Source organism: Bombus vancouverensis, unplaced genomic scaffold, assembly GCF_051014615.1.
Source record: "Bombus vancouverensis nearcticus unplaced genomic scaffold, iyBomVanc1_principal scaffold0029, whole genome shotgun sequence".
Taxonomy (NCBI): Eukaryota; Metazoa; Arthropoda; class Insecta; order Hymenoptera; family Apidae; genus Bombus; species Bombus vancouverensis.
In genome coordinates this window covers 739,190-811,278 of record NW_027468920.1, presented here as the reverse complement: position 1 = coordinate 811,278, position 72,089 = coordinate 739,190, and positions in this window count along the sequence as shown.

Here is a 72,089-nt window from a genome sequence, read left to right as displayed (position 1 = left end):
GCAATATTTGGAATACTCGCAATATTTAAACTAATCAAGACAATAATATATATAGCCGCACACGGATACCAGTTACGTGAAACTTACGAATGCGGAATCGCCCTATTAGGAGCAATATGCGGCTCAGTCACCCACCCGCTACTATACCTCAAAAGAAGACGAAATATCGATGATCAAACTGCACAACCTCAAGGGATATCGATAACACCGGTAGTCACTCAACTACCAACGACATCTACGTCCGCCTTGAGCGAACTCAGAGATACCATCAGTCAAATTTCCTTTGGAAATTTGAACTCCAAGGGCGGGGGTGTCACGTCCCGCGCTCCGCACGCGCCGTAACAAGAACAAGAAAACCATTCTATACAAAACACGCGAATAAGGATTTGAATGCACAAACGAACACACGGCACTACGAAACAAAAGGAAGGATTAACAAAACGAGGGCGATTGACGGATCCAACCAATAAACAAAATACATATACACACAATTCTAAATAAACCAGGAAATAAGAATAACTACAAAAGGGGAAAATAATTGAAACGCCAGGAATATATATATATATAAATATATTTCAATCAATCAATTTGGAGAGTTACATATAAGTATAAACATATATGCCGAACATGTAATAACCTAGTAAATATTAGAGACAGTGCTTCCAATACTATGCAATAAATACAATATTATCAATTTATGAAATATAAGTATACATGAAGTCAAAAACTAATAGTTTAACGAATACATAAAACATACAATATTGTATTATTAAAGAAATGAAGGTTACATTGTCAGAAATATATATATGTGTGCGAATTCTATCAAACTGATAATCTTAGATACATACTTAAAACTAGCCTACATTCCGGTAAAGAATTATAAAATAAGAACTATATTACGGAACATGCATGTCTATATATAAATATATAAATTATATTCTAAACTAAACTACTATTAATGTATGCGCATTCTACATTATTGATTCAAATCGATAATCTAAGATACATACTTAAAACTGGCCTACATTCCGGTAAAGGATAAATAAATAATTGACATTTCATTTCGTATGAATACTACACTGCCAGGAGAAATATGCATATGAATACGTGTATATATATATATATATATGTATGTGTGCGCGTATGTTTTATATTATCGAATACTCTATAAAATAAACTACTCAAAACAATAAATAACGCAATCGAAGAATTACAAAACATTAGCCATATTAAAATGACACACAACATAAATATATATATATATATATGTCGGAGATGAAATGAAAACCGGAGCCTTCCCTATGCAATTTTGAGGAAGCCTTTTAATGCTTTAGCCCAGATTTTATCATAACTGTAATTAAGTAATTGTCATCTGTAATTGTTTGACATTTGTGAAAAGCGAAAGTGGGTTCGAGGTGACAACTGGTCGCTGAACGTAGCCACGGTCACGGGATAAACGTTTTGCCTGACGAAGGTGTGGATCGGTTGTATTGTTCTCCCTAGAAATCACATAGAATTGTACTTTAGAGATGTCGATATAATGGGACACACGTTGTATGAGGAATCAATCTCCAGACAGAAACTGCCTAGCAACGGCGTTTGGATCTTTCTCGATGTTTCCAAGGAGTATATAACAAACTTCTGACAGATATTGCCTAGCAACAACGATTGGAGCCTTCTCGATGTTTCCAGCGAGAATATAAAAAACAAATGCAGTCGGATTACGAAAAAGATTTTAATCAGAGAGCATTCGTGTGATCGCCTTGGAAAGTGATACATCGAGTAATTTTCCGAGTGATTCAGCAAACGTATTTTTTGTGTTATAAAAATTGTTTAAAGTTTTCCCGTTGACCGTGGATTCGTTTGAACCCCGGATCATTGTTTATAGCGTAAATTAAATTCAATATTTGTAAATTTATTAATCGTTAATTTTCATTATTCGTTAAATTAGTAAATCGTAAGATATATTATTCGTTTCTTTTATTGTTCGATAAAACTTATTATTCTTTAATCTAATTAATAATCTAATTTATCATTTGTTAATCAATCATATCATTTATAAGAATTCATTATTCATAATATTTGTAAAACCTTGTTTATTCGTGTAAATATATTCTCTGTTTTGTAAAACAATGGCTAATTCAAACGAAGAATCGTTACGCGCCTTAAATCCTAATGTTAACCCGACATGTATATATATATATATATATATATATATATATATATATATATATACGTATATTCACACGAACAATACTTTTGTCACTTTAAAACAATATTAATAAATAAATGTTGTAATTGCGGTAGAATAAGGAAAAACGAGCGGCAGACGGAAAATTACTTCGATATCAAGCAAAACTAAAGACCCGTCACTATAACTTTACTGATGACATTTATGAGCAGCCATGTTAGATTTACACGCGTATTGCGACAGGAATATTAGGGATTAATGGAAGTCAGTCGCGAGAAATAAATCATGAAAACACATTCTTAACACTTTTCTTTAATAAAATCAGTGCGCAACTACAAATGTAAAAAATATATATATGTCGGAGATGAAAGAACACCGGAGTCTGTAATTGAACAATTGTAGTTATTCAATCCGATTGTAATTGTTCGAGAGTTGTGATAATGAGCTTGGGCTCGAGGCGACAGCCAGTCGCCGAACGTAGCCGCGGTTACGGGATGAACGCTTTGTTTAACAAAGGTATGGAGTAATTCTATAGCTCTCCTTAAAAGAAATATTCGTGGCGACACGCGACAGTAAACATTCCAACGGTTTCTGTCCCGTGGCTCGCCACACGCAGACCCTATTCTTCGAGTAAGATGATTCACGCCCCTAACCCTAATTCTAATGTAAACCCGACATGTATATATATATATATATATATATATAATTAAAAAGGGGGAAATATAAAATTAAAAATACATATATTTAACAAACATAAAATAGATATCACATTTAAAAAAAAATATATATATATATCATACATAAAAGCAAAAGACATATAAAAGGAAAAAAATAATAATAATAAGGAACCTCTGATGGAAATGCCTCCGCAAACATTGTTCGAACGTCGATCACCGAAACCTAGGGAAACAACAAGAAAGGGAAAAACATCAAAATCGCAAACACAATCATAAGCGTACCCCCAGCGGACCACCACCCCGTGGGGGATGGCATAAATAAGCAAAGCAACGTAGAGCAGGGCTCATTATTATTCCGGTGAACATTCTTATTACGTCCATTGCTCATTATTATTCTGGTGAACATTCTTATTACATTCATTGCTCATTATTATTCCGGTGAACATTCTTATTACGTTCATTATTCTTCGTTCATTATTCTTCGCTCATTATTATAGTGATCATTGTTATTACCGTTCATTATTCTTTGTTCATTATTATTGCGATCTTCGTTATTACAGTTCATAATTATTTTGTTCACTCTTTGTGTTCATTGTTATTACGTTCGTTATTGCGCTCATCTTTAGAAATTTTGTATAGTATTTTGCGCTTCGGTGTCTTTAGTTTTTCGGTCAAGAAAAGAGAGCCGCGACTAAGTAAAAAGAAAATTTTATCTTTGAACGCGCATTGTAATTGCGGTATTAATCCAGTTAGGATTAAACGCAGGTTTAAGAATCGAAGACCACATGATGGCGTGTTTCATCTTAGCCATCCTCGTGGCGGACCCAAACTACGCGACATATCTTAGGACGGTGAGACTCGATAAGAATCTAACCTCGAGGGTCGTGAAATCCGATCTCCTACTTGAGGAAAGGAGAATGGAAGCGGCCATGGGTCCCTCCGAGAAGAACAGTGCAATGGCGGCTTGCAAACAATCGAAGACCAAGCCCCAACAAAATCAAGATGGCGCTAAGAAAAAGCACAAAAACCCTTAGGATAAAAAATGCTATAAATGTGGAAAACGAGGCCACATATCGTACAACTGCCATGAGGGAAAAGAAGACAAGGAAGAGAAAGACCCAGAAAACAAAGTGGAGAAAGGATCGGAAGATAAACCGAGATCCAAGGGACTTATCTCCACACTGGCTTTATCATCTATCAACCACGTGGAAAGGGACAGGATCAGCTATCTTGACTCGGGAGCCTCAAACCATATGACCCCGGATAGGTATCGGTTCGTGGACTTCGTGCCTGCGACTGGACAGATCCGGATTGGTAAGGGGTACCTGGAAGTCAAGGGAAAAGGCACGATCGTCGTGAAGATGACCAAAGCCTGTGGCGGGTGGAGTCTATCCTTGTCGAACGCCCTGTGGGTGCCTGAATTAGATGTAAATCTAATCTCGATCACTCAATTGGCATGGGGATGTGGTATTTAACTCAAAGGTAGGAGACAACGTGTACTACCTAGAGACAATACCACCTGAGAGGCATGTAGCAAACGTTTCCATGGAGAACGATCAAGAAGAACCTGGAAATGATGACGACCACGCCGAGGTTATTGAAGCTAAGGCGTACAAAGGTATCGTGTCATGGCATGAGAGGTTAGGTCATCTACATGGGGACGCGATGAGAAAGATCCCTGTGAGGAACGTGAAGGAGGGCTCTAGGATACATGAGGAACCATGCGGGGTCTGCGTGAAAGGGAAAATGACAAAAGTACCATTTCCGAAGACAGCCCACCACATGTGTCAACGTTAGAATCATCAGTAGGAAGAATGAAGTACTCAAGTGCTTCAAGGAGTACCAGGCGGAGGTGGAGGCTTTACACCAATCCAAGATAAGTGCCCTTCAAACAGATAACGGGGGTGAGTACACAGGAGAAAACTTCGAGAACTACCTGAAGGAGAAAGGCATCTTACACAGGAAAACTGTTCCTAGAAACCCTGAACAAAATGGGGTCTCTGAACGAGCGAACAGAACCCTGGTCGAGATGTCCAGATGTTTACTCATCCAATCTGGACTCCCTGACTATCTGTGGGGGGAGGCTGTGAACACGGCATGCCACATAAGAAACCTATGCCCATCCGCTGCCATCGGAGACAAGATCCCACTGGAATTATGGAAGGGTAAGGGATGTGACCTCCAAGGGGAGATAAACAGACTGAGAGTGTTTGGATGCAGAGTCTGGCATCTAAAGAGTCCAAGCGGAGGAAAATTCGAGAGCAGAGCGGATGAGGGGATATTTGTGGGATATGACAGACAGGTCAAAGGTTATAGAATTTACCTACCGAAGATCCAAAAGGTGATAATATCCTGTCATGTCGGGTTCGAGGAGAACACGTTTCCCTACAAGAGCGCTAATGCGGAAACTAACCATGTAAAGGATAAGTCCTCGGAATGGATATGGGATGTAGAAACCTTTGAACATAGGGGAGAAGCCGGTCAAACTGACGTCGAGACACAGAGTGACGGAGAAAACGACGAAGGGGAAACCGACTACTTTATGGACAGTTTAACGTGTGAGGACAATCCAGTGAATACTGTGAGTGTACCGTTTGTGCCGAGGAGGTCGGCAAGACTACACAAACCAAGAATATGTGATTGTTGTGCTCACACTGCGACTGTTTGTAAAACTCAAAACGTGTGTGTACCTGTGAATGTGTATGAAGCCCTGAGGGGGCCAGACGCTCAAAAATGGACTGATGCAATAAGGAAGGAACTAGACAATCTAAAAAGTAAAGATGTGTGGGACATTGTGCAAAGACCCTTAAATAAAAACGTTATAGACTGTAAGTGGGTGCTTGTGATAAAGAGAGACCCTGATAGGTATGAGGCTAGGCTAGTAGCTCGGGGATTCTGGCAGAGGCCTGGAGTAGATTATTCAGAAACCTTTAATCCAATAGCAAAACGCAGAACTCTAAGAATTCTGCTTGCTCTATGTGCGGAAAATGAGTGGGTTTACGAGCACATCGATGTGGAATGTGCGTATCTCAACAACCCTCTGGATGAGGATATACACATGGAGCAACCAGAACTCTTTAGATTTCCAGGTAAAGACAGAACTAAATTTGTGTGTAAGCTCAAAAAGAGCCTGTATGGACTGAAGCAAGCTGGAAGAATGTGGTTTAGACACATCAATAGCATTTTAAGAGGTATGAGTCTGAACCCATGAGTGAGTGGTCCATGTGTGTATGTGGATGCGTCTAAAAAATTTATTGTAGCTGTGTATGTGGACGACATCCTTGTGTTTGGGACGAATGAGTGGATTGAGATATTCAAAACTAGGATTAAGGACAAATTAGATGTTAGAATGCTAGGTGTAGACACTCAATTTCTGTCCATCCAACTGAGTAAGCCAAACAGCACCACTGTAGTATTCGATCAATCTGTACAGATAGGTCAAATGCTGGATCTGTTTGACATTACTCGTGAGGTTGGGGTGGTGGGAGTGTCGACACCGCTAGCTAGAGAATGTGAGGCTGGTTTTGATATTGAACGTGATGAGCCTTTCGACAGTAAATTATATGAACAAGCTGTGGGGCACATAATGTATGTAGCTACTGTAAGTCGTCCTGATGTTGCGTGTGCAATAGGGAAACTAAGCCAAAGATTCGCGAATCCGACTGTATCCGATTGGAAAGCAGTGAAGCGGGTATTCAGATATTTACTAAAGACCAAAGACTTGAAGTTAGTATACCAAAGGACCGGGCAACATCTGAAGGTGTTTTGCGACTCGGATTTTGCGGGTTGTACGGTAGACAGGAAATCCAGGAGCGGGTATGTTTTCATACTCGCTGGTGGTGCGATATCCTGGCTATCCAAAAAACAACCGATTATAGCTCAATCGACGTGCGAAGCGGAATTTGTGGCAATGCAGGAAGCAGCAAGGGAAACAGTGTGGATTTCTTTACTGTTAAAGGAATTGGGTCAACTGTCATATTGCCCTCGCCCCTGCAAGATATTCTGCGATAATATCGGAGCTATTTCATGGTCAAAGGACGAAATAGTTGCTGAGAGTTCTAAGCACGTCCAAGTGCGTTACTTTTACGTTAAGAACTGCGTATCGAGGGGGATACTAGATTATACTTATGTATCTAGTCCTGAGAATGTGGCTGACATTCTCACCAAAGGCCTAAATAGGATTAAGACTCAGCAATTTACCAAAGCTATGGGGCTTGTAGAAACTAGCGATCAAAGGGGAGTGTTGAGAAATGTTAAGTTGGTACGATCGCTGCTTACTACAAGCTGAGTTGGTACGACTTCTAACGACGCTCTTTTGTCTTAGAAGTCGACCACGTTGTTCTATTGACTTGGAGATTCCTGTGTGGTAAGACGTGTTATAAGACTGAAATATATTGGAGAAAACGAATCTAAGTGAATCGTTATTTTATAAACCCAAAACCTTATTAAATAACAATCAAAGCCATGTGTCCTGGGTTTTGGTTATGGTGTATGCAAATTCGTCGGGCGGTAAGTTTGCCAAGCTTAAAGCGTTCTCTATTAGTTTCTTCTGTGTGGTGTGTATCTTTGCATCAGTGTATCATGGTACAATGTTTTCATTTCTCGAGTTTATCAGAAATAGGAATAACCTTTTATAGAAAAAGAAAATTTTATATTTATATATATTATATTTTTTTCTTTCCTTTTTCTTCTTCTTTTTTTTCTTCTTCCCCTTTTTCTTTTTTTTGTTTTTTTTTTATTGTTAATACCTTTGTTTTATTTTAGGTTTTACGTACTTGTTATCAGTGAAAATAAATATTATGAATGCTACTTGGATTGGAATTATATACATATATGCGTACAAAATCCATTTCTACATGTTAGATATAATAATATAACAATACTACGTAGATTAATACATAATAAAATATCCTTTTACTCCGGTTATATTTATTACTAACTCTCAATTAATCTATCTTAATTATTTTCTAACCACTTTCTATATTTATCAGCTATTTTATTTCTTCTTGTTAATCTGCGAAATCCATGCATGTACACTTCCTTGTATGGTGATTGATTGTTCACGAGGTAAGTTGCACTTTCACTGTTTTCGTTATTCGTTGAACTAACACGTTTTACATTCAAACAGTAATTGGAACACTCGTAATAAACTTCTTTTCTTTTTCCAAGTTTCCGCTATCTGTGTCATTCGACGAACGGTGCCACGCCTCCACAGCACCGTTATAACATTTAGCGATGCTGCTCTTTGCATTAAGGCAATTGAAGTTAATTCGTTCGTTTATTTTCAGCTGGTACATGGTGTTCCGCAAGCAGGGAGCCATAACCTATTTTGCATGTAGACCTTCTTGTATGATGATTACTTGTTTACAAGGTAACTTTCACTTCCCCTCTTTTAATTATTTATTGAATCGACATGTTGTATATTCAAACAATAATTGGAGTACACATAATAATTTTCCCTTTTTCTTTTTAGGTTTTCGCTATCTGTATTATTCGACGAACAGTGTTACACCTCCTTTTGATTTATCCATAATATAATTATAACATTTAGTAACCTTGTATTTTGCACCGAGACAATTGAAACTAATTTATTCACTTATTTTAGGTAGCTGTCATACATTGTGTTCCACGAACAACGATCCATAACCTATACTTGCACGTACACTTTCTTGTATGTTGATCACTTGTTCACAAGGTAACTTTCACTTTCACTAGTTAATTGTTCATTGAGTTAACACGTTTTATATTTAAGCAATAATTGAAACACGTATAATAATTTTCCTTTTTCCTTTTAGGTGTTCGATATCTGTAGTATTCGACGAACAGCACTATAACATATACTACCGCACTACGTTGCCCACTGAAATCGCTTTATTCATTGCTTATTTCGATTATGCGCTAGTTTTAACTTGTTTAAATGCACCGTTCGCGGAATCCCTTTTACTTCGATCTTGACGTTTTGGTTCTGCAAGATTTCTAGCACTTTGTATGGTCCAGTATATTGATCGGAGAATTTTCCTTTACTGGGTTCTTTTAGTAAATATATCGAATCTCCTACTTTAAAATCTTGGGGGTTGATTCGTCGGTCGTAATATTCTTTTGATCTTAGTTTGGATTTTATCAAATTTTCTCTTGCCATTCGTTGTACGGTGTTAATTTTATCGAACAGATCTTCGACATATTCTGCGTAAGTTGGTTCCATGTTCTCTTCGATTATTACTTCACTAGTAGGTTCTCTGGCTAGATGTCCAAAAACTAATTCGTGCGGGGAGAATTTCGTTCCTTCGTGTACAGAGGTATTATAGGAAAACATAGCTAATTCTACCCATTCGTCCCAATTTTTGGAATTTTCAATGTATAATTTGAGATATTCTATCAGCACGTGGTGAGATCTTTCGATTGAACCGTTACTTTGTGGATGATATGCCGTCGTGGTATATTGTTTGATGCGGAATCTCTTTGCTACTTTCTTCATTAGTGAGGATGTAAAGTTCGTTCCTTGATCAGTGAGAATAGCTCTCGGTGACCCGAAACGACAAATAAATCGCTTTACATGAACGTCCGCTATCTCCGCTGAAGAGATTCCTCCTAGTGGAATCCCAATTGAGTATTTTGTTAATAAGTCTTGGATAGTTAATATATATTCGTTTCCCTTTTGGGTTTTTGGTAATGGACCTATAATATCCATACTAACCTTATCGAACGCTTTACCTGGTGTGTCTGTAAGTACCATTGGTTGCTTTGCTTTTATTCTTGTGAGTTTCTTCAATTGACATTCCTTACATGTTCTTACGTAATCTTGAATTTCCTTTTTCATATTTTCCCAATAGTAATGTTGTCGTATTCTTTGATAAGTTTTTGTTATTCCTTTGTGTCCTGCTACGCTTGATTCATGTTTTTCTCGTATTATGTTGTTCCGCGCTTCCACAGATGGGGTAATTACTTCCCCAGTGCAAATGGTGATGGTTAAGGTTTTTTCCGTAAATATTTCCTTTAATTTTCTGATTGTATATCGCCAGGGTATTTCCTCCAAGTTTCCTTTGCTAATGCTGAACGAAGTTAACTGTTTTTCATTTACTGCATCTAATAGAGATCTTAGCGAGTTTAATAAATTTTCTGGTGTTATTGGAATATTTCTATTTTCCTTTATCGGTAGGAATACAATGTATTTTCCAGAATCGTAATTCAATCTTGCTTTTTCTAACATTAAATCTTCATAACGAGGTAATTTTCCCGTTTCCTTCATTTGTAAGGCTCCTTTATCTATCGGATTGCCATGTATATCTATAAATACTACTTTATGGTCATTTACTCTCGCAATTGAGTCTCGGGTTTCTGAAATTCTTAGTTCCGCAATTATCGTAGGTCTCGTGTCCTTTTCTCGTTGTTGAATTAGTTCTGGAATTACAGTGGAGGTCTCTTTTTCGCTTGTTGTATCCGTGCCTTCTTTTTCTCGATTGGTTATTTCTCTATCTGTACTTACATCGATTTCTGCTAATGCTTGGTCTAAATATTTTATGGGGGTTTCTTCTATTGTAAAATGTTTTCGGGTAAAACCCTTTCCTTGATTTTTAGAATCACTGGATTGAGGCAAGACGTGTGGTTTAGCTTCGAATATGGGAGAGTCTTCGGTTGACGTATCTATTTCGAATCTTTTTGAGACAGGATAGCGAATCGGTGAGACTTCCTCTCTCTTTCTGATTGGTAAACAAACTTCTGGAGGGTTCCTAGATAATGCGTCTGCGTTTGCGTTCGCCCTGCCTTCTTTGTATACAATATCAAATTCGAAGTCCGATAACTTTAATTTCCATTTCCAAATTCTTGAAGTAGGATCTTTGATAGAATGCATCCACACTAAAGGTTTATGATCGGTTACGATGGTAAACTTTCTTCCGTAAAGATACGGTCGGAAGTGCATTGCGCTGTAAACAATTGCCAGACACTCCTTTTCTATGGTAGAGTAGTTTTGTTCGGCGGGATTTAATAGCCTTGAGGCATACGCAATCGGCAAATCCTTTCCGATTGGCCCTTGACTCAGTACACCGCTTATTGCATATCCTGATGCGTCTGTAGTAAGGTTAAAGGGTTTCGAAAAGTCTGGATATTGCAGGATGGGTTTCGTCACTAACGCTGTCTTTAAATTATTGAATGCGTTTTCTTGATTTTCTGTCCATTTAAAGGAAGTGTCTTTCTTTAATAGTTGTGTCAATGGTTTCGCGACATTGGGGAAATCGGGGTATAAATCTTCTGTAATATCCTGCTAGTCCCAGAAATTGTTTGATATTTTTCGCCCTCTTTGGTCGTGGAAATTTTGATACGGCTTCGACTTTCTTTGGGTCGGGTTTCACGCCATCCTCACTAATTATATGTCCTAAATAATTCACCTCGTGTCGTAAAAATTCGCACTTATCAGGTTGTAATCGTAATTTAGCTTTCCTCAGTCTTTCCATTAATTTATTAAATTTAATTTCGTGTTCTTGGAGAGACGTGGAATAAAGCACTATGTCATCCAGATAGACGAATAGTTCTATTCCTTGCAGACCAGATAATATTGAATTCATCAAACGTTGAAATGTTGCTGGGGCATCTTTTAATCCAAAGGGCATTCTTTTGAATTGAAAATGCCCGTATGGTGTCGAAAATGCAGTTTTGTGGGCATCTTCCTGTGACATACGGATCTGGTGAAAGCTCGATGCCAAGTCAAACGTGGAAAAATATTTTGCACTTCCTAATTGATCCAATATTTCTGTAATGTTGGGTAGTGGGAAGGCATCGCCAATCGTTTTATCGTTCAATTTTCTATAATCGATGACTAATCTCCAGCGCTTATTTCCTTGCGAATCGGGTTTTTGGGCACAATCCATAACGGGGAGTTATATGGAGATATTGATGGTTCCACTACGTCCGTATCTAGTAGTTCTTGGACCTGTCGATTTATTTCTTCTCGATGTATTGGTGGATATCGATACTGTTTAGTATTGATGGGTATATTATCCGTTGTAATTATCCTATGTTCCAGAACTTCGGTTGCTTCCAATGTATCTCCTGGAATATGAAACCTATCTTGATTATTACGAATCAATTTTTTAGCATTTTCCTTTTCTTCTTCGTTCAAATGTTCGAGTCGTAGTAACTCATTTATTTTATCGTATCTACTTTCCTCCGATCTTAGAACTGTATTGCACGCTGTCCTAGGAAGCGGGGGCGGGGGGGGGGGGGGGATTTTCAAATTCTTTAATTACCATCGTTGGTGTTGTAAATACGTAATCTCTCGAAGTAGTATTTATTACTCTTATGTAACCTTTTCCTTTATGATTCCTCACAACTGCATTACCAAGATAGATTCCCTTGTTCGGCTCGATTCTTGGAATAAATCCCTCTTTTATCTCTGGATTAGCGATATTAATCGAACACGTTATTGAACTTCGCTTCGGTATAATTATTTTTTCTTTAGTATCGAAGGGAATATAAATATTTCCCCATCTGATATGTTTTCCCTCATAATCTAAACGAGCCTTACAACCTGCAAAAAATTCGGATCCTAGGATTCCGTCTTGATCGATTAGCAATGAATCATCGACTACATGAAAAACAACCGGATGGCCCGCAATCTGTATTACCGTCTGCCCTAAGAAGACCAGGCTCGTTGCCGTAATTCCTCGCACTTCGATTGATTCCTTTTCGTCGATGATGGCTGAATCGAGTATAGCAGGTTTCTTGATAATGTTGATTTCCGGTCCAGAGTCTAATAATAAACTCGTCTTAGTCTTTAGATCTGGGGAAACTATTCGTGCAGTTGGGGTCGTTGGGGAATCGTTAAATTTTATTGAAATAATTCGGAGAGGTCGCCTTCCGAATCTGAATTCAACTCCTGATGATTTTCCTTCGCCGGTTGCTTGTGCTTCACTCTTTTCCTTTTGCCTTGAGATTCTGGATTCTCTGTCTGTGACCTCGTTTGGTTGTGGGATGACTCCCCCACAATATTTAGTGGTTGTTCGTTCGATCTTATGGTCGGCATTGCGTTCGCTCTGTCTCTCGTTATGGGTGGTGGAGTCGATCTCGCGGGGATGGCTGTCCTTGTTGTGTTTGTTGCCGTCGGCGCCGGTCGCCTGGTTGCCGCCTGTACTCTTGGGCGATTCGGCGTATCGTTCCTTCGTGGCTCGCCCCATTCTCCCGAAGGACGTGTTTGGTTTCCCGATGGTCTCGAAGCATAGGGTACGATTAATCCGGCATCTACTCGGGCTTTAAATTTGTAACAGTCTTTCACTAGATGCCCGGGTTTTTTGCAATAGTTACACGTGATATTTTGTCTTGTAGAATTCAAAAAATTCTGCGATGGAGGTAGCGATCTTCGATCTTGGCGGTTGTTCCTGATATTGTTGTTAGTGTTCGAAGGATGTGCGTTGTCGCGTCTGTAATAGTTCGAGGGTGTCGGTCGTTGGGGTCGCGTTCTATCGGTTATTTGTTTCAATTCGTGTGTTGCTTTGACGGCTTGACGATACGCATCTTCTAAAGTATGGTACCCTGCTATTTTTACTCGCACATATACCTCGTTCGGAAGTCCTTTAACGAAAGCTTCTTTCGTTTCCCAATCTATAGTATCTTGGATATCGGGGGATATGATGCCGTAGTCGCCTCTTTCTCCGTCCATTATTGCCAATCTAAGATTTCTAACGCGATCCATATAATGTAATATGTCTTCCCCGGGTCGTTGAAATATCGTTCCTAATTCCCCTTTATATTCGTTAAGAAATTTCTTTGGGCCGAATAGATCCTTTAATTTGTTTCCGAAATCGTTTAGACTCATTAATTCTGTGTCTTCGATGGCGAGGAGCGCGTGTCCACGGAGCTTATTTACTAACAATTTTACCAATTGAGGTTCTTGATATCTGGGAATCATATTTCGCGCGCGTTCACAAGCTCTTAAAAAGTGGAATACCGATGGTCGATATCCGTCAAACACTGGCACCGATTCGATCGCATCTTTTAGCTTAATTGGCTGGGTATGTCCACTCGGCTGGACCGTCTCTTGTTGCGTTGTCGGCGGCGATACGGGTGTTTTAGGTTCTTGTTTTGTTTTAAGTTCGAATAAGCCGCTTTGTAATTCGGCGAGTTTTGCACTCATATCGCGAAAGTTCGCATCCCATGCTTTACGCTTTTCCGACAATATCAAAACTATTTCTTCGTCCAACGATTCCACTACACTCGCCATTGTTTCTTAAATATTTGTTAAATATATATATTAATCAAGATAGACTAACTAAATATTAACGACAAGACATGACTGAACTCGGTGCAAAGGAATAAAGTTATGCTACACGAAATAACTGGTAACACAATACACAAAACATTAACTAAATTAAACGAGACTTACATAAATGCAAGTCACGTATAATCGAAACAATGACTATTGAAATTCGGTAACAATACAATCCATGCTATCGCATTAAAGTAGCACACGGTATTGACACACACAATATCATGAAACACAAAACAATATTACAAAACACTACTAAATAAAATTATAGTGATTAACAATTAATTAGTTATTTCAGCAACACGTTACTGTTGACATTAAACCAGCGCCATACCAAAGAGACACGCGAGCGACCATGTTGAAAAATTCGTCGCGCGCACATACAAATAACAGCCAATGCAATGCAATACAGCATCATAATAGCAATGTTAGGTACTAATAAAAAAAAAAAAAAAAAAAAAAAACAAGAAAAAGGGAGAGAGAGTTAAGGAAACTATATATAATAAATAACAACTAACATAATTATAACATATTATATATATTATATTATATACAGGGATACAGTATTCGTACAAAGGAACAGATCCAAACGAAAATTATATATATAAAAAAAAATAAATAATATATATATGTAATATCGTGATATAATATATTTACAAGGAATGGATGATACAGATGTTAATCGGACAGAAAAAGACGATTGTTGTTCAACCTGAACTATTCACACCAAACGTACAGAAAACAGCACAACTAAATAATTAGATAACGACTCGACTTTCACAAAATGCAATCAACACTCTCTCGGCAACGCCACTCGCAAACTCCGTTTGTTGATTCCTTTTCTCCCGTCCCTTGGCAACCGCTCGTGGCCAAGATCACGTAGGTCTCCTCTTTCCAAAACTACGCGATCAAAAACAATCGCCTCGGCTCTCGCGACATTCCACGCGGTTCACCCGCCAACTCCCAGGCCTCTCACTCACGATACTACACTCTGCCATTCTGCAATAACATCTGCCCTCAGATGTTGCCTTCTATCTCGCTGTCATCAGATGCGTCACTTTCGGCGTTTATGACCCAAGGTTTCATAAAATCAGCAGTAGTTGATGACCGTTTTGGCCCCTCATGCTCTCCTACCTTCTCCACAATGTAGCGATCATTCCGCATTGCTCGCACTATGCGGTACGGACCCAAAAATCTTCCTCCCAGTTTTAATCCTGGGCCAAACTGCGTTCTCTTTATGGCCACCAACTCTCCACTTAGGTACTGTTTCGCACCTTTTCTTCTTTTGTTGTAGTGCCTCCGATTTTCCTCTTGAGTAGCAGCAATTTTCCACCACCCATTCTTCTTCAACCAATTTTCGGATCTGTGGGTCTTCTTTAGTTTTCATCTCGACCCCGACAAGTAGCTGGAAAGGAGTTTTTCCCGTGCTCCTGTTTAATGTAAAATTCAGGTATTTCTGTACTTGGTCGACATGTTTATACCAATCATCGGGTTTAGGGGCAGTCAGTTTACTTAGTAAAGGTATGAGTGTCCTGTTTACCCTCTCTACCTGCCCGTTCCCCCTCGGCGCCCCCGTCGTGACTAATAAATGCTTTATATTTTCTTCTTCGCAATACTCTTGGAACGCGTTGGATGTGAACGCTGTTCCCCGATCAGAGATAATTCGTCGTGGGTTCCCAAAAACAGCCGCTTGCTTCTTCAGTCGATCGATAACATCCGCGGTATCAGTAGATCTAGTAGGATAAAGCCACGTAAACTTCGTGAACGCATCCACTACTACAAAGATGTGTGCGTATCTTTTCTTTGTAGCTGTCATAGGGCCCGCATGGTCAATATGGTAAGTGTCTAACGGTGTGTCACCTTTGTCTAACGGATTTAGATATCCCTCTTGCTTGCCCAATTTTCGTTCGGCTAGGATACAATCGAGACAGTTAGATACCACATGCTCGACCTTTTCACGCAGCCCCTTAAACCAAAAGTCCTTCTTGACTATAGCTTCTGTTTTGGTGACCCCAAAATGCCCACGCTCGTGCGCCTGCCTGACTACCTGAACCTGCATAGCCTTCGGTACTACTATTAACACATCATCCTTACACTCTTTATACAAAATATTGTTCCTTATTACATACCCATCGACCTGATTGCACGTTGCGGCGTCTAAAATCCTACGGACTTCAACGTCCTTGTTCTGTGCACTTCTCAACCGTGCAATCAGCCCGTCTTCACTTTCCGTTACATACATAGTGCTCGGCAGGGGGTTTCTACTCAGAGCATCCACATGCTGCGTGCTTTTACCTGGCCTATGACACACCTGATACTTAAACTCGTCTAGTAACAAGGCCCATCTGGCTACACGCACACACAAATCTTTCTTTTTCATTGTCATAGCAAACGCTTGGCAATCCGTGACGATAGTAAACGGCATACCTAACAGATATATTCTAAACTTGTTCAACGCTTTTACAATTGCTAGTACTTCCAGTTCGTAACTGGTGTACTTTGCCTCGGCGGGAGTTGTTTTTCCGCTGGCAAAGTAGACCGGATGGAATTTTCCATCGTCCAGATCTAGTTGCATTAAAATTGCTCCGTAACCCTCTGTGGACGCGTCTGTATGCAACTCAGTCTCCGCGCCCATTCTATACAACTTTAACACTGGTTCGTTGACAAGCGCTGTTTTCAAGATTTCAAAGGCCTCTACTTCTCGATCGCCGAACTGAAATTTTACCTCCTTTTTCAACAAATCCGTCAAAGACTTAGCAATCTTCGCGTATCCCCTAATAAATTTTCGAAAGTACCCCGTAAGTCCCAAAAAACTCTGAACCTTTTTAACAGATGTTGGCTTGGGAAAGTTTGCTACTGCCCTAGTTTTATGTGTAGACGGCCTTATGGTATTTTTTGAGACTATATACCCCAAATATTCAATTTCCTGCTGCAGAAAACGACATTTTCCCCAGTTTATAATTAGCCCATACTGCTCAGCTAACTCTATGACCATTTGCAAACGTTCCCACGCCTCCTCTAAATTCTTTGCAAGAATAATAATGTCATCCATATACACGATAACAATACCTTTACCTACTAGTTCCTTAAAGATCATCGAAATATACTTCTGAAACACAATGGGTGAAATCTTTAAACCAAACGGCAACTTCAAAAGTTCATATTGCCCCGATGGCGTAACGAAAGATGTATATTTTCGGCTGTCTTTGTCTAAACACACGTGAAAAAAACCATTCTTTAAATCCAACGTTGTGAAAAACTGAGTACCTTGCAATGCATCTAAAATATCATCAATTAAAGGCAATGGGAAATGTGGACACTCAATAAGTTCATTAAGCTCGCGAAAATCAACACAGACTCTGATAGAACCATCTTTCTTTCTAACTACAACTATGGGACTTGCATATTCTGAGTTTGACGGTTTTATTGTGCCTTCATTTGTCCATAATTCCATCAACTCGTTCACCTCTTTTTTCTCCGAAGGCGCCAATCTTCGCGGCCTTCGAACCACAGGTTTGTCACTCTTTAAAACGATTTTTGCCGTTATCCCAACGTCCCGCTTTTTCTCCGGCCTATACCCCCTAACGATATCGCGAATCGCTTCACGATAATGCGGTTCCCGTACGTGTGTTAGGTCTGTTTCGTCGGTCTGTTCTACCACGTTAACTCTAAACACATCCGGCACGTCTTTGTTAATCTGTTCGTCAAGCCGCAAGAAAGTCACTTCGCCTCGTTTAACCCGTAACTCTACCTGATCTAGAAAATCAGTGCCTAACAACAGGCCGTGCTTCGTCAATATTTTGTTTGAAACAACGTGCAAAGTGATTGGCAGTTTACACCCATCAACCGTCATTACCTTGGTGAATTCACCCCAGGTCTCATTGCCAGCGGAACCAACACCGTCGAACTTAAGCGTGCATTTACCTAGGGGTGGTGACCCTAACCTCGCATACTCGTCTGATCGAATGAACGTGAGATCACTACCCGTATCCACTAGTGCCACAAACCTACAATCATCTATCGCCACTTCCTTCACATACTTCCCCTTTTCGGATCTTGACACTACGCAAGTCTCTTTCGGTCGTGCCGTACACCTCGCTGCAATATGTCCAAATCCGCTGCACTCGGAACACCTAACACCTTCTCCCCTCTCCGGACACTTAACACTTAGATGATCCTCACTACCGCAAATGAAGCATCTTCTTTTCTTCATTGCATCTACAGATTGACTGGGCTTCCCGTTCTTCTGGGTTTTAGCCGGCTTCACAATCGACTTTATTCTGCGACTCTTCTGCTCTTCGTACATCACTAACCTCTTCCTCAACTCTTTGATTGATGTAGCGCCGTACAATATAGCCTTATTGTTCTCGTCGTCTATTATTCCATCCACGATGTATTCCACCTTTGCTTCCTCCTCTATGTCCACATGGTTGGCTATTTCGAGCATGCGGTACATGTAAGCCAAACATGCTTCATCACTCTCCTTTTTTGTTTCTTCAAGTTTCTGATGTACTTGCCTACTGTTGACTTTCCTCGAAAATTCTTTCACTAGCCCCCTCTTCAACTCATGCCAAGTCCTGGCATGACACTCGAAGCTCGCAAATATTTTCGCTGATCCCTTCAGCAGCTTCCTCGCGTAGACTGCCTTCTGCCCATCCGACCACATGCACGTATCAGCAACTTCCTCGAACGACTCGAACCATCGTTCGACATTTTCACCTTTGTTGCCACTAAACGACTCTAATGCATCTTCGACGTCTCTAAAACTCAGTGTCGAACCAACACATGCCCTTCGACAATATTCATCACGGTCCTGATACACCCTTCGCGTACCTCTCTTGTATCCTCTTGCGTCTTTTTTGTCATCTTCATACTCACTTTCGTCGTCGCTTTCTTCTTCCGACGATATGTCATTACCATCCATGGCCGCTTGTAGCCGTGCGCGTAATTCTACTTTTCTTCCCGTCGTTTTTAAACCCAAACTAGCGAGGCGCTCCTTCAACTCCTTCGTATTCATTTTCTCAAAATTTTCATCTTCGTTACAATCACGCTCAGCTCTCTGTACATATCCTAAATCTCGTTGACCGGTTAGCTCTTCACCGCCCGTCGATCCCTTAGGATACGATTGTCCAGCCCTACACGCCCGATTCAGCCTTGCAATCAGCACTGACCTCGCACCAGATATAGGGAGGTTCATTCGCGCGAGCTTACTCCTCAGCTCCTCCAGCGTCGAACCCTCTTCACCCGACAATCGTTCGTCCCCGACGTTTGCCATTTTTCACACTACACAAACTTAAACAGTCAACGATATCGTCTTTTATCGCACCGCGTACCGGTAAATTCACAACTAGCTCGAATAGCTCTGTTAAACCGTTTCGTTTTCTGTCTTGTCCAATCCCGGACGAGCCCCCAAAAATGTAATATCGTGATATAATATATTTACAAGGAATGGATGATACAGATGTTAATCGGACAGAAAAAGACGATTGTTGTTCAACCTGAACTATTCACACCAAACGTACAGAAAACCGCACAACTAAATAATTAGATAACGACTCGACTTTCACAAAATGCAATCAACACTCTCTCGGCAACGCCACTCGCAAACTCCGTTTGTTGATTCCTTTTCTCCCGTCCCTTGGCAACCGCTCGTGGCCAAGATCACGTAGGTCTCCTCTTTCCAAAACTACGCGATCAAAAACAAACGCCTCGGCTCTCGCGACATTCCACGCGGTTCACCCGCCAACTCCCAGGCCTCTCACTCACGATACTACATATATACATTAACTATTTTTATATGTGTGTACAGAACTGATGGCGAACTCATCAACCATTTTCTGAACGACGGATGGAAGAACATGAATAGCAATCCACACAGTGGAACTGTAAAGTATTTGTACGCCACTCACGAAACCAAACACTGATGCTATCCACCTGTAAACAAACAACATTTATAACTATGCATATAATTTTCACTTATGTTCACCACTATATATATATACACGCATGTTGTAAAGTAGGCGGTATTTATAACATTCACTTCCATTGATAATGCAAGTGACTCATAAAAATAAGCCGTCATATTTACCATTGCACGCACATATATATATATATATATATATATATATATATATATATATATATATATGTCGGGTAAACATTAGGATTTAAGGCGCGTAACGATTCTTCGTTTGAATTAGCCATTGTTTTACAAAACAGAGAATATATTTACACGAATAAACAAGGTTTTACAAATATTATGAATAATGAATTTTTATAAATGATATGATTGATTAACAAATGATAAATTAAATTATTAATTAGATTAAAGAATAATAAGTTTTATCGAACAATAAAAGAAACGAATAATATATCTTACGATTTACTAATTTAACGAATAATGAAAATTAACGATTAATAAATTTACAAATATTGAATTTAATTTACGCTATAAACAATGATCCGGGGTTCAAACGAATCCACGGTCAACGGGAAAACTTTAAACAATTTTATAACACAAAAAAAATACGTTTGCTGAATCACTCGGAAAAAATTACTCGATGTATCACTTTCCAAGGCGATCACACGAATGCCTCTCTGATTAAAATCTTTTTCGTAATCCGACTGCATTTGTTTGTTATATTCTCGCTGGAAACATCGAGAAGGTTCCAATCGTTGTTGCTAGGCAATATCTGTCAGAAGTTTGTTATATACTCCTTGGAAACATCGAGAAAGATCCAAACGCCGTTGCTAGGCAGTTTCTGTCTGGAGATTGATTCCTCATACAACGTGTGTCCCATTATATCGACATCTCTAAAGTACAATTCTATGTGATTTCTAGGGAGAACAATACAACCGATCCACACCTTCGTCAGGCAAAACGTTTATCCCGTGACCGTGGCTACGTTCAGCGACCAGTTGTCACCTCGAACCCACTTTCGCTTTTCACAAATGTCAAACAATTACAGATGACAATTACTTAATTACAGTTATGATAAAATCTGGGCTAAAGCATTAAAAGGCCTCCTCAAAATCGCACAGGGAAGGCTCCGGTTTTCATTTCATCTCTGACACGGCCATACTAACTATCACACGTCCTCGTGCGCAGCTAAAATACAGAGTTTTAACATTAGACTCGGTGTAACTGATATTATTTACCATTCGATTAGATGTTCCAAATAAGTCAAGGGTCCAATTCAGCAACAAAGCTCTGTTCAAAAATTTGACAAGCAAGGAAATGAAAAAGAACTCAAACTAGTGTTATAGTTTGTATTCAAAGTGCCAGTTGCACTCCGTAAATCACCAGTCAGACCGCAATGACACGACAGATCATTTTCGACTCCACACAAAGATCTCAGTTTGTTGAATCGCATAACCACGTTGGATGCATAACAAAAAGCACAAGACACCAGTGAGGATATTATAGAAAGCACAAGGCACCAGTGAGGATATTATAATAAGCGCAGGGCACCAGTGAGGATATTATAATAAGGGCAGGGCACCAGTGAGGATATTACAATAAGCGCAGGGCACCAGTGAGGATATTATAATAAGCGCAGGGCACCAGTGAGGATATTATAGAAATACAAGCACTACACTGGGAGTATTATAAAAGGCGCATACACTACACTGGGAGAATTATAAAAGGCGCACACACTACACTGGGAGAATTATAAAAGGCGCATACACTACACTGGGAGTATTATAAAAAGGCGCATACACTACACTGGGTATATTACTATGACCACAATGCGGCGTTAATGATTCCCAGAGATCAATGTGCTCGCATCGTTATTATCACCGTCGCTGTCATCACCGCAGACATCCAACTCAGCAGGAATACAACCATCTGGCATCTTCCTCAACTTGTCGTGTCTATCCTTATATGATCGTTTGCCATCTAGAGTTTTTAAAATATATCTATCCCCCTCTAAAACTTCCGTTATCACGAATGGACCCTTGAATTTCGGATCTAGCTTTGTTTGGTTTCTCTCCTCGTTCTTACGTAACACAAAGTCACCGAGATTAAACCTAACTATCTTCGCTTTCGTTTTGTCAAACCTGTCTTTATCATAACTGGCGCAAGTCTCTATGTTCCGTATCGCTTGTTGCCTTACATTGAAGATGTCTACTTCCTTTTCCTCAATATTATCAGGCAACAATAAACCGTAGGGCCTAGCTGCCTTCCCAATTAATAATTCCAGAGGACTTGATTTGGTTACACGATTGGTAGTGCAATTCAAGGCCAGTTGTATCTCCCCAATCGCGTCTTGCCAAGATCGCCCGGTCGTTTCCACCGTCGTTAACATATTTTTCAGCGTACTCATAACACGCTCTACCTGTCCATTGGCCCTACTCGCACCAGTTGCTATTAAGTGAAGTCTAATATGTCTATTCTGGCAGAAATTTTGGAAATCTTTACCCGTAAAACACCTTTCTTGGTCTGCTATTACCCGGCAGGGATTGCCGAATAAAAATATAGCGGACTTAAGTGCTATAATGGTATTAAAGGAATCTAATTTACGAGTATGATACAGGTATACAAATTTCGTGAAAGCATCAACTAAAACAATGATATACTCTTTCGAGTCACTCTTACCACTTAATTTACCCGTTATATCCATGTGTACCGTATGCCAGGGTATGCTGGTCGTAGGTATGGGATGTAGTTCAGCTTGTACTTTACCTGAACTAGCCTTCGAAACTCGACAAGCATGACAGTTCTCAACGAATTTGCGAACATATTTCGCCATTCCTTCAAACCAGTAATACTCGTATAGTTTCTCAAGCGTTTTATCCCAACCTAAGTGCATAATGGACTGATGCACATGATTAATGACGGACCACCTAAAACCCCTTGGGACAATGGGCAAGCAAAGAGTTCTACCTTTTCTCTGTATTTTACGATGGAGTGTACCAGACCGTAATTCATACGTATTCGCAATATCTTCCGCGAGCTCTTCATTTTGCAACTTACGGACGATCTCAGAGATTTGTGGGTCGCGACGTTGTTCTGCTAACAACCAATAATCGGAGATTTCAGATAGATTGATTTCTTTCTCTACAATTTTTTTGATCGTACGATGATCCAGATCTACGGGATTTCTCGAAAAGAAATCTACATGAGCCATTCGTTTGCCTTCCCGATACATAATGTCAAAGGTAAAAGTTTGCAGGTAAGCCCACCATCTGTAAACCCTGTCATTTAAATGTACCTTGTCACTGGATGCCTTCAGAGAATTACAATCAGTGACAACAAGAAATTCCCGACCGTGCAGATAGTGACGAAAATGCTTGATGGCGTTTACCACTGCCAGCGTTTCTAACTCATAAGAATGATATCTAGATTCCGCAGGGCTAGTCCGCTTGCTATAATACTCAACTACTCTATTTTTACCTTCGACCCTATGCATTAGGATAGCCCCAAATCCTTCGGAACTAGCATCCGTATGTAGTTCTATTCGATATTTGGGGTCAAAAATCATTAGCACCGGCTCATTGGTCAGAATAGAAATTACTTTTTGCCTAATTTTTTCATGTTTATCCGTCCAATTTATGTTCTTGCTACCGGAAGTGAGAGCATACAAAGATTTCATTACCTGTGAGAATTTAGAAACAAATTTTCGAAAGTAAGAAGCTAAACCAATGAATTGCCGGAGCTGTGTAACAGTCGTTGGTGCGGGCAAAGAGCTCAAGGCTTGTACTTTACCTGGGTTTGGTCGGACTTCTCCGTTATGAATCACATAACCCAGATAAAGTACTGACGTCTTCAAGAAAGAACATTTAGAAAAGTTGAAAGAGAATCCGGTGTTTACGAGGGTATCTAGGACGGTGTTTAATCTTTCTAACGCCTGATCTATCGTATCGGCAATAATTAAAACATCATCCAAATAAACGACAACATATGAATAAGCAAGATCACCTAAGGCATTGAAAATGGCCCTCTGAAAAACAGACGGTGCATTCTTCAATCCAAACGGCATCGTCATGTATTCATATTGACCATCAGGAGTAACGAACGCGGTATATTCAGTCGAATTCGGGTGAATAGGAATTTGATGAAACCCGCTGGCCATATCCAGGCTTATAAAGTATTTCGCCCCTCTCAGTCTCGCGATCTGATCAGCTATGAGAGGAAGAGGGTACCGATCCGCGACGGTGTTTTTATTTAATGCTCGGTAATCTACACATAATCTATCTGAATCGTTCTTTTTTTTAACAAGTAATAAAGGGCTTGCGAATGGTGAATTACTCGGTCTTATGATTTTTGCTCGGATCAGTTCACCTATCCTCTCTCGAACTATTCCCCGCTCCTCCTCACTGAGTCTATAAGGTCTTCGTTGCACGGTAACGTTGGGATCAATTAAACGAATTTCTAATTGACCCGTATTTACACGATTCCGCGGAAAACCCGTAATAAATGACTCTTTGTATTTCTCGAGAACAGAAATCAATCGATCTTTATCGTTACCAACTACATCAGTGTCGACCTCATTAATGTTGATTACATCTTCCGCGACTCTGCTACAAGCGTTAACTATTTTTGTCTTACAAATATCGACACTGTTTCGTGTAACATTCACGTCAAAACCTTGGCTCAAAATTTCACGACCAATCATGATATCGTATTTTAAGTAATTATCAGAAAGGGCATGAAAAGTTATCTCCAATGTAAAACCGTTAATACATACAGTGGATAAAATCTGAGATGTACTGTTAACACAAGTATTCCCTATGCCTCGCATTATTACTACATCAGTCGTTCGTTTGCCAGAAAATTTCGAAGCTACGGATTCTTTGATTAATGAGCATTCGGCTCCGGAATCGAAATAAAATGGGTACGACTCACCCAGATGACTTAACTTACCAGCTGGAGGCTCTACCACACAGGAGTCGACTCGACGTTCATTCTTGAAGCCGGATTTTCTGTTCTGCAGTTGTGGACAATCAGGTGCGATATGACCCTCCGCACGACACTTGAAGCAAACCACCTTGGACGATGAAGCTGGACGGTTTCTTTCCTGGTGTTGTGTATCCTTTGTATCCTTTGTATCCTTCCGCTGTTCACTACGCATCCTCTTGCGACACTCCGTTATTTTGTGTCCAAGAGTACCACAATAATGACACTTCACCCGGTAATGCGATAACTTGCGTCGTTTAACTTCAGGTTCCTCCGATGTATTTCCTAACAAAGTTGCCGGCAGATCGTTGTAAGGATAAGCTCTCATTTCATCATAAAATTGTTCCTCCGTCTTGATATTATTTGCGAGCGTTAATCGATGAAAGCGTTGATCTTGTGAGTTTAGCATATAAAGAGTTAAGGCATTGAGTACTTCGGGCATCGTTAGATCTTGCATCTTTATCTGCAACATGGAACGGAGGCGACTACCGTAAGCTCCTAGAGTTTCGGTCTCCGTCGGTCGTTCTCTGGACATCCTTATTAATGCCGTGGCGGCTGTCTCTCTGCCACCAAAACGCGAAAGGAATTGTTCCTTAAACGTTGGCCAGGAAAGTTTTCCACCACGCACTATTTGTGAAAGCCAATGTGCAGCAGATCCCTTTAGGGCACGATTTAAAGCAGAAAGTAACACACTATCTTGCATCGGATAGTCTTTCAAAATCACATCTGTGCATGAGCACCACGCGAATGGATCAGCGCCCGTGCCTTCAGGATCAAAACGTGACAACGTTACATCCTTAGGTTCCATATTCGACTTTTGCTCCCTAGGCTGAGTCATCTGGTTCATGATTTTCATGAGTTGTTCCAAAGTGACACTTGGGCTTGATCCCACTTCTGATGTCGGGTAAACATTAGGATTTAAGGCGCGTAACGATTCTTCGTTTGAATTAGCCATTGTTTTACAAAACAGAGAATATATTTACACGAATAAACAAGGTTTTACAAATATTATGAATAATGAATTTTTATAAATGATATGATTGATTAACAAATGATAAATTAAATTATTAATTAGATTAAAGAATAATAAGTTTTATCGAACAATAAAAGAAACGAATAATATATCTTACGATTTACTAATTTAACGAATAATGAAAATTAACGATTGATAAATTTACAAATATTGAATTTAATTTACGCTATAAACAATGATCCGGGGTTCAAACGAATCCACGGTCAACGGGAAAACTTTAAACAATTTTATAACACAAAAAAATACGTTTGCTGAATCACTCGGAAAAAATTACTCGATGTATCACTTTCCAAGGCGATCACACGAATGCCTCTCTGATTAAAATCTTTTTCGTAATCCGACTGCATTTGTTTGTTATATTCTCGCTGGAAACATCGAGAAGGTTCCAATCGTTGTTGCTAGGCAATATCTGTCAGAAGTTTGTTATATACTCCTTGGAAACATCGAGAAAGATCCAAACGCCGTTGCTAGGCAGTTTCTGTCTGGAGATTGATTCCTCATACAACGTGTGTCCCATTATATCGACATCTCTAAAGTACAATTCTATGTGATTTCTAGGGAGAACAATACAACCGATCCACACCTTCGTCAGGCAAAACGTTTATCCCGTGACCGTGGCTACGTTCAGCGACCAGTTGTCACCTCGAACCCACTTTCGCTTTTCACAAATGTCAAACAATTACAGATGACAATTACTTAATTACAGTTATGATAAAATCTGGGCTAAAGCATTAAAAGGCCTCCACAAAATAGCACAGGGAAGGCTCCGGTTTTCATTTCAAATCCGACATATATATACTCGAAAACAAGGTACATTTGTGATATTTATTCCTATTGATGATATATACTTATATATTTATAACAATGAAACAAATCTCATTTATACTACTTACCAATACGTACGCATATATGTATATAATTACAATCCAAGTAGTATTCATAATATATATTTTCACTGATAACAAGTACGTAAAACCTAAAATAAAACAAAGGTTTTAACAATAAAAAAAAAAAACAAAAAAAAAAGAAAAAGGGGAAGAAGAAAAAAGGAAAGAAAAAAATATAACATTGTTAGGGAAGTGATACATTTACACTGTACATGAGAGTGTGTGTGTAAGGGCCAGAGGGCGTCAAGGTCTTAGTGGAGACAAAAGACTGTTGCCAGATGTTAGAAGAATCTAGGATAGTCGGTTGGCGACCAGCGTGCGCGCAAGACGTTCTTCAGAGAGTAATATAGATGTATAACTGTTGTGTGGGAAATGTAGGCAATAATTTGTATTCCCATATCCTCGAATTTCCTTAACAAATATATATAAATATAAAATTTTCTTTTTCTATAAAAGGTTATTCCTATTTCTGATAAACTCGAGAAATGAAAACATTATACCATGATACTCTGACACAAAGATACACCACACAGAAGAAACTAATAGAGAACGCTTTAAGCTTGGCAAACTTACCGCCCGACGAATTTGCATACACCATAACCAAAACCCAGGACACATGGCTTTGATCGCAGGAGAAGCGGTCCATATAGTCAAATGCATTCCGGTACAAGTAAAGGTACGACATACAACAAAATGCTACTCGGAACTACCCGTTTGGCAAAGGAATCGCACCACAGGAACTCCGCCCGGACGTGCGCCAAACGTGGCGATATTCAGCACCATCGTCGTTGGCCACGAGCGGAATGTATACCCAAAAGACCTCGATGCACTACGGGACCACGTCATGTTCCCGGCAGAAAATCTGCAGTCTTGAACGCATTGGCCAGAGGGCAACAGGAAAAACAATCGTCCCTGGAACAGTAAACATCCTGGGAATGATGGACAAAACACATTAACGACAATAGCGAAAAATACCGTATCAAGCTTATGGACTGGTTTTATGAAATTTGGAACTGTCAGTGCAGCAATATTTGGAATACTCGCAATATTTAAACTAATCAAGACAATAATATATATAGCCGCACACGGATACCAGTTACGTGAAACTTACGAATGCGGAATCGCCCTATTAGGAGCAATATGCGGCTCAGTCACCCACCCGCTACTATACCTCAAAAGAAGACGAAATATCGATGATCAAACTGCACAACCTCAAGGGATATCGATAACACCGGTAGTCACTCAACTACCAACGACATCTACGTCCGCCTTGAGCGAACTCAGGGATACCATCAGTCAAATTTCCTTTGGAAATTTGAACTCCAAGGGCGGGGGTGTCACGTCCCGCGCTCCGCACGCGCCGTGACAAGAACAAGAAAACCATTCTATACAAAACACGCGAATAAGGATTTGAATGCACAAACGAACACACGGCACTACGAAACAAAAGGAAGGATTAACAAAACGAGGGCGATTGACGGATCCAACCAATAAACAAAATACATATACACACAATTCTAAATAAACCAGGAAATAAGAATAACTACAAAAGGGGAAAATAATTGAAACGCCAGGAATATATATATATATATAAATATATTTCAATCAATCAATTTGGAGAGTTACATATAAGTATAAACATATATGCCGAACATGTAATAACCTAGTAAATATTAGAGACAGTGCTTCCAATACTATGCAATAAATACAATATTATCAATTTATGAAATATAAGTATACATGAAGTCAAAAACTAATAGTTTAACGAATACATAAAACATACAATATTGTATTATTAAAGAAATGAAGGTTACATTGTCAGAAATATATATATGTGTGCGAATTCTATCAAACCGATAATCTAAGATACATACTTAAAACTAGCTACATTCCGGTAAAGAATTATAAAATAAGAACTATATTACGGAACATGCATGTCTATATATAAATATATAAATTATATTCTAAACTAAACTACTATTAATGTATGCGCATTCGACATTATTGATTCAAATCGATAATCTAAGATACATACTTAAAACTAGCCTACATTCCGGTAAAGGATAAATAAATAATTGACATTTCATTTCGTATGAATACTACACTGCCAGGAGAAATATGCATATGAATACGTGTATATATATATATATATATGTATGTGTGCGCGTATGTTTTATATTATCGAATACTCTATAAAATAAACTACTCAAAACAATAAATAACGCAATCGAAGAATTACAAAACTTTAGCCATATTAAAATGACACACAACATAAATATATATATAGATATACGTATATTCACACGAACAATACTTTTGTCACTTTAAAACAATATTAATAAATAAGTGTTCTAATTGCGGTAGAATAAGGAAAAACGAGCGGCAGACGGAAAATTACTTCGATATCAAGCAAAACTAAAGATCCGTCACTATAACTTTACTGATGACATTTATCAGCAGCCATGTTAGATTTACACGCGTATTGCGACAGGAATATTAGGGATTAATGGAAGTCAGTCGCGAGAAATAAATCATGAAAACACATTCTTAACACTTTTCTTTAATAAAATCAGTGCGCAACTACTAATGTAAAAAATATATATATGTCGGAGATGAAAGAACACCGGAGTCTGTAATTGAACAATTGTAGTTATTCAATCCGATTGTAATTGTTCGAGAGTTGTGATAATGAGCTTGGGCTCGAGGCGACAGTCAGTCGCCGAACGTAGCCGCGGTTACGGGTTGAACGCTTTGTTTAACAAAGGTATGGAGTAATTCTATAGCTCTCCTTAAAAGAAATATTCGTGGCGACACGCGACAGTAAACATTCCAACGGTTTCTGTCCCGTGGCTCGCCACACGCAGACCCTATTCTTCGAGTAAGATGATTCACGCCCCTAACCCTAATTCTAATGTAAACCCGACATGTATATATATATATATATATATATATATATAATTAAAAAGGGGGAAATATAAAATTAAAAATACATATATTTAACAAACATAAAATAGATATCACATTTAAAAAAAAATATATATATATATCATACATAAAAGCAAAAGACATATAAAAGGAAAAAAATAATACTAATAAGGAACCTCTGATGGAAATGCCTCCGCAAACATTGTTCGAACGTCGATCACCGAAACCTAGGGAAACAACAAGAAAGGGAAAAACATCAAAATCGCAAACACAATCATAAGCGTACCCCCAGCGGACCACCACCCCGTGGGGGATGGCATAAATAAGCAAAGCAACGTAGAGCAGGGCTCATTATTATTCCGGTGAACATTCTTATTACGTCCATTGCTCATTATTATTCTGGTGAACATTCTTATTACATTCATTGCTCATTATTATTCCGGTGAACATTCTTATTACGTTCATTATTCTTCGTTCATTATTCTTCGCTCATTATTATAGTGATCATTGTTATTACCGTTCATTATTCTTTGTTCATTATTATTGCGATCTTCGTTATTACAGTTCATAATTATTTTGTTCACTCTTTGTGTTCATTGTTATTACGTTCGTTATTGCGCTCATCTTTAGAAATTTTGTATAGTATTTTGCGCTTCGGTGTCTTTAGTTTTTCGGTCAAGAAAAGAGAGCCGCGACTAAGTAAAAAGAAAATTTTATCTTTGAACGCGCATTGTAATTGCGGTATTAATCCAGTTAGGATTAAACGCAGGTTTAAGAATCGAAGACCACATGATGGCGTGTTTCATCTTAGCCATCCTCGTGGCGGACCCAAACTACGCGACATATCTTAGGACGGTGAGACTCGATAAGAATCTAACCTCGAGGGTCGTGAAATCCGATCTCCTACTTGAGGAAAGGAGAATGGAAGCGGCCATGGGTCCCTCCGAGAAGAACAGTGCAATGGCGGCTTGCAAACAATCGAAGACCAAGCCCCAACAAAATCAAGATGGCGCTAAGAAAAAGCACAAAAACCCTTAGGATAAAAAATGCTATAAATGTGGAAAACGAGGCCACATATCGTACAACTGCCATGAGGGAAAAGAAGACAAGGAAGAGAAAGACCCAGAAAACAAAGTGGAGAAAGGATCGGAAGATAAACCGAGATCCAAGGCACTTATCTCCACACTGGCTTTATCATCTATCAACCACGTGGAAAGGGACAGGATCAGCTATCTTGACTCGGGAGCCTCAAACCATATGACCCCGGATAGGTATCGGTTCGTGGACTTCGTGCCTGCGACTGGACAGATCCGGATTGGTAAGGGGTACCTGGAAGTCAAGGGAAAAGGCACGATCGTCGTGAAGATGACCAAAGCCTGTGGCGGGTGGAGTCTATCCTTGTCGAACGCCCTGTGGGTGCCTGAATTAGATGTAAATCTAATCTCGATCACTCAATTGGCATGGGGATGTGGTATTTAACTCAAAGGTAGGAGACAACGTGTACTACCTAGAGACAATACCACCTGAGAGGCATGTAGCAAACGTTTCCATGGAGAACGATCAAGAAGAACCTGGAAATGATGACGACCACGCCGAGGTTATTGAAGCTAAGGCGTACAAAGGTATCGTGTCATGGCATGAGAGGTTAGGTCATCTACATGGGGACGCGATGAGAAAGATCCCTGTGAGGAACGTGAAGGAGGGCTCTAGGATACATGAGGAACCATGCGGGGTCTGCGTGAAAGGGAAAATGACAAAAGTACCATTTCCGAAGACAGCCCACCACATGTGTCAACGTCCTTTAGAAATAGTTCACAGCGATATTAGTGGCAGAACGCAATGCAAGTCGCTGGGCGGAGGTAATTATTTCGTAACGTTCATAGATGATTTTTCTCGTTTCATGCACGTCAGAATCATCAGTAGGAAGAATGAAGTACTCAAGTGCTTCAAGGAGTACCAGGCGGAGGTGGAGGCTTTACACCAATCCAAGATAAGTGCCCTTCAAACAGATAACGGGGGTGAGTACACAGGAGAAAACTTCGAGAACTACCTGAAGGAGAAAGGCATCTTACACAGGAAAACTGTTCCTAGAAACCCTGAACAAAATGGGGTCTCTGAACGAGCGAACAGAACCCTGGTCGAGATGTCCAGATGTTTACTCATCCAATCTGGACTCCCTGACTATCTGTGGGGGGAGGCTGTGAACACGGCATGCCACATAAGAAACCTATGCCCATCCGCTGCCATCGGAGACAAGATCCCACTGGAATTATGGAAGGGTAAGGGATGTGACCTCCAAGGGGAGATAAACAGACTGAGAGTGTTTGGATGCAGAGTCTGGCATCTAAAGAGTCCAAGCGGAGGAAAATTCGAGAGCAGAGCGGATGAGGGGATATTTGTGGGATATGACAGACAGGTCAAAGGTTATGGAATTTACCTACCGAAGATCCCAAAGGTGATAATATCCTGTCATGTCAGGTTCGAGGAGAACACGTTTCCCTACAAGAGCGCTAAGGCGGAAACTAACCATATAAAGGATAAGTCCTCGGAATGGATATGGGATGTAGAAACCTTTGAACATAGGGGAGAAGCCGGTCAAACTGACGTCGAGACACAGAGTGACGGAGAAAACGACGAAGGGGAAACCGACTACTTTATGGACAGTTTAACGTGTGAGGACAATCCAGTGAATACTGTGAGTGTACCGTTTGTGCCGAGGAGGTAGGCAAGACTACACAAACCAAGAATATGTGATTGTTGTGCTCACACTGCGACTGTTTGTAAAACTCAAAACGTGTGTGTACCTGTGAATGTGTATGAAGCCCTGAGGGGGCCAGACGCTCAAAAATGGACTGATGCAATAAGGAAGGAACTAGACAATCTAAAAAGTAAAGATGTGTGGGACATTGTGCAAAGACCCTTAAATAAAAACGTTATAGACTGTAAGTGGGTGCTTGTGATAAAGAGAGACCCTGATAGGTATAAGGCTAGGCTAGTAGCTCGGGGATTCTGGCAGAGGCCTGGAGTAGATTATTCAGAAACCTTTAATCCAATAGCAAAACGCAGAACTCTAAGAATTCTGCTTGCTCTATGTGCGGAAAATGAGTGGGTTTACGAGCACATCGATGTGGAATGTGCGTATCTCAACAACCCTCTGGATGAGGATATATACATGGAGCAACCAGAACTCTTTAGAGTTCCAGGTAAAGACAGAACTAGATTTGTGTGTAAGCTCAAAAAGAGCCTGTATGGACTGAAGCAAGCTGGAAGAATGTGGTTTAGACACATCAATAGCATTTTAAGAGGTATGAGTCTGAACCCATGAGTGAGTGGTCCATGTGTGTATGTGGATGCGTCTAAAAAATTTATTGTAGCTGTGTATGTGGACGACATCCTTGTGTTTGGGACGAATGAGTGGATTGAGATATTCAAAACTAGGATTAAGGACAAATTAGATGTTAGAATGCTAGGTGTAGACACTCAATTTCTGTCCATCCACCTGAGTAAGCCAAACAGCACCACTGTAGTATTCGATCAATCTGTACAGATAGGTCAAATGCTGGATCTGTTTGACATTACTCGTGAGGTTGGGGTGGTGGGAGTGTCGACACCGCTAGCTAGAGAATGTGAGGCTGGTTTTGATATTGAACGTGATGAGCCTTTCGACAGTAAATTATATGAACAAGCTGTGGGGCACATAATGTATGTAGCTACAGTAAGTCGTCCTGATGTTGCGTGTGCAATAGGGAAACTAAGCCAAAGATTCGCGAATCCGACTGTATCCGATTGGAAAGCAGTGAAGCGGGTATTCAGATATTTACTAAAGACCAAAGACTTGAAGGTAGTATACCAAAGGACCGGGCAACATCTGAAGGTGTTTTGCGACTCGGATTTTGTGAGTTGTACGGTAGACAGGAAATCCAGGAGCGGTTATGTGTTCATACCCGCTGGTGGTGCGATATCCTGGCTATCCAAAAAACAACCGATTATAGCTCAATCGACGTGCGAAGCGGAATTTGTGGCAATGCAGGAAGCAGCAAGGGAAACAGTGTGGATTTCTTTACTGTTAAAGGAATTGGGTCAACTGTCATATTGCCCTCGCCCCTGCAAGATATTCTGCGATAATATCGGAGCTATTTCATGGTCAAAGGACGAAATAGTTGCTGAGAGTTCTAAGCACGTCCAAGTGCGTTACTTTTACGTTAAGAACTGCGTATCGAGGGGGATACTAGATTATACTTATGTACCTAGTCCTGAGAATGTGGCTGACATTCTCACCAAAGGCCTAAATAGGATTAAGACTCAGCAATTTACCAAAGCTATGGGGCTTGTAGAAACTAGCGATCAAAGGGGAGTGTTGAGAAATGTTAAGTTGGTACGATCGCTGCTTACTACAAGCTGAGTTGGTACGACTTCTAACGACGCTCTTTTGTCTTAGAAGTCGACCACGTTGTTCTATTGACTTGGAGATTCCTGTGTGGTAAGACGTGTTATAAGACTGAAATATATTGGAGAAAACGAATCTAAGTGAATCGTTATTTTATAAACCCAAAACCTTATTAAATAACAATCAAAGCCATGTGTCCTGGGTTTTGGTTATGGTGTATGCAAATTCGTCGGGCGGTAAGTTTGCCAAGCTTAAAGCGTTCTCTATTAGTTTCTTCTGTGTGGTGTGTATCTTTGCGTCAGTGTATCATGGTACAATGTTTTCATTTCTCGAGTTTATCAGAAATAGGAATAACCTTTTATAGAAAAAGAAAATTTTATATTTATATATATTATATTTTTTTCTTTCCTTTTCCTTCTTCTTTTTTTTTTCTTCTTCCCCTTTTTCTTTTTTTTTTTGTTTTTTTTTTTTATTGTTAATACCTTTGTTTTATTTTAGGTTTTACGTACTTGTTATCAGTGAAAATAAATATTATGAATACTACTTGGATTGGAATTATATACATATATGCGTACAAAATCCATTTCTACATGTTAGATATAATAATATAACAATACTACGTAGATTAATACATAATAAAATATCCTTTTACTCCGGTTATATTTATTACTAACTCTCAATTAATCTATCTTAATTATTTTCTAACCACTTTCTATATTTATCAGCTATTTTATTTCTTCTTGTTAATCTGCGAAATCCATGCATGTACACTTCCTTGTATGGTGATTGATTGTTCACGAGGTAAGTTGCACTTTCACTGTTTTCGTTATTCGTTGAACTAACACGTTTTACATTCAAACAGTAATTGGAACACTCGTAATAAACTTCTTTTCTTTTTCCAAGTTTCCGCTATCTGTGTCATTCGACGAACGGTGCCACGCCTCCACAGCACCGTTATAACATTTAGCGATGCTGCTCTTTGCATTAAGGCAATTGAAGTTAATTCGTTCGTTTATTTTCAGCTGGTACATGGTGTTCCGCAAGCAGGGAGCCATAACCTATTTTGCATGTAGACCTTCTTGTATGATGATTACTTGTTTACAAGGTAACTTTCACTTCCCCTCTTTTAATTATTTATTGAATCGACATGTTGTATATTCAAACAATAATTGGAGTACACATAATAATTTTCCCTTTTTCTTTTTAGGTTTTCGCTATCTGTATTATTCGACGAACAGTGTTACACCTCCTTTTGATTTATCCATAATATAATTATAACATTTAGTAACCTTGTATTTTGCACCGAGACAATTGAAACTAATTTATTCACTTATTTTAGGTAGCTGTCATACATTGTGTTCCACGAACAACGATCCATAACCTATACTTGCACGTACACTTTCTTGTATGTTGATCACTTGTTCACAAGGTAACTTTCACTTTCACTAGTTAATTGTTCATTGAGTTAACACGTTTTATATTTAAGCAATAATTGAAACACGTATAATAATTTTCCTTTTTCCTTTTAGGTGTTCGATATCTGTAGTATTCGACGAACAGCACTATAACATATACTACCGCACTACGTTGCCCACTGAAATCGCTTTATTCATTGCTTATTTCGATTATGCGCTAGTTTTAACTTGTTTAAATGCACCGTTCGCGGAATCCCTTTTACTTCGATCTTGACGTTTTGGTTCTGCAAGATTTCTAGCACTTTGTATGGTCCAGTATATTGATCGGAGAATTTTCCTTTACTGGGTTCTTTTAGTAAATATATCGAATCTCCTACTTTAAAATCTTGGGGGTTGATTCGTCGGTCGTAATATTCTTTTGATCTTAGTTTGGATTTTATCAAATTTTCTCTTGCCATTCGTTGTACGGTGTTAATTTTATCGAACAGATCTTCGACATATTCTGCGTAAGTTGGTTCCATGTTCTCTTCGATTATTACTTCACCAGTAGGTTCTCTGGCTAGATGTCCAAAAACTAATTCGTGCGGGGAGAATTTCGTTCCTTCGTGTACAGAGGTATTATAGGAAAACATAGCTAATTCTACCCATTCGTCCCAATTTTTGGAATTTTCAATGTATAATTTGAGATATTCTATCAGCACGTGGTGAGATCTTTCGATTGAACCGTTACTTTGTGGATGATATGCCGTCGTGGTATATTGTTTGATGCGGAATCTCTTTGCTACTTTCTTCATTAGTGAGGATGTAAAGTTCGTTCCTTGATCAGTGAGAATAGCTCTCGGTGACCCGAAACGACAAATAAATCGCTTTACATGAACGTCCGCTATCTCCGCTGAAGAGATTCCTCCTAGTGGAATCCCAATTGAGTATTTTGTTAATAAGTCTTGGATAGTTAATATATATTCGTTTCCCTTTTGGGTTTTTGGTAATGGACCTATAATATCCATACTAACCTTATCGAACGCTTTACCTGGTGTGTCTGTAAGTACCATTGGTTGCTTTGCTTTTATTCTTGTGAGTTTCTTCAATTGACATTCCTTACATGTTCTTACGTAATCTTGAATTTCCTTTTTCATATTTTCCCAATAGTAATGTTGTCGTATTCTTTGATAAGTTTTTGTTATTCCTTTGTGTCCTGCTACGCTTGATTCATGTTTTTCTCGTATTATGTTGTTCCGCGCTTCCACAGATGGGGTAATTACTTCCCCAGTGCAAATGGTGATGGTTAAGGTTTTTTCCGTAAATATTTCCTTTAATTTTCTGATTGTATATCGCCAGGGTATTTCCTCCAAGTTTCCTTTGCTAATGCTGAACGAATTTAACTGTTTTTCATTTACTGCGTCTAATAGAGATCTTAGCGAGTTTAATAAATTTTCTGGTGTTATTGGAATATTTCTATTTTCCTTTATCGGTAGGAATACAATGTATTTTCCAGAATCGTAATTCAATCTTGCTTTTTCTAACATTAAATCTTCATAACGAGGTAATTTTCCCGTTTCCTTCATTTGTAAGGCTCCTTTATCTATCGGATTGCCATGTATATCTATAAATACTACTTTATGGTCATTTACTCTCGCAATTGAGTCTCGGGTTTCTGAAATTCTTAGTTCCGCAATTATCGTAGGTCTCGTGTCCTTTTCTCGTTGTTGAATTAGTTCTGGAATTACAGTGGAGGTCTCTTTTTCGCTTGTTGTATCCGTGCCTTCTTTTTCTCGATTGGTTATTTCTCTATCTGTACTTACATCGATTTCTGCTAATGCTTGGTCTAAATATTTTATGGGGGTTTCTTCTATTGTAAAATGTTTTCGGGTAAAACCCTTTCCTTGATTTTTAGAATCACTGGATTGAGGCAAGACGTGTGGTTTAGCTTCGAATATGGGAGAGTCTTCGGTTGACGTATCTATTTCGAATCTTTTTGAGACAGGATAGCGAATCGGTGAGACTTCCTCTCTCTTTCTGATTGGTAAACAAACTTCCGGAGGGTTCCTAGATAATGCGTCTGCGTTTGCGTTCGCCCTGCCTTCTTTGTATACAATATCAAATTCGAAGTCCGATAACTTTAATTTCCATTTCCAAATTCTTGAAGTAGGATCTTTGATAGAATGCATCCACACTAAAGGTTTATGATCGGTTACGATGGTAAACTTTCTTCCGTAAAGATACGGTCGGAAGTGCATTGCGCTGTAAACAATTGCCAGACACTCCTTTTCTATGGTAGAGTAGTTTTGTTCGGCGGGATTTAATAGCCTTGAGGCATACGCAATCGGCAAATCCTTTCCGATTGGCCCTTGACTCAGTACACCGCTTATTGCATATCCTGATGCGTCTGTAGTAAGGTTAAAGGGTTTCGAAAAGTCTGGATATTGCAGGATGGGTTTCGTCACTAACGCTGTCTTTAAATTATTGAATGCGTTTTCTTGATTTTCTGTCCATTTAAAGGAAGTGTCTTTCTTTAATAGTTGTGTCAATGGTTTCGCGACATTGGGGAAATCGGGGTATAAATCTTCTGTAATATCCTGCTAGTCCCAGAAATTGTTTGATATTTTTCGCCCTCTTTGGTCGTGGAAATTTTGATACGGCTTCGACTTTCTTTGGGTCGGGTTTCACGCCATCCTCACTAATTATATGTCCTAAATAATTCACCTCGTGTCGTAAAAATTCGCACTTATCAGGTTGTAATCGTAATTTAGCTTTCCTCAGTCTTTCCATTAATTTATTAAATTTAATTTCGTGTTCTTGGAGAGACGTGGAATAAAGCACTATGTCATCCAGATAGACGAATAGTTCTATTCCTTGCAGACCAGATAATATTGAATTCATCAAACGTTGAAATGTTGCTGGGGCATCTTTTAATCCAAAGGGCATTCTTTTGAATTGAAAATGCCCGTATGGTGTCGAAAATGCAGTTTTGTGGGCATCTTCCTGTGACATACGGATCTGGTGAAAGCTCGATGCCAAGTCAAACGTGGAAAAATATTTTGCACTTCCTAATTGATCCAATATTTCTGTAATGTTGGGTAGTGGGAAGGCATCGCCAATCGTTTTATCGTTCAATTTTCTATAATCGATGACTAATCTCCAGCGCTTATTTCCTTGCGAATCGGGTTTTTGGGCACAATCCATAACGGGGAGTTATATGGAGATATTGATGGTTCCACTACGTCCGTATCTAGTAGTTCTTGGACCTGTCGATTTATTTCTTCTCGATGTATTGGTGGATATCGATACTGTTTAGTATTGATGGGTATATTATCCGTTGTAATTATCCTATGTTCCAGAACTTCGGTTGCTTCCAATGTATCTCCTGGAATATGAAACCTATCTTGATTATTACGAATCAATTTTTTAGCATTTTCCTTTTCTTCTTCGTTCAAATGTTCGAGTCGTAGTAACTCATTTATTTTATCGTATCTACTTTCCTCCGATCTTAGAACTGTATTGCACGCTGTCCTAGGAAGCGGGGGCGGGGGGGGGGGGGGGGGATTTTCAAATTCTTTAATTACCATCGTTGGTGTTGTAAATACGTAATCTCTCGAAGTAGTATTTATTACTCTTATGTAACCTTTTCCTTTATGATTCCTCACAACTGCATTACCAAGATAGATTCCCTTGTTCGGCTCGATTCTTGGAATAAATCCCTCTTTTATCTCTGGATTAGCGATATTAATCGAACACGTTATTGAACTTCGCTTCGGTATAATTATTTTTTCTTTAGTATCGAAGGGAATATAAATATTTCCCCATCTGATATGTTTTCCCTCATAATCTAAACGAGCCTTACAACCTGCAAAAAATTCGGATCCTAGGATTCCGTCTTGATCGATTAGCAATGAATCATCGACTACATGAAAAACAACCGGATGGCCCGCAATCTGTATTACCGTCTGCCCTAAGAAGACCAGGCTCGTTGCCGTAATTCCTCGCACTTCGATTGATTCCTTTTCGTCGATGATGGCTGAATCGAGTATAGCAGGTTTCTTGATAATGTTGATTTCCGGTCCAGAGTCTAATAATAAACTCGTCTTAGTCTTTAGATCTGGGGAAACTATTCGTGCAGTTGGGGTCGTTGGGGAATCGTTAAATTTTATTGAAATAATTCGGAGAGGTCGCCTTCCGAATCTGAATTCAACTCCTGATGATTTTCCTTCGCCGGTTGCTTGTGCTTCACTCTTTTCCTTTTGCCTTGAGATTCTGGATTCTCTGTCTGTGACCTCGTTTGGTTGTGGGATGACTCCCCCACAATATTTAGTGGTTGTTCGTTCGATCTTATGGTCGGCATTGCGTTCGCTCTGTCTCTCGTTATGGGTGGTGGAGTCGATCTCGCGGGGATGGCTGTCCTTGTTGTGTTTGTTGCCGTCGGCGCCGGTCGCCTGGTTGCCGCCTGTACTCTTGGGCGATTCGGCGTATCGTTCCTTCGTGGCTCGCCCCATTCTCCCGAAGGACGTGTTTGGTTTCCCGATGGTCTCGAAGCATAGGGTACGATTAATCCGGCATCTACTCGGGCTTTAAATTTGTAACAGTCTTTCACTAGATGCCCGGGTTTTTTGCAATAGTTACACGTGATATTTTGTCTTGTAGAATTCAAAAAATTCTGCGATGGAGGTAGCGATCTTCGATCTTGGCGGTTGTTCCTGATATTGTTGTTAGTGTTCGAAGGATGTGCGTTGTCGCGTCTGTAATAGTTCGAGGGTGTCGGTCGTTGGGGTCGCGTTCTATCGGTTATTTGTTTCAATTCGTGTGTTGCTTTGACGGCTTGACGATACGCATCTTCTAAAGTATGGTACCCTGCTATTTTTACTCGCACATATACCTCGTTCGGAAGTCCTTTAACGAAAGCTTCTTTCGTTTCCCAATCTATAGTATCTTGGATATCGGGGGATATGATGCCGTAGTCGCCTCTTTCTCCGTCCATTATTGCCAATCTAAGATTTCTAACGCGATCCATATAATGTAATATGTCTTCCCCGGGTCGTTGAAATATCGTTCCTAATTCCCCTTTATATTCGTTAAGAAATTTCTTTGGGCCGAATAGATCCTTTAATTTGTTTCCGAAATCGTTTAGACTCATTAATTCTGTGTCTTCGATGGCGAGGAGCGCGTGTTCACGGAGCTTATTTACTAACAATTTTACCAATTGAGGTTCTTGATATCTGGGAATCATATTTCGCGCGCGTTCACAAGCTCTTAAAAAGTGGAATACCGATGGTCGATATCCGTCAAACACTGGCACCGATTCGATCGCATCTTTTAGCTTAATTGGCTGGGTATGTCCACTCGGCTGGACCGTCTCTTGTTGCGTTGTCGGCGGCGATACGGGTGTTTTAGGTTCTTGTTTTGTTTTAAGTTCGAATAAGCCGCTTTGTAATTCGGCGAGTTTTGCACTCATATCGCGAAAGTTCGCATCCCATGCTTTACGCTTTTCCGACAATATCAAAACCATTTCTTCGTCCAACGATTCCACTACACTCGCCATTGTTTCTTAAATATTTGTTAAATATATATATTAATCAAGATAGACTAACTAAATATTAACGACAAGACATGACTGAACTCGGTGCAAAGGAATAAAGTTATGCTACACGAAATAACTGGTAACACAATACACAAAACATTAACTAAATTAAACGAGACTTACATAAATGCAAGTCACGTATAATCGAAACAATGACTATTGAAATTCGGTAACAATACAATCCATGCTATCGCATTAAAGTAGCACACGGTATTGACACACACAATATCATGAAACACAAAACAATATTACAAAACACTACTAAATAAAATTATAGTGATTAACAATTAATTAGTTATTTCAGCAACACGTTACTGTTGACATTAAACCAGCGCCATACCAAAGAGACACGCGAGCGACCATGTTGAAAAATTCGTCGCGCGCACATACAAATAACAGCCAATGCAATACAATACAGCATCATAATAGCAATGTTAGGTACTAATAAAAAAAAAAAAAAAAAAAAAACAAGAAAAAGGGGGAGAGAGTTAAGGAAACTATATATAATAAATAACAACTAACATAATTATAACATATTATATATATTATATTATATACAGGGATACAGTATTCGTACAAAGGAACAGATCCAAACGAAAATTATATATATAAAAAAAAAATAAATAATATATATATGTAATATCGTGATATAATATATTTACAAGGAATGGATGATACAGATGTTAATCGGACAGAAAAAGACGATTGTTGTTCAACCTGAACTATTCACACCAAACGTACAGAAAACAGCACAACTAAATAATTAGATAACGACTCGACTTTCACAAAATGCAATCAACACTCTCTCGGCAACGCCACTCGCAAACTCCGTTTGTTGATTCCTTTTCTCCCGTCCCTTGGCAACCGCTCGTGGCCAAGATCACGTAGGTCTCCTCTTTCCAAAACTACGCGATCAAAAACAATCGCCTCGGCTCTCGCGACATTCCACGCGGTTCACCCGCCAACTCCCAGGCCTCTCACTCACGATACTACACTCTGCCATTCTGCAATAACATCTGCCCTCAGATGTTGCCTTCTATCTCGCTGTCATCAGATGCGTCACTTTCGGCGTTTATGACCCAAGGTTTCATAAAATCAGCAGTAGTTGATGACCGTTTTGGCCCCTCATGCTCTCCTACCTTCTCCACAATGTAGCGATCATTCCGCATTGCTCGCACTATCCGGTACGGACCCAAAAATCTTCCTCCCAGTTTTAATCCTGGGCCAAACTGCGTTCTCTTTATGGCCACCAACTCTCCACTTAGGTACTGTTTCGCACCTTTTCTTCTTTTGTTGTAGTGCCTCCGATTTTCCTCTTGAGTAGCAGCAATTTTCCACCACCCATTCTTCTTCAACCAATTTTCGGATCTGTGGGTCTTCTTTAGTTTGCATCTCGACCCCGACAAGTAGCTGGAAAGGAGTTTTTCCCGTGCTCCTGTTTAATGTAAAATTCAGGTATTTCTGTACTTGGTCGACATGTTTATACCAATCATCGGGTTTAGGGGCAGTCAGTTTACTTAGTAAAGGTATGAGTGTCCTGTTTACCCTCTCTACCTGCCCGTTCCCCCTCGGCGCCCCCGTCGTGACTAATAAATGCTTTATATTTTCTTCTTCGCAATACTCTTGGAACGCGTTGGATGTGAACGCTGTTCCCCGATCAGAGATAATTCGTCGTGGGTTCCCAAAAACAGCCGCTTGCTTCTTCAGTCGATCGATAACATCCGCGGTATCAGTAGATCTAGTAGGATAAAGCCACGTAAACTTCGTGAACGCATCCACTACTACAAAGATGTGTGCGTATCTTTTCTTTGTAGCTGTCATAGGGCCCGCATGGTCAATATGGTAAGTGTCTAACGGTGTGTCACCTTTGTCTAACGGATTTAGATATCCCTCTTGCTTGCCCAATTTTCGTTCGGCTAGGATACAATCGAGACAGTTAGATACCACATGCTCGACCTTTTCACGTAGCCCCTTAAACCAAAAGTCCTTCTTGACTATAGCTTCTGTTTTGGTGACCCCAAAATGCCCACGCTCGTGCGCCTGCCTGACTACCTGAACCTGCATAGCCTTCGGTACTACTATTAACACATCATCCTTACACTCTTTATACAAAATATTGTTCCTTATTACATACCCATCGACCTGATTGCACGTTGCGGCGTCTAAAATCCTACGCACTTCAACGTCCTTGTTCTGTGCACTTCTCAACCGTGCAATCAGCCCGTCTTCACTTTCCGTTACATACATAGTGCTCGGCAGGGGGTTTCTACTCAGAGCATCCACATGCTGCGTGCTTTTACCTGGCCTATGACACACCTGATACTTAAACTCGTCTAGTAACAAGGCCCATCTGGCTACACGCACACACAAATCTTTCTTTTTCATTGTCATAGCAAACGCTTGGCAATCCGTGACGATAGTAAACGGCATACCTAACAGATATATTCTAAACTTGTTCAACGCTTTTACAATTGCTAGTACTTCCAGTTCGTAACTGGTGTACTTTGCCTCGGCGAGAGTTGTTTTTCCGCTGGCAAAGTAGACCGGATGGAATTTTCCATCGTCCAGATCTAGTTGCATTAAAATTGCTCCGTAACCCTCTGCGGACGCGTCTGTATGCAACTCAGTCTCCGCGCCCATTCTATACAACTTTAACACTGGTTCGTTGACAAGCGCTGTTTTCAAGATTTCAAAAGCCTCTACTTCTCGATCGCCGAACTGAAATTTTACCTCCTTTTTCAACAAATCCGTCAAAGGCTTAGCAATCTTCGCGTATCCCCTAATAAATTTTCGAAAGTACCCCGTAAGTCCCAAAAAACTCTGAACCTTTTTAACAGATGTTGGCTTGGGAAAGTTTGCTACTGCCCTAGTTTTATGTGTAGACGGCCTTATGGTATTTTTTGAGACTATATACCCCAAATATTCAATTTCCTGCTGCAGAAAACGACATTTTCCCCAGTTTATAATTAGCCCATACTGCTCAGCTAACTCTATGACCATTTGCAAACGTTCCCACGCCTCCTCTAAATTCTTTGCAAGAATAATAATGTCATCCATATACACGATAACAATACCTTTACCTACTAGTTCCTTAAAGATCATCGAAATATACTTCTGAAACACAATGGGTGAAATCTTTAAACCAAACGGCAACTTCAAAAATTCATATTGCCCCGATGGCGTAACGAAAGATGTATATTTTCGGCTGTCTTTGTCCAAACACACGTGAAAAAAACCATTCTTTAAATCCAACGTTGTGAAAAACTGAGTACCTTGCAATGCATCTAAAATATCATCAATTAAAGGCAATGGGAAATGTGGACACTCAATAAGTTCATTAAGCTCGCGAAAATCAACACAGACTCTGATAGAACCATCTTTCTTTCTAACTACAACTATGGGACTTGCATATTCTGAGTTTGACGGTTTTATTGTGCCTTCATTTGTCCATAATTCCATCAACTCGTCCACCTCTTTTTTCTCCGAAGGCGCCAATCTTCGCGGCCTTCGAACCACAGGTTTGTCACTCTTTAAAACGATTTTTGCCGTTATCCCAACGTCCCGCTTTTTCTCCGGCCTATACCCCCTAACGATATCGCGAATCGCTTCACGATAATGCGGTTCCCGTACGTGTGTTAGGTCTGTTTCGTCGGTCTGTTCTACCACGTTAACTCTAAACACATCCGGCACGTCTTTGTTAGTCTGTTCGTCAAGCCGCAACAAAGTCACTTCGCCTCGTTTAACCCGTAACTCTACCTGATCCAGAAAATCAGTGCCTAACAACAGGCCGTGCTTCGTCAATATTTTGTTTGAAACAACGTGCAAAGTGATTGGCAGTTTACACCCATCAACCGTCATTACCTTGGTGAATTCACCCCAGGTCTCATTGCCAGCGGAACCAACACCGTCGAACTTAAGCGTGCATTTACCTAGGGGTGGTGACCCTAACCTCGCATACTCGTCTGATCGAATGAACGTGAGATCACTACCCGTATCCACTAGTGCCACAAACCTACAATCATCTATCGCCACTTCCTTCACATATTTCCCCTTTTCGGATCTTGACACTACGCAAGTCTCTTTCGGTCGTGCCGTACACCTCGCTGCAATATGTCCAAATCCGCTGCACTCGGAACACCTAACACCTTCTCCCCTCTCCGGACACATAACACTTACATGATCCTCACTACCGCAAATGAAGCATCTTCTTTTCTTCATTGCATCTACAGATTGACTGGGCTTCCCGTTCTTCTGGGTTTTAGCCGGCTTCACAATCGACTTTATTCTGCGACTCTTCTGCTCTTCGTACATCACTAACCTCTTCCTCAACTCTTTGATTGATGTAGCGCCGTACAATATAGCCTTATTGTTCTCGTCGTCTATTATTCCATCCACGATGTATTCCACCTTTGCTTCCTCCTCTATGTCCACATGGTTGGCTATTTCGAGCATGCGGTACATGTAAGCCAAACATGCTTCATCACTCTCCTTTTTTGTTTCTTCAAGTTTCTGATGTACTTGCCTACTGTTGACTTTCCTCGAAAATTCTTTCACTAGCCCCCTCTTCAACTCATGCCAAGTCCTGGCATGACACTCGAAGCTCGCAAATATTTTCGCTGATCCCTTCAGCAGCTTCCTCGCGTAGACTGCCTTCTGCCCATCCGACCACATGCACGTATCAGCGACTTCCTCGAACGACTCGAACCATCGTTCGACATTTTCACCTTTGTTGCCACTAAACGACTCTAATGCATCTTCGACGTCTCTAAAACTCAGTGTCGAACCAACACATGCCCTTCGACAATATTCATCACGGTCCTGATACACCCTTCGCGTACCTCTCTTGTATCCTCCTGCGTCTTTTTTGTCATCTTCATACTCACTTTCGTCGTCGCTTTCTTCTTCCGACGTTATGTCATTACCATCCATGGCCGCTTGAAGCCGTGCGCGTAATTCTACTTTTCTTCCCGTCGTTTTTAAACCCAAACTAGCGAGGCGCTCCTTCAACTCCTTCGTATTCATTTTCTCAAAATTTTCATCTTCGTTACAATCACGCTCAGCTCTCTGTACATTTCCTAAATCTCGTTGACCGGTTAGCTCTTCACCGCCCGTCGATCCCTTAGGATACGATTGTCCAGCCCTACACGCCCGATTCAGCCTTGCAATCAGCACTGACCACGCACCAGATATAGGGAGGTTCATTCGCGCGAGCTTACTCCTCAGCTCCTCCAGCGTCGAACCCTCTTCACCCGACAATCGTTCGTCCCCAACGTTTGCCATTTTTCACACTACACAAACTTAAACAGTCAACGATATCGTCTTTTATCGCACCGCGTACCGGTAAATTCACAACTAGCTCGAATAGCTCTGTTAAACCGTTTCGTTTTCTGTCTTGTCCAATCCCGGACGAGCCCCCAAAAATGTAATATCGTGATATAATATATTTACAAGGAATGGATGATACAGATGTTAATCGGACAGAAAAAGACGATTGTTGTTCAACCTGAACTATTCACACCAAACGTACAGAAAACAGCACAACTAAATAATTAGATAACGACTCGACTTTCACAAAATGCAATCAACACTCTCTCGGCAACGCCACTCGCAAACTCCGTTTGTTGATTCCTTTTCTCCCGTCCCTTGGCAACCGCTCGTGGCCAAGATCACGTAGGTCTCCTCTTTCCAAAACTACGCGATCAAAAACAAACGCCTCGGCTCTCGCGACATTCCACGCGGTTCACCCGCCAACTCCCAGGCCTCTCACTCACGATACTACATATATACATTAACTATTTTTATATGTGTGTACAGAACTGATGGCGAACTCATCAACCATTTTCTGAACGACGGATGGAAGAACATGAATAGCAATCCACACAGTGGAACTGTAAAGTATTTGTACGCCACTCACGAAACCAAACACTGATGCTATCCACCTGTAAACAAACAACATTTATAACTATGCATATAATTTTCACTTATGTTCACCACTATATATATATACACGCATGTTGTAAAGTAGGCGGTATTTATAACATTCACTTCCATTGATAATGCAAGTGACTCATAAAAATAAGCCGTCATATTTACCATTGCACGCACATATATATATATATATATATATATATATATACTCGAAAACAAGGTACATTTGTGATATTTGTTCCTATTGATGATATATACTTATATATTTATAACAATAAAACAAATCTCATTTATAATACTTACCAATACGTACGCATATATGTATATAATTACAATCCAAGTAGTATTCATAATATTTATTTTCACTGATAACAAGTACGTAAAGCCTAAAATAAAACAAAGGTTTTAACAATAAAAAGAAACAAAAAAAAAAGAAAAAGGGGAAGAAGAAAAAAGGAAAGAAAAAAAATATAACGTTGTTAGGGAAGTGATACATTTACACTGTACATGAGAGTGTGTGTGTAAGGGCCAGAGGGCGTCAAGGTCTTAGTGGAGACAAAAGACTGTTGCCAGATGTTAGAAGAATCTAGGATAGTCGGTTGGCGACCAGCGTGCGTGCAAGACGTTCTTCAGAGAGTAATATAGATGTATAACTGTTGTGTGGGAAATGTAGGCAATAATTTGTATTCCCATATCCTCGAATTTCCTTAACAAATATATATAAATATAAAATTTTCTTTTTCTATAAAAGGTTATTCCTATTTCTGATAAACTCGAGAAATGAAAACATTGTACCATGATACACTGACGCAAAGATACACCACACAGAAGAAACTAATAGAGAACGCTTTAAGCTTGGCAAACTTACCGCCCGACGAATTTGCATACACCATAACCAAAACCCAGGACACATGGCTTTGATCGCAGGAGAAGCGGTCCATATAGTCAAATGCATTCCGGTACAAGTAAAGGTACGACATACAACAAAATGCTACTCGGAACTACCCGTTTGGCAAAGGAATCGCACCACAGGATCTCCGCCCGGACGTGCGCCAAACGTGGCGATATTCAGCACCATCGTCGTTGGCCACGAGCGGAATGTATACCCAAAAGACCTCGATGCACTACGGGACCACGTCATGTTCGCGGCAGAAAATCTGCAGTCTTGAACGCATTGGCCAGAGGAGCAACAGGAAAAACAATCGTCCCTGGAACAGTAAACATCCTGGGAATGATGGACAAAACACATTAACGACAATAGCGAAAAATACCGTATCAAGCTTATGGACTGGTTTTATGGAATTTGGAACTGTCAGTGCAGCAATATTTGGAATACTCGCAATATTTAAACTAATCAAGACAATAATATATATAGCCGCACACGGATACCAGTTACGTGAAACTTACGAATGCGGAATCGCCCTATTAGGAGCAATATGCGGCTCAGTCACCCACCCGCTACTATACCTCAAAAGAAGACGAAATATCGATGATCAAACTGCACAACCTCAAGGGATATCGATAACACCGGTAGTCACTCAACTACCAACGACATCTACGTCCGCCTTGAGCGAACTCAGAGATACCATCAGTCAAATTTCCTTTGGAAATTTTAACTCCAAGGGCGGGGGTGTCACGTCCCGCGCTCCGCACGCGCCGTAACAAGAACAAGAAAACCATTCTATACAAAACACGCGAATAAGGATTTGAATGCACAAACGAACACACGGCACTACGAAACAAAAGGAAGGATTAACAAAACGAGGGCGATTGACGGATCCAACCAATAAACAAAATACATATACACACAATTCTAAATAAACCAGGAAATAAGAATAACTACAAAAGGGGAAAATAATTGAAACGCCAGGAATATATATATATATAAATATATTTCAATCAATCAATTTGGAGAGTTACATATAAGTATAAACATATATGCCGAACATGTAATAACCTAGTAAATATTAGAGACAGTGCTTCCAATACTATGCAATAAATACAATATTATCAATTTATGAAATATAAGTATACATGAAGTCAAAAACTAATAGTTTAACGAATACATAAAACATACAATATTGTATTATTAAAGAAATGAAGGTTACATTGTCAGAAATATATATATGTGTGCGAATTCTATCAAACTGATAATCTTAGATACATACTTAAAACTAGCCTACATTCCGGTAAAGAATTATAAAATAAGAACTATATTACGGAACATGCATGTCTATATATAAATATATAAATTATATTCTAAACTAAACTACTATTAACGTATGCGCATTCTACATTATTGATTCAAATCGATAATCTAAGATACATACTTAAAACTAGCCTACATTCCGGTAAAGGATAAATAAATAATTGACATTTCATTTCGTATGAATACTACACTGCCAGGAGAAATATGCATATGAATACGTGTATATATATATATATATATATATATATATATATATATATATATGTATGTGTGCGCGTATGTTTTATATTATCGAATACTCTATAAAATAAACTACTCAAAACAATAAATAACGCAATCGAAGAATTTCAAAACATTAGCCATATTAAAATGACACACAACATAAATATATATATATATATATATATATATATATATGTCGGAGATGAAATGAAAACCGGAGCCTTCCCTATGCAATTTTGAGGAAGCCTTTTAATGCTTTAGCCCAGATTTTATCATAACTGTAATTAAGTAATTGTCATCTGTAATTGTTTGACATTTGTGAAAAGCGAAAGTGGGTTCGAGGTGACAACTGGTCGCTGAACGTAGCCACGGTCACGGGATAAACGTTTTGCCTGACGAAGGTGTGGATCGGTTGTATTGTTCTCCCTAGAAATCACATAGAATTGTACTTTAGAGATGTCGATATAATGGGACACACGTTGTATGAGGAATCAATCTCCAGACAGAAACTGCCTAGCAACGGCGTTTGGATCTTTCTCGATGTTTCCAAGGAGTATATAACAAACTTCTGACAGATATTGCCTAGCAACAACGATTGGAACCTTCTCGATGTTTCCAGCGAGAATATAAAAAACAAATGCAGTCGGATTACGAAAAAGATTTTAATCAGAGAGCATTCGTGTGATCGCCTTGGAAAGTGATACATCGAGTAATTTTCCGAGTGATTCAGCAAACGTATTTTTTGTGTTATAAAAATTGTTTAAAGTTTTCCCGTTGACCGTGGATTCGTTTGAACCCCGGATCATTGTTTATAGCGTAAATTAAATTCAATATTTGTAAATTTATCAATCGTTAATTCTCATTATTCGTTAAATTAGTAAATCGTAAGATATATTATTCGTTTATTTTATTGTTCGATAAAACTTATTATTCTTTAATCTAATTAATAATCTAATTTATCATTTGTTAATCAATCATATCATTTATAAGAATTCATTATTCATAATATTTGTAAAACCTTGTTTATTCGTGTAAATATATTCTCTGTTTTGTAAAACAATGGCTAATTCAAACGAAGAATCGTTACGCGCCTTAAATCCTAATGTTAACCCGACATATATATATATATATATATATATATATATATATATATATATATACGTATATTCACACGAACAATACTTTTGTCACTTTAAAACAATATTAATAAATAAATGTTCTAATTGCGGTAGAATAAGGAAAAACGAGCGGCAGACGGAAAATTACTTCGATATCAAGCAAAACTAAAGACCCGTCACTATAACTTTACTGATGACATTTATGAGCAGCCATGTTAGATTTACACGCGTATTGCGACAGGAATATTAGGGATTAATGGAAGTCAGTCGCGAGAAATAAATCATGAAAACACATTCTTAACACTTTTCTTTAATAAAATCAGTGCGCAACTACAAATGTAAAAAATATATATATGTCGGAGATGAAAGAACACCGGAGTCTGTAATTGAACAATTGTAGTTATTCAATCCGATTGTAATTGTTCGAGAGTTGTGATAATGAGCTTGGGCTCGAGGCGACAGCCAGTCGCCGAACGTAGCCGCGGTTACGGGATGAACGCTTTGTTTAACAAAGGTATGGAGTAATTCTATAGCTCTCCTTAAAAGAAATATTCGTGGCGACACGCGACAGTAAACATTCCAACGGTTTCTGTCCCGTGGCTCGCCACACGCAGACCCTATTCTTCGAGTAAGATGATTCACGCCCCTAACCCTAATTCTAATGTAAACCCGACATGTATATATATATATATATATATATATATATATATATATATAATTAATTAAAAAGGGGGAAATATAAAATTAAAAATACATATATTTAACAAACATAAAATAGATATCACATTTAAAAAAAAAAATATATATATATCATACATAAAAGCAAAAGACATATAAAAGGAAAAAAATAATAATAATAAGGAACCTCTGATGGAAATGCCTCCGCAAACATTGTTCGAACGTCGATCACCGAAACCTAGGGAAACAACAAGAAAGGGAAAAACATCAAAATCGCAAACACAATCATAAGCGTACCCCCAGCGGACCACCACCCCGTGGGGGATGGCATAAATAAGCAAAGCAACGTAGAGCAGGGCTCATTATTATTCCGGTGAACATTCTTATTACGTCCATTGCTCATTATTATTCTGGTGAACATTCTTATTACGTTCATTGCTCATTATTATTCCGGTGAACATTCTTATTACGTTCATTATTCTTCGTTCATTATTCTTCGCTCATTATTATAGTGATCATTGTTATTACCGTTCATTATTCTTTGTTCATTATTATTGCGATCTTCGTTATTACAGTTCATAATTATTTTGTTCACTCTTTGTGTTCATTGTTATTACGTTCGTTATTGCGCTCATCTTTAGAAATTTTGTATAGTATTTTGCGCTTCGGTGTCTTTAGTTTTTCGGTCAAGAAAAGAGAGCCGCGACTAAGTAAAAAGAAAATTTTATCTTTGAACGCGCATTGTAATTGCGGTATTAATCCAGTTAGGATTAAACGCAGGTTTAAGAATCGAAGACCACATGATGGCGTGTTTCATCTTAGCCATCCTCGTGGCGGACCCAAACTACGCGACATATCTTAGGACGGTGAGACTCGATAAGAATCTAACCTCGAGGGTCGTGAAATCCGATCTCCTACTTGAGGAAAGGAGAATGGAAGCGGCCATGGGTCCCTCCGAGAAGAACAGTGCAATGGCGGCTTGCAAACAATCGAAGACCAAGCCCCAACAAAATCAAGATGGCGCTAAGAAAAAGCACAAAAACCCTTAGGATAAAAAATGCTATAAATGTGGAAAACGAGGCCACATATCGTACAACTGCCATGAGGGAAAAGAAGACAAGGAAGAGAAAGACCCAGAAAACAAAGTGGAGAAAGGATCGGAAGATAAACCGAGATCCAAGGGACTTATCTCCACACTGGCTTTATCATCTATCAACCACGTGGAAAGGGACAGGATCAGCTATCTTGACTCGGGAGCCTCAAACCATATGACCCCGGATAGGTATCGGTTCGTGGACTTCGTGCCTGCGACTGGACAGATCCGGATTGGTAAGGGGTACCTGGAAGTCAAGGGAAAAGGCACGATCGTCGTGAAGATGACCAAAGCCTGTGGCGGGTGGAGTCTATCCTTGTCGAACGCCCTGTGGGTGCCTGAATTAGATGTAAATCTAATCTCGATCACTCAATTGGCATGGGGATGTGGTATTTAACTCAAAGGTAGGAGACAACGTGTACTACCTAGAGACAATACCACCTGAGAGGCATGTAGCAAACGTTTCCATGGAGAACGATCAAGAAGAACCTGGAAATGATGACGACCACGCCGAGGTTATTGAAGCTAAGGCGTACAAAGGTATCGTGTCATGGCATGAGAGGTTAGGTCATCTACATGGGGACGCGATGAGAAAGATCCCTGTGAGGAACGTGAAGGAGGGCTCTAGGATACATGAGGAACCATGCGGGGTCTGCGTGAAAGGGAAAATGACAAAAGTACCATTTCCGAAGACAGCCCACCACATGTGTCAACGTCAGAATCATCAGTAGGAAGAATGAAGTACTCAAGTGCTTCAAGGAGTACCAGGCGGAGGTGGAGGCTTTACACCAATCCAAGATAAGTGCCCTTCAAACAGATAACGGGGGTGAGTACACAGGAGAAAACTTCGAGAACTACCTGAAGGAGAAAGGCATCTTACACAGGAAAACTGTTCCTAGAAACCCTGAACAAAATGGGGTCTCTGAACGAGCGAACAGAACCCTGGTCGAGATGTCCAGATGTTTACTCATCCAATCTGGACTCCCTGACTATCTGTGGGGGGAGGCTGTGAACACGGCATGCCACATAAGAAACCTATGCCCATCCGCTGCCATCGGAGACAAGATCCCACTGGAATTATGGAAGGGTAAGGGATGTGACCTCCAAGGGGAGATAAACAGACTGAGAGTGTTTGGATGCAGAGTCTGGCATCTAAAGAGTCCAAGCGGAGGAAAATTCGAGAGCAGAGCGGATGAGGGGATATTTGTGGGATATGACAGACAGGTCAAAGGTTATAGAATTTACCTACCGAAGATCCAAAAGGTGATAATATCCTGTCATGTCAGGTTCGAGGAGAACACGTTTCCCTACAAGAGCGCTAAGGCGGAAACTAACCATATAAAGGATAAGTCCTCGGAATGGATATGGGATGTAGAAACCTTTGAACATAGGGGAGAAGCCGGTCAAACTGACGTCGAGACACAGAGTGACGGAGAAAACGACGAAGGGGAAACCGACTACTTTATGGACAGTTTAACGTGTGAGGACAATCCAGTGAATACTGTGAGTGTACCGTTTGTGCCGAGGAGGTCGGCAAGACTACACAAACCAAGAATATGTGATTGTTGTGCTCACACTGCGACTGTTTGTAAAATTCAAAACGTGTGTGTACCTGTGAATGTGTATGAAGCCCTGAGGGGGCCAGACGCTCAAAAATGGACTGATGCAATAAGGAAGGAACTAGACAATCTAAAAAGTAAAGATGTGTGGGACATTGTGCAAAGACCCTTAAATAAAAACGTTATAGACTGTAAGTGGGTGCTTGTGATAAAGAGAGACCCTGATAGGTATGAGGCTAGGCTAGTAGCTCGGGGATTCTGGCAGAGGCCTGGAGTAGATTATTCAGAAACCTTTAATCCAATAGCAAAACGCAGAACTCTAAGAATTCTGCTTGCTCTATGTGCGGAAAATGAGTGGGTTTACGAGCACATCGATGTGGAATGTGCGTATCTCAACAACCCTCTGGATGAGGATATACACATGGAGCAACCAGAACTCTTTAGATTTCCAGGTAAAGACAGAACTAGATTTGTGTGTAAGCTCAAAAAGAGCCTGTATGGACTGAAGCAAGCTGGAAGAATGTGGTTTAGACACATCAATAGCATTTTAAGAGGTATGAGTCTGAACCCATGAGTGAGTGGTCCATGTGTGTATGTGGATGCGTCTAAAAAATTTATTGTAGCTGTGTATGTGGACGACATCCTTGTGTTTGGGACGAATGAGTGGATTGAGATATTCAAAACTAGGATTAAGGACAAATTAGATGTTAGAATGCTAGGTGTAGACACTCAATTTCTGTCCATCCACCTGAGTAAGCCAAACAGCACCACTGTAGTATTCGATCAATCTGTACAGATAGGTCAAATGCTGGATCTGTTTGACATTACTCGTGAGGTTGGGGTGGTGGGAGTGTCGACACCGCTAGCTAGAGAATGTGAGGCTGGTTTTGATATTGAACGTGATGAGCCTTTCGACAGTAAATTATATGAACAAGCTGTGGGGCACATAATGTATGTAGCTACAGTAAGTCGTCCTGATGTTGCGTGTGCAATAGGGAAACTAAGCCAAAGATTCGCGAATCCGACTGTATCCGATTGGAAAGCAGTGAAGCGGGTATTCAGATATTTACTAAAGACCAAAGACTTGAAGGTAGTATACCAAAGGACCGGGCAACATCTGAAGGTGTTTTGCGACTCGGATTTTGTGGGTTGTACGGTAGACAGGAAATCCAGGAGCGGGTATGTGTTCATACCCGCTGGTGGTGCGATATCCTGGCTATCCAAAAAACAACCGATTATAGCTCAATCGACGTGCGAAGCGGAATTTGTGGCAATGCAGGAAGCAGCAAGGGAAACAGTGTGGATTTCTTTACTGTTAAAGGAATTGGGTCAACTGTCATATTGCCCTCGCCCCTGCAAGATATTCTGCGATAATATCGGAGCTATTTCATGGTCAAAGGACGAAATAGTTGCTGAGAGTTCTAAGCACGTCCAAGTGCGTTACTTTTACGTTAAGAACTGCGTATCGAGGGGGATACTAGATTATACTTATGTACCTAGTCCTGAGAATGTGGCTGACATTCTCACCAAAGGCCTAAATAGGATTAAGACTCAGCAATTTACCAAAGCTATGGGGCTTGTAGAAACTAGCGATCAAAGGGGAGTGTTGAGAAATGTTAAGTTGGTACGATCGCTGCTTACTACAAGCTGAGTTGGTACGACTTCTAACGACGCTCTTTTGTCTTAGAAGTCGACCACGTTGTTCTATTGACTTGGAGATTCCTGTGTGGTAAGACGTGTTATAAGACTGAAATATATTGGAGAAAACGAATCTAAGTGAATCGTTATTTTATAAACCCAAAACCTTATTAAATAACAATCAAAGCCATGTGTCCTGGGTTTTGGTTATGGTGTATGCAAATTCGTCGGGCGGTAAGTTTGCCAAGCTTAAAGCGTTCTCTATTAGTTTCTTCTGTGTGGTGTGTATCTTTGCGTCAGTGTATCATGGTACAATGTTTTCATTTCTCGAGTTTATCAGAAATAGGAATAACCTTTTATAGAAAAAGAAAATTTTATATTTATATATATTATATTTTTTTCTTTCCTTTTTCTTCTTCTTTTTTTTTTCTTCTTCCCCTTTTTCTTTTTTTTTTGTTTTTTTTTTATTGTTAATACCTTTGTTTTATTTTAGGTTTTACGTACTTGTTATCAGTGAAAATAAATATTATGAATGCTACTTGGATTGGAATTATATACATATATGCGTACAAAATCCATTTCTACATGTTAGATATAATAATATAACAATACTACGTAGATTAATACATAATAAAATATCCTTTTACTCCGGTTATATTTATTACTAACTCTCAATTAATCTATCTTAATTATTTTCTAACCACTTTCTATATTTATCAGCTATTTTATTTCTTCTTGTTAATCTGCGAAATCCATGCATGTACACTTCCTTGTATGGTGATTGATTGTTCACGAGGTAAGTTGCACTTTCACTGTTTTCGTTATTCGTTGAACTAACACGTTTTACATTCAAACAGTAATTGGAACACTCGTAATAAACTTCTTTTCTTTTTCCAAGTTTCCGCTATCTGTGTCATTCGACGAACGGTGCCACGCCTCCACAGCACCGTTATAACATTTAGCGATGCTGCTCTTTGCATTAAGGCAATTGAAGTTAATTCGTTCGTTTATTTTCAGCTGGTACATGGTGTTCCGCAAGCAGGGAGCCATAACCTATTTTGCATGTAGACCTTCTTGTATGATGATTACTTGTTTACAAGGTAACTTTCACTTCCCCTCTTTTAATTATTTATTGAATCGACATGTTGTATATTCAAACAATAATTGGAGTACACATAATAATTTTCCCTTTTTCTTTTTAGGTTTTCGCTATCTGTATTATTCGACGAACAGTGTTACACCTCCTTTTGATTTATCCATAATATAATTATAACATTTAGTAACCTTGTATTTTGCACCGAGACAATTGAAACTAATTTATTCACTTATTTTAGGTAGCTGTCATACATTGTGTTCCACGAACAACGATCCATAACCTATACTTGCACGTACACTTTCTTGTATGTTGATCACTTGTTCACAAGGTAACTTTCACTTTCACTAGTTAATTGTTCATTGAGTTAACACGTTTTATATTTAAGCAATAATTGAAACACGTATAATAATTTTCCTTTTTCCTTTTAGGTGTTCGATATCTGTAGTATTCGACGAACAGCACTATAACATATACTACCGCACTACGTTGCCCACTGAAATCGCTTTATTCATTGCTTATTTCGATTATGCGCTAGTTTTAACTTGTTTAAATGCACCGTTCGCGGAATCCCTTTTACTTCGATCTTGACGTTTTGGTTCTGCAAGATTTCTAGCACTTTGTATGGTCCAGTATATTGATCGGAGAATTTTCCTTTACTGGGTTCTTTTAGTAAATATATCGAATCTCCTACTTTAAAATCTTGGGGGTTGATTCGTCGGTCGTAATATTCTTTTGATCTTAGTTTGGATTTTATCAAATTTTCTCTTGCCATTCGTTGTACGGTGTTAATTTTATCGAACAGATCTTCGACATATTCTGCGTAAGTTGGTTCCATGTTCTCTTCGATTATTACTTCACCAGTAGGTTCTCTGGCTAGATGTCCAAAAACTAATTCGTGCGGGGAGAATTTCGTTCCTTCGTGTACAGAGGTATTATAGGAAAACATAGCTAATTCTACCCATTCGTCCCAATTTTTGGAATTTTCAATGTATAATTTGAGATATTCTATCAGCACGTGGTGAGATCTTTCGATTGAACCGTTACTTTGTGGATGATATGCCGTCGTGGTATATTGTTTGATGCGGAATCTCTTTGCTACTTTCTTCATTAGTGAGGATGTAAAGTTCGTTCCTTGATCAGTGAGAATAGCTCTCGGTGACCCGAAACGACAAATAAATCGCTTTACATGAACGTCCGCTATCTCCGCTGAAGAGATTCCTCCTAGTGGAATCCCAATTGAGTATTTTGTTAATAAGTCTTGGATAGTTAATATATATTCGTTTCCCTTTTGGGTTTTTGGTAATGGACCTATAATATCCATACTAACCTTATCGAACGCTTTACCTGGTGTGTCTGTAAGTACCATTGGTTGCTTTGCTTTTATTCTTGTGAGTTTCTTCAATTGACATTCCTTACATGTTCTTACGTAATCTTGAATTTCCTTTTTCATATTTTCCCAATAGTAATGTTGTCGTATTCTTTGATAAGTTTTTGTTATTCCTTTGTGTCCTGCTACGCTTGATTCATGTTTTTCTCGTATTATGTTGTTCCGCGCTTCCACAGATGGGGTAATTACTTCCCCAGTGCAAATGGTGATGGTTAAGGTTTTTTCCGTAAATATTTCCTTTAATTTTCTGATTGTATATCGCCAGGGTATTTCCTCCAAGTTTCCTTTGCTAATGCTGAACGAAGTTAACTGTTTTTCATTTACTGCGTCTAATAGAGATCTTAGCGAGTTTAATAAATTTTCTGGTGTTATTGGAATATTTCTATTTTCCTTTATCGGTAGGAATACAATGTATTTTCCAGAATCGTAATTCAATCTTGCTTTTTCTAACATTAAATCTTCATAACGAGGTAATTTTCCCGTTTCCTTCATTTGTAAGGCTCCTTTATCTATCGGATTGCCATGTATATCTATAAATACTACTTTATGGTCATTTACTCTCGCAATTGAGTCTCGGGTTTCTGAAATTCTTAGTTCCGCAATTATCGTAGGTCTCGTGTCCTTTTCTCGTTGTTGAATTAGTTCTGGAATTACAGTGGAGGTCTCTTTTTCGCTTGTTGTATCCGTGCCTTCTTTTTCTCGATTGGTTATTTCTCTATCTGTACTTACATCGATTTCTGCTAATGCTTGGTCTAAATATTTTATGGGGGTTTCTTCTATTGTAAAATGTTTTCGGGTAAAACCCTTTCCTTGATTTTTAGAATCACTGGATTGAGGCAAGACGTGTGGTTTAGCTTCGAATATGGGAGAGTCTTCGGTTGACGTATCTATTTCGAATCTTTTTGAGACAGGATAGCGAATCGGTGAGACTTCCTCTCTCTTTCTGATTGGTAAACAAACTTCCGGAGGGTTCCTAGATAATGCGTCTGCGTTTGCGTTCGCCCTGCCTTCTTTGTATACAATATCAAATTCGAAGTCCGATAACTTTAATTTCCATTTCCAAATTCTTGAAGTAGGATCTTTGATAGAATGCATCCACACTAAAGGTTTATGATCGGTTACGATGGTAAACTTTCTTCCGTAAAGATACGGTCGGAAGTGCATTGCGCTGTAAACAATTGCCAGACACTCCTTTTCTATGGTAGAGTAGTTTTGTTCGGCGGGATTTAATAGCCTTGAGGCATACGCAATCGGCAAATCCTTTCCGATTGGCCCTTGACTCAGTACACCGTTTATTGCATATCCTGATGCGTCTGTAGTAAGGTTAAAGGGTTTCGAAAAGTCTGGATATTGCAGGATGGGTTTCGTCACTAACGCTGTCTTTAAATTATTGAATGCGTTTTCTTGATTTTCTGTCCATTTAAAGGAAGTGTCTTTCTTTAATAGTTGTGTCAATGGTTTCGCGACATTGGGGAAATCGGGGTATAAATCTTCTGTAATATCCTGCTAGTCCCAGAAATTGTTTGATATTTTTCGCCCTCTTTGGTCGTGGAAATTTTGATACGGCTTCGACTTTCTTTGGGTCGGGTTTCACGCCATCCTCACTAATTATATGTCCTAAATAATTCACCTCGTGTCGTAAAAATTCGCACTTATCAGGTTGTAATCGTAATTTAGCTTTCCTCAGTCTTTCCATTAATTTATTAAATTTAATTTCGTGTTCTTGGAGAGACGTGGAATAAAGCACTATGTCATCCAGATAGACGAATAGTTCTATTCCTTGCAGACCAGATAATATTGAATTCATCAAACGTTGAAATGTTGCTGGGGCATCTTTTAATCCAAAGGGCATTCTTTTGAATTGAAAATGCCCGTATGGTGTCGAAAATGCAGTTTTGTGGGCATCTTCCTGTGACATACGGATCTGGTGAAAGCTCGATGCCAAGTCAAACGTGGAAAAATATTTTGCACTTCCTAATTGATCCAATATTTCTGTAATGTTGGGTAGTGGGAAGGCATCGCCAATCGTTTTATCGTTCAATTTTCTATAATCGATGACTAATCTCCAGCGCTTATTTCCTTGCGAATCGGGTTTTTGGGCACAATCCATAACGGGGAGTTATATGGAGATATTGATGGTTCCACTACGTCCGTATCTAGTAGTTCTTGGACCTGTCGATTTATTTCTTCTCGATGTATTGGTGGATATCGATACTGTTTAGTATTGATGGGTATATTATCCGTTGTAATTATCCTATGTTCCAGAACTTCGGTTGCTTCCAATGTATCTCCTGGAATATGAAACCTATCTTGATTATTACGAATCAATTTTTTAGCATTTTCCTTTTCTTCTTCGTTCAAATGTTCGAGTCGTAGTAACTCATTTATTTTATCGTATCTACTTTCCTCCGATCTTAGAACTGTATTGCACGCTGTCCTAGGAAGCGGGGGCGGGGGGGGGGGGATTTTCAAATTCTTTAATTACCATCGTTGGTGTTGTAAATACGTAATCTCTCGAAGTAGTATTTATTACTCTTATGTAACCTTTTCCTTTATGATTCCTCACAACTGCATTACCAAGATAGATTCCCTTGTTCGGCTCGATTCTTGGAATAAATCCCTCTTTTATCTCTGGATTAGCGATATTAATCGAACACGTTATTGAACTTCGCTTCGGTATAATTATTTTTTCTTTAGTATCGAAGGGAATATAAATATTTCCCCATCTGATATGTTTTCCCTCATAATCTAAACGAGCCTTACAACCTGCAAAAAATTCGGATCCTAGGATTCCGTCTTGATCGATTAGCAATGAATCATCGACTACATGAAAAACAACCGGATGGCCCGCAATCTGTATTACCGTCTGCCCTAAGAAGACCAGGCTCGTTGCCGTAATTCCTCGCACTTCGATTGATTCCTTTTCGTCGATGATGGCTGAATCGAGTATAGCAGGTTTCTTGATAATGTTGATTTCCGATCCAGAGTCTAATAATAAACTCGTCTTAGTCTTTAGATCTGGGGAAACTATTCGTGCAGTTGGGGTCGTTGGGGAATCGTTAAATTTTATTGAAATAATTCGGAGAGGTCGCCTTCCGAATCTGAATTCAACTCCTGATGATTTTCCTTCGCCGGTTGCTTGTGCTTCACTCTTTTCCTTTTGCCTTGAGATTCTGGATTCTCTGTCTGTGACCTCGTTTGGTTGTGGGATGACTCCCCCACAATATTTAGTGGTTGTTCGTTCGATCTTATGGTCGGCATTGCGTTCGCTCTGTCTCTCGTTATGGGTGGTGGAGTCGATCTCGCGGGGATGGCTGTCCTTGTTGTGTTTGTTGCCGTCGGCGCCGGTCGCCTGGTTGCCGCCTGTACTCTTGGGCGATTCGGCGCATCGTTCCTTCGTGGCTCGCCCCATTCTCCCGAAGGACGTGTTTGGTTTCCCGATGGTCTCGAAGCATAGGGTACGATTAATCCGGCATCTACTCGGGCTTTAAATTTGTAACAGTCTTTCACTAGATGCCCGGGTTTTTTGCAATAGTTACACGTGATATTTTGTCTTGTAGAATTCAAAAAATTCTGCGATGGAGGTAGCGATCTTCGATCTTGGCGGTTGTTCCTGATATTGTTGTTAGTGTTCGAAGGATGTGCGTTGTCGCGTCTGTAATAGTTCTAGGGTGTCGGTCGTTGGGGTCGCGTTCTATCGGTTATTTGTTTCAATTCGTGTGTTGCTTTGACGGCTTGACGATACGCATCTTCTAAAGTATGGTACCCTGCTATTTTTACTCGCACATATACCTCGTTCGGAAGTCCTTTAACGAAAGCTTCTTTCGTTTCCCAATCTATAGTATCTTGGATATCGGGGGATATGATGCCGTAGTCGCCTCTTTCTCCGTCCATTATTGCCAATCTAAGATTTCTAACGCGATCCATATAATGTAATATGTCTTCCCCGGGTCGTTGAAATATCGTTCCTAATTCCCCTTTATATTCGTTAAGAAATTTCTTTGGGCCGAATAGATCCTTTAATTTGTTTCCGAAATCGTTTAGACTCATTAATTCTGTGTCTTCGATGGCGAGGAGCGCGTGTCCACGGAGCTTATTTACTAACAATTTTACCAATTGAGGTTCTTGATATCTGGGAATCATATTTCGCGCGCGTTCACAAGCTCTTAAAAAGTGGAATACCGATGGTCGATATCCGTCAAACACTGGCACCGATTCGATCGCATCTTTTAGCTTAATTGGCTGGGTATGTCCACTCGGCTGGACCGTCTCTTGTTGCGTTGTCGGCGGCGATACGGGTGTTTTAGGTTCTTGTTTTGTTTTAAGTTCGAATAAGCCGCTTTGTAATTCGGCGAGTTTTGCACTCATATCGCGAAAGTTCGCATCCCATGCTTTACGCTTTTCCGACAATATCAAAACTATTTCTTCGTCCAACGATTCCACTACACTCGCCATTGTTTCTTAAATATTTGTTAAATATATATATTAATCAAGATAGACTAACTAAATATTAACGACAAGACATGACTGAACTCGGTGCAAAGGAATAAAGTTATGCTACACGAAATAACTGGTAACACAATACACAAAACATTAACTAAATTAAACGAGACTTACATAAATGCAAGTCACGTATAATCGAAACAATGACTATTGAAATTCGGTAACAATACAATCCATGCTATCGCATTAAAGTAGCACACGGTATTGACACACACAATATCATGAAACACAAAACAATATTACAAAACACTACTAAATAAAATTATAGTGATTAACAATTAATTAGTTATTTCAGCAACACGTTACTGTTGACATTAAACCAGCGCCATACCAAAGAGACACGCGAGCGACCATGTTGAAAAATTCGTCGCGCGCACATACAAATAACAGCCAATGCAATACAATACAGCATCATAACAGCAATGTTAGGTACTAATAAAAAAAAAAAAAAAAAAAAAAAACAAGAAAAAGGGGGAGAGAGTTAAGGAAACTATATATAATAAATAACAACTAACATAATTATAACATATTATATATATTATATTATATACAGGGATACAGTATTCGTACAAAGGAACAGATCCAAACGAAAATTATATATATAAAAAAAAAATAAATAATATATATATGTAATATCGTGATATAATATATTTACAAGGAATGGATGATACAGATGTTAATCGGACAGAAAAAGACGATTGTTGTTCAACCTGAACTATTCACACCAAACGTACAGAAAACAGCACAACTAAATAATTAGATAACGACTCGACTTTCACAAAATGCAATCAACACTCTCTCGGCAACGCCACTCGCAAACTCCGTTTGTCGATTCCTTTTCTCCCGTCCCTTGGCAACCGCTCGTGGCCAAGATCACGTAGGTCTCCTCTTTCCAAAACTACGCGATCAAAAACAAACGCCTCGGCTCTCGCGACATTCCACGCGGTTCACCCGCCAACTCCCAGGCCTCTCACTCACGATACTACATATATACATTAACTATTTTTATATGTGTGTACAGAACTGATGGCGAACTCATCAACCATTTTCTGAACGACGGATGGAAGAACATGAATAGCAATCCACACAGTGGAACTGTAAAGTATTTGTACGCCACTCACGAAACCAAACACTGATGCTATCCACCTGTAAACAAACAACATTTATAACTATGCATATAATTTTCACTTATGTTCACCACTATATATATATACACGCATGTTGTAAAGTAGGCGGTATTTATAACATTCACTTCCATTGATAATGCAAGTGACTCATAAAAATAAGCCGTCATATTTACCATTGCACGCACATATATATATATATATATATATATATATATATATATATATATATACCCGAAAACAAGGTACATTTGTGATATTTGTTCCTATTGATGATATATACTTATATATTTATAACAATAAAACAAATCTCATTTATACTACTTACCAATACGTACGCATATATGTATATAATTACAATCCAAGTAGTATTCATAATATTTATTTTCACTGATAACAAGTACGTAAAACCTAAAATAAAACAAAGGTTTTAACAATAAAAAGAAACAAAAAAAAAAGAAACAAAAAAAAAAGAAAAAGGGGAAGAAGAAAAAAGGAAAGAAAAAAAATATAACGTTGTTAGGGAAGTGATACATTTACACTGTACATGAGAGTGTGTGTGTAAGGGCCAGAGGGCGTCAAGGTCTTAGTGGAGACAAAAGACTGTTGCCTGATGTTAGAAGAATCTAGGATAGTCGGTTGGCGACCAGCGTGCGTGCAAGACGTTCTTCAGGGAGTAATATAGATGTATAACTGTTGTGTGGGAAATGTAGGCAATAATTTGTATTCCCATATCCTCGAATTTCCTTAACAAATATATATAAATATAAAATTTTCTTTTTCTATAAAAGGTTATTCCTATTTCTGATAAACTCGAGAAATGAAAACATTATACCATGATACACTGACACAAAGATACACCACACAGAAGAAACTAATAGAGAACGCTTTAAGCTTGGCAAACTTACCGCCCGACGAATTTGCATACACCATAATCAAAACCCAGGACACATGGCTTTGATCGCAGGAGAAGCGGTCCATATAGTCAGATGCATTCCGGTACAAGTAAAGGTACGACATACAACAAAATGCTACTCGGAACTACCCGTTTGGCAAAGGAATCGCACCACAGGAACTCCGCCCGGACGTGCGCCAAACGTGGCGATATTCAGCACCATCGTCGTTGGCCACGAGCGGAATGTATACCCAAAAGACCTCGATGCACTACGGGACCACGTCATGTTCGCGGCAGAAAATCTGCAGTCTTGAACGCATTGGCCAGAGGAGCAACAGGAAAAACAATCGTCCCTGGAACAGTAAACATCCTGGGAATGATGGACAAAACACATTAACGACAATAGCGAAAAATACCGTATCAAGCTTATGGACTGGTTTTATGGAATTTGGAACTGTCAGTGCAGCAATATTTGGAATACTCGCAATATTTAAACTAATCAAGACAATAATATATATAGCCGCACACGGATACCAGTTACGTGAAACTTACGAATGCGGAATCGCCCTATTAGGAGCAATATGCGGCTCAGTCACCCACCCGCTACTATACCTCAAAAGAAGACGAAATATCGATGATCAAACTGCACAACCTCAAGGGATATCGATAACACCGGTAGTCACTCAACTACCAACGACATCTACGTCCGCCTTGAGCGAACTCAGAGATACCATCAGTCAAATTTCCTTTGGAAATTTGAACTCCAAGGGCGGGGGTGTCACGTCCCGCGCTCCGCACGCGCCGTAACAAGAACAAGAAAACCATTCTATACAAAACACGCGAATAAGGATTTGAATGCACAAACGAACACACGGCACTACGAAACAAAAGGAAGGATTAACAAAACGAGGGCGATTGACGGATCCAACCAATAAACAAAATACATATACACACAATTCTAAATAAACCAGGAAATAAGAATAACTACAAAAGGGGAAAATAATTGAAACGCCAGGAATATATATATATATATAAATATATTTCAATCAATCAATTTGGAGAGTTACATATAAGTATAAACATATATGCCGAACATGTAATAACCTAGTAAATATTAGAGACAGTGCTTCCAATACTATGCAATAAATACAATATTATCAATTTATGAAATATAAGTATACATGAAGTCAAAAACTAATAGTTTAACGAATACATAAAACATACAATATTGTATTATTAAAGAAATGAAGGTTACATTGTCAGAAATATATATATGTGTGCGAATTCTATCAAACTGATAATCTTAGATACATACTTAAAACTAGCCTACATTCCGGTAAAGAATTATAAAATAAGAACTATATTACGGAACATGCATGTCTATATATAAATATATAAATTATATTCTAAACTAAACTACTATTAATGTATGCGCATTCTACATTATTGATTCAAATCGATAATCTAAGATACATACTTAAAACTAGCCTACATTCCGGTAAAGGATAAATAAATAATTGACATTTCATTTCGTATGAATACTACACTGCCAGGAGAAATATGCATATGAATACGTGTATATATATATATATATATATATATATATATATATATATATATATATATATATGTATGTGTGCGCGTATGTTTTATATTATCGAATACTCTATAAAATAAACTACTCAAAACAATAAATAACGCAATCGAAGAATTTCAAAACATTAGCCATATTAAAATGACACACAACATAAATATATATATATGTCGGAGATGAAAGGACACCGGAACCTTCGGATAGCCCCGCAACATTGCAATCTAAAGTCTACTATAACTGTAACTAAACTATTGTAGTTATTCAATCCGATTGTAATTGTTCGAGATTAGTGACGGTGAGCTTTGGCTCGAGGCGACAGTCTGTCGCCCAACGTAGCCGCGGTCAAGGGATGAACGCTTTGCCCAACAAACATATGGAATAATTCTATAGCTCTCCTTAAAAGAAATATTCGTGGCGACACGTGACAGTAAACATTCCAACGGTTTCTGTCCCGTAGCTCGCCACACGCTGACCCTATTCTTCGAGCAAGATGATTACCAGATGTCGATGCGTCTCCGCAGTACATGTTCGGCTAGCCCGAGGGCCCGTAATAAATCTTACGGTTTAGTTAACTAAAGTCCTTCAAACAGACATACAGTCTTTGTCCCAACTACGGGAAGATAGGGGAGACATATTTTTCAACGAACGACGTCTCCCACTAGCAACTTTCCCTCGAGGGCGGCTAGCATCCTTTTCTAACCACCGATATGGAGATTGACCAATTAGCAGCAACGTCAATTTCCCTTACTTCCTAAACGAAGGCTTTCCTCGACGAATCCGATGACCTTGTGTCCTTAGACACACCCCAATATAGTTTTCCTCTGTGGAATCATCGGGACGGGACGCACATTCTTGGACGCGCTCCCGTCGACTAAAGAGTAACGTCTTTACGCTCAGCAATTATCGTATACGAGTCAGACTTAGATTCAGCGAGAACGCCTATCTGTCATCCCGTTGACCGCGGATTCGTCATTGAACCTGAGATCACTGTCACTAGTGTCGCGGACATCTCACCGCCGTGATAGATTGTCAAACCTGTGTTATTCATACCTGTGTCAATAAATCGTATCTTCGCTACACCGCAACGATGGCTACCTTCAATGAAGACTCCTCAAACACCGACAACCCTATCCCCACTGCTTCTCCGACATCAGAAGTGGGATCCGCACGGATTCAAGAGATGCAAGGGCGGATCAACGCCATGGAAGAGCTAATTCGGACACTGACGCAAAGGCCGAGTACGGAGACGACGAGTGTAGCGCTACCCCGTTTCAACCCCGGGAACGCGGGCACCAGCCCAGCTTCGTGGTGCGCGGCTGTTAGTGCGGTTATGGACAAAGTGTCCCTACGAGACTACGAGTTATATATTGCTATAAGTCGTGCTTTAGAGGGTACCGCGGCAGAGTGGCTTACGCATGTCCCGGTCAACGGCCTTACTTGGACAAAGTTTAGGGAACTTTTTCTTGCTCGCTACGGAGGCACGGAGACGGCAACCTCGGTGCTAATCAGGGTGCTCGACGAATCACCACTGGAGGACGAAACCGCTGGGGCTTTCGGAAATCGCCTCCACTCCCTTCTGTCGGCCAAGTGGGCAGGTCTATCCGATGTCGAGCTGATCAACGCCGTTATCCTTCTGCGACTGATCCGGTACGACCAGCGTTTCGAAAGAATAGCATTCGGGGACGATATTCGGACCCTCGAGCAATTCCAGAGGGAAATGAGAATCTTCTCTCACGCGAAGAAGAGGCCAGTACCTTCGCCAAATAATCCATCGGCGGAGCCAGAAGCAAAGCGACGCCACTCGTCGGCCCGCCTCCCGAGATGCCTTCACTGTGGCAAACCAGGACATAAGCTCGCGGATTGTAGGACGAGGAAGCGTGAGCAACAGCAGAGGAGTACACAACGCCAGGGAGGAGGGCGACCGGACGCATCGCCTCAGGTGGTTTGCTTTAAGTGTCAGGCGGAGGGCCATATCGCACCTGACTGCCCGCTACGACGGGACAAAAAGGCCAGTACCAAGAATGAACGTGTAGTCAACTGCTGCGCGGTGGAGTCCCCAGCTGGTACCCTAAGTCATCTGGGTGAGTCGTTCCCATTTCGGAGATGAAATGAAAACCGGAGCCTTCCCTATGCAATTTTGAGGAAGCCTTTTAATGCTTTAGCCCAGATTTTATCATAACTGTAATTAAGTAATTGTCATCTGTAATTGTTTGACATTTGTGAAAAGCGAAAGTGGGTTCGAGGTGACAACTGGTCGCTGAACGTAGCCACGGTCACGGGATAAACGTTTTGCCTGACGAAGGTGTGGATCGGTTGTATTGTTCTCCCTAGAAATCACATAGAATTGTACTTTAGAGATGTCGATATAATGGGACACACGTTGTATGAGGAATCAATCTCCAGACAGAAACTGCCTAGCAACGGCGTTTGGATCTTTCTCGATGTTTCCAAGGAGTATATAACAAACTTCTGACAGATATTGCCTAGCAACAACGATTGGAACCTTCTCGATGTTTCCAGCGAGAATATAAAAAACAAATGCAGTCGGATTACGAAAAAGATTTTAATCAGAGAGCATTCGTGTGATCGCCTTGGAAAGTGATACATCGAGTAATTTTCCGAGTGATTCAGCAAACGTATTTTTTGTGTTATAAAAATTGTTTAAAGTTTTCCCGTTGACCGTGGATTCGTTTGAACCCCGGATCATTGTTTATAGCGTAAATTAAATTCAATATTTGTAAATTTATCAATCGTTAATTCTCATTATTCGTTAAATTAGTAAATCGTAAGATATATTATTCGTTTATTTTATTGTTCGATAAAACTTATTATTCTTTAATCTAATTAATAATCTAATTTATCATTTGTTAATCAATCATATCATTTATAAGAATTCATTATTCATAATATTTGTAAAACCTTGTTTATTCGTGTAAATATATTCTCTGTTTTGTAAAACAATGGCTAATTCAAACGAAGAATCGTTACGCGCCTTAAATCCTAATGTTAACCCGACATATATATATATATATATATATATATATATATATATATATATATATATACGTATATTCACACGAACAATACTTTTGTCACTTTAAAACAATATTAATAAATAAATGTTCTAATTGCGGTAGAATAAGGAAAAACGAGCGGCAGACGGAAAATTACTTCGATATCAAGCAAAACTAAAGACCCGTCACTATAACTTTACTGATGACATTTATGAGCAGCCATGTTAGATTTACACGCGTATTGCGACAGGAATATTAGGGATTAATGGAAGTCAGTCGCGAGAAATAAATCATGAAAACACATTCTTAACACTTTTCTTTAATAAAATCAGTGCGCAACTACAAATGTAAAAAATATATATATGTCGGAGATGAAAGAACACCGGAGTCTGTAATTGAACAATTGTAGTTATTCAATCCGATTGTAATTGTTCGAGAGTTGTGATAATGAGCTTGGGCTCGAGGCGACAGCCAGTCGCCGAACGTAGCCGCGGTTACGGGATGAACGCTTTGTTTAACAAAGGTATGGAGTAATTCTATAGCTCTCCTTAAAAGAAATATTCGTGGCGACACGCGACAGTAAACATTCCAACGGTTTCTGTCCCGTGGCTCGCCACACGCAGACCCTATTCTTCGAGTAAGATGATTCACGCCCCTAACCCTAATTCTAATGTAAACCCGACATGTATATATATATATATATATATATATATATATATATATATATAATTAATTAAAAAGGGGGAAATATAAAATTAAAAATACATATATTTAACAAACATAAAATAGATATCACATTTAAAAAAAAAAATATATATATATCATACATAAAAGCAAAAGACATATAAAAGGAAAAAAATAATAATAATAAGGAACCTCTGATGGAAATGCCTCCGCAAACATTGTTCGAACGTCGATCACCGAAACCTAGGGAAACAACAAGAAAGGGAAAAACATCAAAATCGCAAACACAATCATAAGCGTACCCCCAGCGGACCACCACCCCGTGGGGGATGGCATAAATAAGCAAAGCAACGTAGAGCAGGGCTCATTATTATTCCGGTGAACATTCTTATTACGTCCATTGCTCATTATTATTCTGGTGAACATTCTTATTACGTTCATTGCTCATTATTATTCCGGTGAACATTCTTATTACGTTCATTATTCTTCGTTCATTATTCTTCGCTCATTATTATAGTGATCATTGTTATTACCGTTCATTATTCTTTGTTCATTATTATTGCGATCTTCGTTATTACAGTTCATAATTATTTTGTTCACTCTTTGTGTTCATTGTTATTACGTTCGTTATTGCGCTCATCTTTAGAAATTTTGTATAGTATTTTGCGCTTCGGTGTCTTTAGTTTTTCGGTCAAGAAAAGAGAGCCGCGACTAAGTAAAAAGAAAATTTTATCTTTGAACGCGCATTGTAATTGCGGTATTAATCCAGTTAGGATTAAACGCAGGTTTAAGAATCGAAGACCACATGATGGCGTGTTTCATCTTAGCCATCCTCGTGGCGGACCCAAACTACGCGACATATCTTAGGACGGTGAGACTCGATAAGAATCTAACCTCGAGGGTCGTGAAATCCGATCTCCTACTTGAGGAAAGGAGAATGGAAGCGGCCATGGGTCCCTCCGAGAAGAACAGTGCAATGGCGGCTTGCAAACAATCGAAGACCAAGCCCCAACAAAATCAAGATGGCGCTAAGAAAAAGCACAAAAACCCTTAGGATAAAAAATGCTATAAATGTGGAAAACGAGGCCACATATCGTACAACTGCCATGAGGGAAAAGAAGACAAGGAAGAGAAAGACCCAGAAAACAAAGTGGAGAAAGGATCGGAAGATAAACCGAGATCCAAGGGACTTATCTCCACACTGGCTTTATCATCTATCAACCACGTGGAAAGGGACAGGATCAGCTATCTTGACTCGGGAGCCTCAAACCATATGACCCCGGATAGGTATCGGTTCGTGGACTTCGTGCCTGCGACTGGACAGATCCGGATTGGTAAGGGGTACCTGGAAGTCAAGGGAAAAGGCACGATCGTCGTGAAGATGACCAAAGCCTGTGGCGGGTGGAGTCTATCCTTGTCGAACGCCCTGTGGGTGCCTGAATTAGATGTAAATCTAATCTCGATCACTCAATTGGCATGGGGATGTGGTATTTAACTCAAAGGTAGGAGACAACGTGTACTACCTAGAGACAATACCACCTGAGAGGCATGTAGCAAACGTTTCCATGGAGAACGATCAAGAAGAACCTGGAAATGATGACGACCACGCCGAGGTTATTGAAGCTAAGGCGTACAAAGGTATCGTGTCATGGCATGAGAGGTTAGGTCATCTACATGGGGACGCGATGAGAAAGATCCCTGTGAGGAACGTGAAGGAGGGCTCTAGGATACATGAGGAACCATGCGGGGTCTGCGTGAAAGGGAAAATGACAAAAGTACCATTTCCGAAGACAGCCCACCACATGTGTCAACGTCCTTTAGAAATAGTTCACAGCGATATTAGTGGCAGAACGCAATGCAAGTCGCTGGGCGGAGGTAATTATTTCGTAACGTTCATAGATGATTTTTCTCGTTTCATGCACGTCAGAATCATCAGTAGGAAGAATGAAGTACTCAAGTGCTTCAAGGAGTACCAGGCGGAGGTGGAGGCTTTACACCAATCCAAGATAAGTGCCCTTCAAACAGATAACGGGGGTGAGTACACAGGAGAAAACTTCGAGAACTACCTGAAGGAGAAAGGCATCTTACACAGGAAAACTGTTC